General features: G+C 53.9%; 6 protein-coding genes across 9 annotated transcripts in view; 4 read left to right on the top strand and 2 right to left on the bottom strand.

The window, feature by feature from the left end:
• The first annotated feature begins 5,950 nt into the window (after window positions 1-5,950).
• On the top strand, window positions 5,951-19,425 carry Aars2 (alanyl-tRNA synthetase 2, mitochondrial). Its single transcript, XM_059282172.1, has 22 exons — window positions 5,951-6,189; window positions 6,752-6,943; window positions 7,739-7,884; window positions 8,102-8,269; window positions 8,690-8,834; window positions 13,342-13,487; window positions 13,654-13,762; window positions 14,063-14,101; window positions 14,196-14,307; window positions 14,714-14,847; window positions 15,319-15,463; window positions 15,703-15,875; window positions 15,994-16,107; window positions 16,209-16,349; window positions 16,578-16,715; window positions 16,795-16,904; window positions 17,041-17,149; window positions 17,437-17,559; window positions 17,717-17,827; window positions 18,303-18,386; window positions 18,511-18,621; window positions 19,023-19,425. The coding sequence occupies exons 1-22, from the start codon at window positions 5,962-5,964 to the stop codon at window positions 19,185-19,187; spliced, it is 2,943 nt and encodes a 980-aa protein (XP_059138155.1). The 5' UTR covers window positions 5,951-5,961; the 3' UTR covers window positions 19,188-19,425.
• Window positions 19,426-21,894: 2,469 nt separating this feature from the next.
• On the top strand, window positions 21,895-39,269 carry Tcte1 (t-complex-associated-testis-expressed 1). 2 transcript variants are annotated; one of them, XM_059281583.1, is made up of 6 exons: window positions 21,895-22,047; window positions 24,836-24,920; window positions 30,966-31,346; window positions 32,575-33,143; window positions 37,908-38,357; window positions 38,966-39,269. In XM_059281583.1, the coding sequence occupies exons 3-6, from the start codon at window positions 31,076-31,078 to the stop codon at window positions 39,173-39,175; spliced, it is 1,500 nt and encodes a 499-aa protein (XP_059137566.1). In that variant the 5' UTR covers window positions 21,895-22,047; window positions 24,836-24,920; window positions 30,966-31,075; the 3' UTR covers window positions 39,176-39,269. The 2 variants fall into 2 exon arrangements, with proteins under 2 accessions (XP_059137566.1, XP_059137565.1); XM_059281582.1 differs by having other exon boundaries at window positions 21,895-22,016.
• A 3,161-nt stretch (window positions 39,270-42,430) lies between these two features.
• Window positions 42,431-47,100, bottom strand: Tmem151b (transmembrane protein 151B). Its single transcript, XM_059281584.1, has 3 exons — window positions 46,984-47,100; window positions 44,478-44,918; window positions 42,431-43,744 (listed from the first exon to the last, which is right to left on the bottom strand). The coding sequence occupies exons 1-3, from the start codon at window positions 47,098-47,100 to the stop codon at window positions 42,614-42,616; spliced, it is 1,689 nt and encodes a 562-aa protein (XP_059137567.1). The 3' UTR covers window positions 42,431-42,613.
• Window positions 47,101-52,741: 5,641 nt separating this feature from the next.
• On the top strand, window positions 52,742-60,025 carry Nfkbie (NFKB inhibitor epsilon). Its single transcript, XM_059281786.1, has 6 exons — window positions 52,742-53,351; window positions 55,552-55,654; window positions 56,305-56,527; window positions 57,470-57,558; window positions 57,721-57,960; window positions 59,294-60,025. The coding sequence occupies exons 1-6, from the start codon at window positions 52,984-52,986 to the stop codon at window positions 59,357-59,359; spliced, it is 1,089 nt and encodes a 362-aa protein (XP_059137769.1). The 5' UTR covers window positions 52,742-52,983; the 3' UTR covers window positions 59,360-60,025.
• Window positions 60,026-61,444: 1,419 nt separating this feature from the next.
• On the top strand, window positions 61,445-65,082 carry Slc35b2 (solute carrier family 35 member B2). Of its 2 annotated transcripts, XM_059281773.1 has the most exons (4): window positions 61,445-61,564; window positions 62,086-62,279; window positions 62,450-62,604; window positions 63,875-65,082. In XM_059281773.1, exons 1-4 carry the CDS (start codon window positions 61,554-61,556, stop codon window positions 64,808-64,810), a joined length of 1,296 nt encoding a protein of 431 aa, XP_059137756.1. In that variant the 5' UTR covers window positions 61,445-61,553; the 3' UTR covers window positions 64,811-65,082. The 2 variants fall into 2 exon arrangements, with proteins under 2 accessions (XP_059137756.1, XP_059137757.1); XM_059281774.1 differs by lacking the exon at window positions 61,445-61,564 and having other exon boundaries at window positions 62,454-62,604.
• A 316-nt stretch (window positions 65,083-65,398) lies between these two features.
• Hsp90ab1 (heat shock protein 90 alpha family class B member 1) overlaps window positions 65,399-66,960 on the bottom strand; it is a 6,065-nt gene continuing 4,503 nt past the window's right edge. For both annotated transcript variants that reach the window (XM_059282166.1, XM_059282167.1), the window contains exons 10-12: window positions 66,689-66,957; window positions 65,862-66,195; window positions 65,399-65,758 (exon numbers count right to left, since the gene is read on the bottom strand). In XM_059282166.1, the coding sequence (XP_059138149.1) occupies window positions 65,649-65,758; window positions 65,862-66,195; window positions 66,689-66,957 (713 nt within the window). In that variant the 3' untranslated portion in view covers window positions 65,399-65,648. The remainder of the gene's footprint in view (window positions 65,759-65,861; window positions 66,196-66,688; window positions 66,958-66,960) is intronic.

Below are 66,960 nucleotides of genomic sequence, written 5' to 3' on the forward strand. Positions count from 1 at the left end.
GCAACAGGAGAAAAGGAGCCACCACGCAGGCACAACCACAGGGCTAGCTTGGGCTCCACCCAACTGCTCAGAAAAGCATGGAGCACGACGCCCAATAGAAATGATAACCTAGGTTCACCCAAACGTTAGGCCCCCAACTAGACCTGTGTCTAGACTCAAGCCCTCTACTTTACCCTTGCCATTTAAGGCACAATCTAGAAGACTAGCAACAGCACCACCTGAAAACCTGCTAGAAATGCAAGATCCTGGGCCAGTGAAATGGTTAGGTGGGTAAGGGTGCTTGCTGCCAACCCTGACAATCTGATCCCTAGATCCCACATAGTGGGAGGACAGAACTGACTCCTGCTCAAGTTGTCCCTTTGACCTCTATAGACACTCTGTGGCATGTGTATGCCCCCATTAATAAGACAGATGACGCCAGGGCATGGTGGTTTACACCCTTAATCCCAGCACTTGGGAGGCAGAGGCAGGTGGATCTCTGTGAGTCTGAGGCCAGTCTGGTCTACAGAGTAAATTCCAGGACAGCCAGGGCTCTGTTACACAGAGAAACCCTGTCTGGAAAAACAAAACAAAACAAACAAACAACCAAACCCAGACAGATAGATAGATGATAGATAAGATAGGTAGAAGATAGATAAGATAGATAGATGATATACATCTATCAAAGAAAAAAGAAAGACAAGATCCCACTAAAACCAGACAACAATGACTTCTCTTCGCTCTGGAACCCCATCCTAGACCTAATCAATCAGTGTCTGCACTTTTGTAGGATGGGTGTTTCGAAGGTGATGCCTGTGTATGTGCATCTGACTGGAAGCCAGAGGTCAACCTTGGGTATTATTTCTCAGGAAATATTCATTTTTTGAGACTCTAGGACCTACAGATCACCCAAAATAGGCTAGTCTAGCTGGCCAGCCAACCCAGAGAGTTTCCTGCCCACCTTCCAGCACAGGAATTACAGTCACTTGCCACCACGCCCTGATCTTTATGAGGGGAGTGGGGACCAAACCCAGGTCCTCATGCTCACATGCCAAGCACTTTAGTGACTGAGATAAATCCTCAGCCTCCAGTATCTGCACCTTTAGCCATAGCCTAGGAGACCTATTTTTCATACCCCAGATGAGACAACTCCATGACAAATACATCCCGTGGAGAAGCCTCTTAGAGAGTGAACTTTCAACAGCCTTCCTAGGAGGAAGTTCCCAGAGCTGGTTGGCTGTGCTCTAAGGGTGAAAAGTCCCTCTTCCGGTTCTGTCCATCAGTCCAGGACAGAGAGTTCATTGACCTTGAGCTCCCGTTCTCAAAGCAAAGGGGAAACCAGAAAAGACATGTTCCATCGCCAGCACAAGGGTGTCACCTCTTTTCAACAAGTGAAACAGAAGAAAGGTGTCAGAGGCGGACGCTTTGTATCTTCCACGATAAGTAGGTCAGGTGTCAGCGAAAGAGAAAGCCCTTGAGAAGAAAAAGCCCCGCTTTCTTAACAACCATGTAGGCACCTCTCAGCGCAGTGCTCACGGAGCTCCGGCTGGGGAATGACCAGAAGACAGTCTACATTTGCATTTTAAACCACAAAGTGAAATTCCTCCAAATACTAAGGCGGTGGAGCGGTTCTCCCGAGAGACTTCCCCAGGTTGGTAACTTCCTGTCTGACGAACTCCATCTCCAGCTATCTGGAGGAAGGTACAGACTTTCAGTTTAACTTCCTCATCAGGTGACAGTGGCAACTGAAAACAACTGTGTCCCCAGACCAACCTCTGCTTCACCAGGAAATACCACCTAGAATTCCACATTCAAAGAAAAGAAAATGATCACCGCATAACAGCAAGCGCAAAATAGGAAGGGGGAGAACCTACTTCAAATAGAAACCCCCCAAAAATGCATTTCTAAGATCTATGATACATGCTCCCCATGAAGGATCCTCAAAACATTAAATGAAAGAGGCCAGTGGTGAGGGCCGAGAGAAGGGCTCGGCGATTAGGAACGTGTGTTAAACCTGAGAACTGCAAGGAGAAAGACCAGTTCCACAATTATCCAATGAAAGCAAGCTTTATTAAATACTGGCCAGAAAGGTGGACACTGGCAGGGTCCATACCTGGGATTCCCAGAGAAATGGTGCTGAATTAGGTTGGTCAAGGTCCAAACTCACAAGGCTACAGGACTTCCCACCTTCATGGTATTGGGGGGGCAAGCAAACGTCCTGCCATACCTCGGGCCTACATACCTCCTGCCTATGTGTGATCAAGCACATCCTGTGCGCCTGGCGTAAGCAACCTTGTTTATTGAAGGGAAATCACATGACTTGTTATGTTACAAGAACAACAGCCCTCAGCATTCCAGGAAGTCATCTGTCCTTGGGCGAGTGGGACCTACAAGTTAACTTTAGCCCCCACATGTGCTTATCCCAGAAGACCAGAATTCGGTTCCCAGCACCCATCCAGGAGGCTCACTACTGCCTGTAACGCCTCCAGCGCCAAGGGAATTGAAAACCTCTGACTTCTACAGGCTCCGGCACTCACATGCACATACACACACACACACACACACACACACACACACACACACACTTGCATGAATGCACATGTAATTTTTAAAACAATAAATCTTTTTAAAAAGAAGCCATCCACAAAAGGCCACATATAAATGAAGCCATTGATAGAAATGTCCACAGTAGGCAAATCTATATAAAGACAAAAAACTGATTAATGGCTGCCTGGAGCTAGGAGGGAAGGAAGGACCGGAGGGTTCTGGTTAAAGAATGCAAGACTGGTTTCTAGGGGTACTGGTCAAGAAGTTTCTAAGGGTACTTACTGGTCAAGAATGCAAGACTGGTTTCTAAAGCAATGGCTGCAGACATGCTAAAAGCTTTGTTCTCTCTACATGGGTGAACTATATGTGTGGTGTGGATTTTCTTGGGTATGTGATGAGTGTGAACATGTGTCTGTGCACACACAAGTGTAGAGGTGTGAGGACAACCTAGGGTGTTGGTCCTTGCCTTCCACCTCTGAGGCAGGGTGTCTTTGCTGACCCAACTGCAGTTGTTACTCTGGCTGGCCCATGAGCTTCTGGGAAGCCTGAGTCTGCATTCCATCTCAATGTAGGAACACTGGGAAGATGTGCACATCTGCCTGGCCTTACATGGGTTCTGAGGATTTGAACTCACATCTTCACATTTGCGTGGCAAGCACTTTGCCCTCCAAGCCGTCACTCTGGTCTTAAGTTTTGTTTTGTTTTTTGTTTTTTAAAGGTTTATTTATTTATTATGTATACAGTGTTCTGCCTGCATGTCTGCCTGCAGGCCAGAAGAGGGCACCAGATCTCACTACAGATGGTTGTGAGCTGCCATGTGGGTGCTGGGAATTGAACTCAGGACCTCTGGAAGAGCAGCCAGTGCTCTTAACCGCTGAGACATCTCTCCAGCCCTAGTCTTAAGTTTTAGTTCAACAGAATTTTTTTTTTTTTTTTTGGCCAGGCAGTGGTGGCACACGCCTTTAATCCTAGCACTCAGGAGGCAGAGGCAGTCAGATCTCTTTGAGTTCAAGGCCAGCCTGATCTACAGAGAGAGCTCTAGGATAGCCTGGGCAACACAAAGAAACCTTGTCTTGGAGGAAAAAAAATATTTTTCTTTGCTTGTTGAGATAGGATATTTCTCCCAGACTGGACTCAAACTGTCTGTGTAGCTGAGGATGACCTTGAATCTCCCATCCTTCTGCGTCTGCCTCTGGAATGCTGGGATTACACATGTGCTTCAGAGTGCCCAGTTTATGTAGTTCATTAGATGCTAGGCAAACCCCAATTATTAGGTCTCAAGCTTGGGACAAATGGTTAACTGAGGTGTCTATTTAACATATCTCCTAGCATCCTTGGTCCCTACCTGTTACAGGGTGTGGCTGGCATACCCCACCCCCATCCTAAACTGCTCCAGCCCAGGGGCTGAGCTGCCCTTCCCCCAGCTGCCCTTCCCTATATAATCCAGGCATTTTGGTTATCTGATCCTTTTTGTTTACACTTTACTCTCCTGGCCTCTTTTTTTTTTTTTTTTTTTTTTTTTTTTTTTAAGATTTATTTATTATATAAACAGTGTTCTGCCTGCATGTGTGTCTGCAGGCCAGAAGAGGGCACCAGATCTCATTACAGTTGGTTGTGAACCACCGTGTGGTTGCTGGGAATTGAACTCAGGACCTCTGGAAGAGCAGCCAGTGCTCTTAACTTCTGAGCCATCTCTCCAGCCCTCTCCTGGTGCCCTGGCTCTCCTCTCTCCCCTCCCCCTCTCCTCTCATAGTCTGGCACAGGGTCATGTTCTCTCTGGACTCTCCCAGATGTCTCTGCCTCTGGCTGTGCTCTCCCTCATACTCACAATAAACTTTCTTTTTCTTTTTTTCATTCATTAATGAAGCTATTTTTTTAATTTGAGACAGGGTCTCTCTATGTAGCTCTGGATGTCCTGGAACTCTGTATGTAGACTAGGCTGGCCTTGAACTCACAAAGATCCACATACCTCTGCCTTTCCAGTGCTGGGATTAAAGGTGCGAGCCACTATGCCGGCTCAATAAATCTAATTTTTAAAATTCTAGTGCCGAACTAGATCCAGGTTAGTCTAAAGTACAGTTTCCCTTCTATAACACAATGACTGTGGGTAAAATCAGTGCTAGCCTGAGAAGCTACTCTATCTGGAAAGCAGTGTCAGGAAAGGAGTTCAATCTTTTTCAAGGTCACCGATCTTAGAAATCCCCATCTGTCCCAAAAACACTGGGGGAAACCAAAACAATACCTTTAACCTACATGGAAAAGGGAGAAAACCAGAGGAGCATGGGGTAGATATGACAGGCTCATCAGAATTCACTATTGCTGTAGAAACTCAAGTCCAAAATAGACTGTGCTTTCCCTGCAAGGAAACTGTATTTCAAAAGATTCAAATAACACGGAAAGACTGAGGGGCAAAAGAGCCCCTGGGTGGCCAAGGCTGTCTTTCTGACCACAACAGCCTCAGTTCTGTTACCTCTATCGACTCTGAAACTTGGCAAGTCCCTTTCTCTCTCCAGATCTGCTTCATTTCCCAGACTAAAGGCCAAGGTCATCATGAGAAGCCCCTGAGCTGTCCAGCTGCACCAACAGGGTGTGTGGGCATCTCAGTTACTGCTGTCACCATGGAAAGGAAGTCAAGGGCACTGGGTCTGGGGGACAGGTACTCCTTACCCTCAGCAGAACACACAGAACCTTAGGACCTCGGGAGGTTATGGGAGGCCTTCGCCACAGCTCTCAGCCAACAGCTTTGTCCTGACCTGGCGACCTGAATTCTCTCATCCCCAGGCAAATTAAAAGACCAAATGTCATTATGCAATTAATAACGGGGCAGATGCAGTTTGGCTTCTGTGTCTCCACCAGGCTCCTGCTCCGAAGAGCCTGCTTCAGTCCCTAAGGACAAAGTGGCTCTCTCCAAAACCGAGGGCAGAGGAGGAAATGGCCAGGTCCAGAGCGGTGCTTGGCACTCAACGCAGGATTCTGCTCTTATTGACCGCCTCTTGAATACTCATGATCCCTTGGCACTCTTCGGCCTGGAACAGCACAAACCACACGACCCACGCACGGAATGGCATCCACACCTGTTCTTAGCAACCCAACAAAATCAATAACACAACAACCATTACTACCAGAATATAGATTTTAGGAGCTGAGGCATTGTGTTTATCTTGTTACCAACGTTCAAAATAAAGCCACATAATGATCTTTTTATGAATATCGGTTTAATGCTGGATGAATTAAGGGACTACTGTGTGCAAAGTGATATGTTGGACCGCTCGCTCGCCCGCGGGGGAGGGGAATGTCCTTCTTGCAGAATCATTTCCACCAGAAGCTGAGGCTCGCCCCCTAAGTCTTCCATCCGCCAGGGGCCGCTGTAGGAAACACTAGGCTTCCTTTCACGCGTCACTCTTGGACCCTGCGAAGCCATTGCCCGGAGCTAAGATGGCGTCGTCGGTGGCTGCTGCCGCCGGGAGGCTGCGGCGAGCCATCGGGAGGTCGTGCCCATGGCAGCAGTTCTCAACCGAGTCCCGTCCACCCCACGGAGCGGCCGTGCGGGACGCCTTCCTGAGCTTCTTCCGGGATCGCCATGGCCACCGGCTGGTGCCCTCCGCCTCCGTGAGGCCGCGCGGCGACCACAGCCTGCTTTTCGTCAACGCCGGCATGAACCAGGTGGGGGCGGGGCCTCGCCGGTCGGGGGCGGGGCTCGGGCGTTTGCCTGAGAAAGGAGCGTCAGGATTGGGCCAGAACAGCGAGGGGCGGAACCCAGGGCTCTTGTGGGAGAGGCGCTGGGTAAAAAGATTGGGGGCCTGGTTAGGTCTTGGGGAATTAGTTTGGAGACTTGAGGGGAGAAATTAAGTTTATTATCCCTGGACAGCAAGTGTGGAGCCCCGAGGGTCAGGCTCCGAGTGGAAGACTAAATAAATATAACTCATCCATTAAGTAGATGTTTATTGCGCGCCTGCTCCGTTCTTTGACTCTCTCCAACCACTTCTTATCTGTAAATTTTGCCACTTTTACTAGGCAGAGGTCTTTGGTTTCGATTTATTCGCCTCTTCTCTGCTTCACATACACCAGAGAAGCCTCCCTGAGATCCTGGGGTGCCCCGGGCCAAGACGACATTGCACTCTTGGGGTCCCAAATAGCCTCGAGTTTGAACAGCCATCTTCATCACGCCCCACTTTAACCTTCTACTAAGGAACTAAAGAACGCCCCCATTTGTATGTGCTTCCAGTTCAAGCCCATCTTCCTGGGCACAGTGGATCCACGGAGTGAGATGGCAGGCTTCCGACGTGTTGCTAATAGCCAGAAATGTGTGAGGGCCGGAGGGCGCCACAATGACCTGGAGGACGTGGGCCGAGATCTCTCGCATCATACCTTCTTTGAGATGCTTGGCAATTGGGCTTTTGGGGGTGAATATTTTAAGGTGAGATTCCAGGGAGCTGTAGAGTTAATTCTTTGAACCCGCCTGCTGGATACTGTGGCCAAGTGCTGGACAAGGTGTGTGGTGGGGGAGAGGGAAAAAGTGCTTGTGGATCCCCCAGAACTCACATAACAAGTGAAGGCCAATTATAGTGTGTGCTATCATTCTGGAGCTTCCCGATGGGAGATGGAGACAAGAGGATCCTTGGGAGTTCGCAGGCGAGCTAGTCTGGCCTACGTTCAAAGTTCCAAGCGAATGAGAGACCCTGTTTTGTATAGTCACTCATAGTTGTCCTTTGACTTTCCACACGTGCATACCCACACCTAATGTGTGTGCAAATGTACACTAGCCCATCTGACTCCCCAACACCACACACATGCATGCATGCATGCACGCACGCACACACGCACGTGCGCGCACACACACACACACACATAGAATGGGAAGGAATGTGGCTTACTTCCCTGAGTGAAGGAAGGGACTGTGTCTCCTGCCTGAGGGCTGCTGAAAAGTTAGATGAACAGATGGCCAGACAGCAATGCTGGGAGGGTCACTGGACATAAAGTCCCCAGGTCAGGGTGGTGGGTGGAGGAGTCTGTGGAGAAGATAGAACTCACCTGGGACTGAAAGGAGGCGGGCTTTATAAGAATGGAGACACTTTCTGGGCAGGAAGAACTCAAGGCAGAAATGGACATGACTTGGTCTGAACAGAGGGTGGGTAGTGAACATGGTTTGTCTTGGGTTCATGAATTCCCATGGCCTGACTGGAGAATCTCTCCACCCTGGTTTGCCCTGCAGGAAGAGGCTTGTAGCATGGCCTGGGAACTGCTGACTCAGGTCTATGGCATCCCTGAGGACAGGTTATGGGTCTCCTACTTTGGTGGTGACTCCAAGACAGGGCTGGACCCAGACCTGGAGACCAGAGACATCTGGCTTAGCTTGGGGTAAGTTGGCCCCTTCCTTCTGTCCACCCCAGGCAATAGGAGGACTGGAAAGCAGACTGTCAGTACAAATCCTCAGAGTTCAGCAGGTGTGAGCATGCTGTGGGTCAGCGCTAGGACCCCTCTTCCCGAGCTGGGCTTGGGTAGGAGGCTGATAGCAGAGGATGTGCCAGCTTCTAAACCTGCCCGCCTTCCACCGCTTTCCTGGCCTTCTCCCCAGAGTGCCTGCCAGCCGCATGCTTTCCTTCGGACTGCAGGAGAACTTCTGGGAGATGGGAGACACCGGGCCTTGTGGGCCTTGTACTGAGATCCACTATGATCTGGCTGGGGGAGTGGGAGCCCCCCAGCTGGTAGAGCTTTGGAATCTGGTCTTCATGCAGCACAACAGGTAATGGCGGCTGAAGCTAACGTTAGTCCCTAGCTGAGCTCACATGCCTTTTAAAAATAGAAACTGATCAAATTCAAGTCCTTGTCCATGACAATTTCAACTAGTTGCTGCTCTCTGGCCTCTTAGCATACAATGGAGTTGAGTTTAGTGGTCACTAAGATTTTCTTGTAACATGTCTTGACATGCCTGTCTGAAAACAATGAGTCTGGCTTAGTAGGCATGTCTGGGTCCAGACAAAGGCCCAAGCAAGAGGAAGAAGAGATCACCTTTTTGAGAAGGGATAGGGAGGGGAAGGGGACACTGTCCTGCAGGTTCCTGCGACTCTCAGCCCCTGGGTCCTCGTGTTTCTGCTGACCTTGAGCACCTGCCTCACACCTGTCAGACTCACCTGGCCTCACCTTGCACACTTTCCCTGGCCAGAGAGGCAAATGGAAGCCTGCAGCCGCTGCCCCAGAGACACGTGGACACAGGAATGGGCCTGGAAAGGCTGGTGGCTGTGCTGCAGGGCAAATGTTCCACCTATGACACTGACCTCTTCTCTCCACTGCTCAACGCCATACACCAGGTGAGCCCGCCTCTGCCTCAGCCCCATTGCTGTGCATGCGTGCGTGCGTGCGTGCGTGCGTGCGTGCGCGTGCATGTGTGTGTTTGTGTGTGTGTGTGTCCAGATGACACCCTTGGATGTCATCTTCAGGAATGATGTCTGCCTTCTTTGAGATAGGGTGTGTTATTGGCTTGTAGCTCACCAATTAGGCAACGCCTGCTGGCCATCACACCTCAGGGATCCCCCTGTCTCTGCCTCCCCAGCTTTGGGATGACAAGCCTATGCCACTGTGGCAGCAATTGTACATGGGTTGTAGAAATCAAACGCAGGTCCTCATGCTTGTGGAGCAAACACTTCCCCGACTGTGCCATCTCCCCAGCACCCCCACCCCAACTGTACCATCTCCCCAGCACCCCCCAACTGCCTCTCTCCCCAGCACCCCCCAACTGCACTCTCTCCCCAGCGCCCCCCAAGTGCGCTCTCTCCCCAGCACCCCCCAAGTGCGCTCTCTCCCCAGCACCCCCCACCCCATAGTGCTTATGTATCTGTTGAGATCTCAGAGTATTGCCAGCATGTGGGACAGTACAGACCAAGGATCCCAGGGTGTCAAGTTTGCAGCTAAGATTCGCTGCTACTCGATGTTCCTCCTAACTCCTCCCCTCAGCCATTCAAGATGTGTATTGAGTCCTTTATGAAAGACTCTGGGCTTGGGGCTCAAGGGGACACTGAGGCAGATTGTCCTCTTGAGTAAGAGATTTATTGAAAGAGTTATTAACTTCATGGACAGACAGATAGCAGTGTGGTAGGGCTCTGAAGAGAGTTCAGCCCCCAGCACCAGAGCCAGACAGCATGGTGGGGGCCCTGAAGAGGGTTCAGGTCTCTGAAGCTGAGTGGTGTCCTTTCTTAGAGATCTTAGAGGAAGGGAAGGTTTTGGACCACACAATTGATACACAGTCCACAGCACGGGCCTGTATTCCAGAGAAGGGCTATGCTTCTCTAGACTGTGGGGGAGGTGACAGAGAGAGTTCATCTACTCCAGTTAACCCACTATACCATTAGCCCTCTGGTGCCTGGAGTCTGGTGTCCTGTGCCTAAAGACTGCCTTGGGGAAGTAAGAATGGCACCACCACCATTCTCCTGGAATCTAAGCACGTGATGAGTTAGAGATGGGCTCTTGGGAGGGCGCTTGCCATTTTCTTTACGGTGGTTTTAAGAGAGAAGCTGCCACAGGTGGGTGTGGCTTGACTAGCCCTGTCAGCCAACACCTTTATGTTTGGTACAGGGCCTCAGAATAGAAGAGATACGGAGATTACTTCAAGCATGAGTGACAGACAGAAAAGCAGTGTGTAGGAGAACAAGATCGTAGCTCACGGGTTCTGGGCCGGTAACCGGCCTGGCGGATCGTCGCTGGCGGGGGTGTTACAGAGGAATCTTAGACCACTTGTGTGGAGAAGACTGGCCAGGGAGATGACCTGTGATCTAAAACCTGAAAGGAGAGTCAGCAGAGAAAGCTTACCCCAGGCAGACGACAATGGGTACCACGGCAAGAAAGACTTGACATATGTCGTTGTCAGCAATGGCAAGGAGATGCAGTCCAGCACCCCTCAGGACCGCCGTCCAGATAAAGCAGGGCCCTTGGCTGCACCACAGAAGGTCAGCGTGAAGCAAAGAGTGAGTTTATTAAGTATTTAGCCCGAGACCTAGAGGAGAAAGACACCCGAAACATGGGTGCAGCCTCCCGAAGAGAGCTGTGTTTGGATGTCTTCACAGTGGCTGCATGCATGGTCCTGTGGCTTTCTAAGGTATATTTCTCAAAGGATGTCATTTGGAACAAGGTTTAAAGATTAATTGGATTTAAAAATACAAACTTATTTATTTTTCTCCAAGAATTCCTTTTGCAAATTAAATTGTAAGGTGGTTTTCTGAAGTGCCTTGTTTACATTTAGGGATGAGATAAGTGTTCTAATAAAGTAAAATTTACAGCCACAAATATTCCGGGCCCCAAATGAGCATAGTTTGTTGTGGTTCTTTGGGTTTTGGTTTTTTGTTTTTGTTTTGTTTTGTTTTGTTTTTGTTTGGTGTATGTGAGTGTGTGTGTCTGTGTGTAGTTACCTACAGAGACCAGAAGGCGGAGCATCAGATCACAGGGAACTGGAGTCACAGGCGGTTGTGAGCCACCTAGTGTGAGTGCTGGGAACCAAACTCAGATTCTCAGGAAAAGCAGCAGGTATTTCTAACTGTTGGGTCACCTCTCCAGCCCCTAGTGTGTAGCTTTTAACAGCCTTGTTTGAGAAGTTTTAGGAAGGCAAGCCCTATCTCCAGGTGGATAGTGCTTCAGTTTTATCAGTTGTACTGAAGTGTCTTGACTCTCAGCCAACAGGAAACACAAACTAGATCCCTGGCTAGGGACCTTCTTCTCCCTTCCAGGCCCTTTGAATAGTTTCTGCCTTCCGGGAAAGGCACGAAGGACAGCCAGGTAGCTGAGGTAGAACCCTGTGTGCTGTGGATGGAGCCCATGCCAGAGCGTTAGCTGCGTGACATGCCAGTACTGTAAGGCAGCAGCTGCCACCCAGTCCAGGAGTCTGGGCACTGGCACAGGCTGGGCCACCTTTTCTGGGTCATTCTTTTGGTCTCGCATGAGCTCATCCAAACATCTGTGGTTGGGTAGGGGGCAGCTCTGCTTCTAGGCGTTGGTTGACTGTCAGTCTGTCTGTCTGGGGCAGCAGGGGTGGCTAAGCCATGTGTCTGCTGCCGTCCAGCTGGCTGGCTCTAGTGCAGGCTTGTCTCCTCCCAGCAAGGTTCTAAGAAGGAGGCCAGAGGTAGAAGTGGCCCTTCCTTGTGTTCTTTTTCTTTTTTGAGGCAGGGCCTCTTGCATTCCAGACTGGCCTCAGACTTGCCGTGTAGCCAGAGATGACCTTGAACTCCTGATTCTCGTGCTTCTCCCTCCTAAGTGCTGGAATTACAGGTGTGCACCTCTACACCAGATTCCCTCCTATGTTCTGTCGACCAGAGAAAGTCACTGGGCAGCTTCAGGCTCAAGAGATGGGGAGGGAAGTCGATGCGATCTGTTGATGGGAAGCAGCTTTAGAGTCCTCTGGCGGAGTGGCCTGTGCTCGGGGAAAGGACGTTTTTACGATAGTTTACTGCAAAGAAGGTAGCAAGGGTCCCATCTTGTGGGGGCTTGAAGTCCAAAGAGAGGCTTTTATTCTGTGCCTGAGGAGAAAGGCTCGGGTGGAGGGGATGTGGGATCTGCTGTGCATTCCCACAGGGCAGTTCTGGTGCTGTGGAGGACGAGCTGGAGCCAGATGACACTGAGAGCCAAAAACACTGCCCTGTTACCAATCCAGGCAAAAGCCGGGGTAGGGGTGCAGCTTAGGTGGTGGCCGGAGACTAGACAAGATAGATGAGATACCTCACAGAGGTCAAAGGAAAAGACCCACAAAGGTCAGTGGGTGGTTTGGGGGCGTGGCTTAAGCAGCATAGTGAGTGGCTGGACATCTAATACAAGCCTGTACCAGAGTACGTTCGGAGCTGGGCAGATTAAGTGGCCCACCGCGGCACATTTAAGTAAGTGTATACCAGCTTCCCCCACTCCACACCCTGGCCCCTGACCCTACCTCCAGGATGATTGGAGGGCCAAGCATGGAGTCACACCAGCCTTGTGTGACTGGAGTCACACCTTACTTCAAATCTGTACCTAAGGAGCTAGTGGTCTCATATAGCTTTATTCTTATTTATTTATTTACTTATTTACTTACTTACTTTTTATTTATTTATTTATTTATTTATTTGGATTTTTCAAGACAGGGTTTCTCTGTGTAGCTTTGGAGCCTGTCCTGGATCTCGCTCTGTAGACCAGGCTGGCCTTGAACTCACAGAGATTCACCTGCCTTTGCCTCCCGAGTGCTGGAATTAAAGGCATTCACCATCACCGCCCCGCTTGGTTTGGTTTTTTTTAGACAGGATTTTTCTCTGTGTAGACCTGGCTGTCCTGGAACTTGCTCTGTGGACAAGGCTAGCCTCGAACTCACACAGATCACCTGCTTCTGCCTCCCAAGTGCTGGGAAGGTCATTCTGGATGTTGTTACCACTCTAGTTGGTGGCATGAACCTGCCCGACTGAAGTCTCACGCAATAGCCAACTTTATTCAGAGCATCGGACAGTTTATATTTGGAGGGTTAAGAAGAGTCACGCTATATAAGGTGTACAGTCACAAGGACAAGCCACACATGGCAAAAACATGTTTTTCCACAGAGACATATAAATAACAACAGCTGAAGTTAACTCTCTCCTATCCGCCACACCTGGAGAAGCATGAAAACACATTCCAAGAACAGTTCTGTGTTCTGAAGAAACTGAGGTCACACGACTCTTGTTTTCCTGGAGTTTTCTCGAAAGCACTCAGAGTTCTCACACGACTCCATCCTTGGACTGTGTTCTGACAGGATGTGGTCTGTTTTAGGGCAGAGACAGGCACCTGCTTGAGCCTGGCAGAGCTGGCACCTATGTCTGTCTTCCTGCTTTTCAGGGCTGCAGTGTGCCCCCTTACTCTGGCCGGGTAGGGGCAGCAGATGAGGGACGCGTAGACACGGCGTACCGAGTCATAGCCGATCACATCCGCACGCTCAGTGTCTGCATTGCTGATGGTGTCTACCCAGGGATGTCAGGTGCCCCGTGAGTCTGGACGGGCAGGTGCTGTGGGAGTGGCCGGGCTATCGGGGAGGGGATGGGGAGGTGAAGTGAGGTCAAGGGCTCAGAGGGAATAGAGGAAGCACCCCACTCCCCATATTGCTGGTCAGATGACGCTAGGGGTTCATACCGGGGCTGTGAACCCCTCTAGGCTAGTTCTTCGCCGGATTCTCCGTCGAGCTGTGCGCTTCTCCACAGAGGTCTTGCGGGCACCGCCTGGCTTTCTGGGCAGCCTGGTGCCAGTGGTGGTGGAGACATTGGTAAGCACAGAGCCTCCTTTCTGCGTGCCCCCTGGGCCCTGGGAGCCTACCACTGAGCCCCGACAGTGTTCCCCCCTCACTGTCCAGTCCCGCACCCCATCAAGGAGCCTGAGAAAGCTGGTCTCGCTCACAAAAAGCAGGGAGACCTCAGGCTACTAGACCTTTGACCTTGGGGTTCCCTTCCACTCATATGCCTGCCCCACTGGGAAACCACTAACCCGCCTGAGTTCCTCCCAGTTCTCAGGGCATCCTGGCCTCCCGGGTGGGCCATTTACCTTCTCCACACTCCTTCACCCCTAGGGAGCTGCTTATCCAGAACTTGAGAAGAACTCAGTCCAGGTACTGATTCGCACGGGGAGGCGGGGCAGCGGAGCTGGAGGGAGAAGCCTGTTTCCAAGGAAACACAGCTCCACTCTGCCCTGCCTTGGTTCAGATAGCCGGCCTGGTGTCGGAGGATGAGGCAGCCTTCCTGGCCTCCCTGCAGCGAGGCCGTCGGATCATCGACCGCACCGTTAAGCGCTTGGGGCCTTCTGATGTGTTCCCTGGTGAGCTGGGGGCCTAGCCAAAGCAAAGGGGCTCTCAGGCCCACCAGAGTGAGCAGAGCCAGCAGCTTTCAGCCCGCCCCCAACTTCTGCCAGAAGTTTCTCGCAGGAAACTTGACCTGACCACACAGAAGCCACCCCTCTCTCCCATCCCTTGTTTCCAAGGCAGCTTCATACTTAAACTGAGACCCACCAGAATGCCATGTGTCTTGGGAGTGTGTTAGGCCACCCTTGCTTGACCTTGGAGCCTGAAGCTAGATGGCTCCTCACCTGGGAGGACCTAGTCTGGGGGTGGGGGCACTGGTAGGTTTGTGTGGCTGAGAAGGCCTGAGCCCGCCCACTCCCTTCCCCTCCTTTGATCTGCCCCCCACCCCCCGCCCATTCTCAACACTCTGTTCTCCTTCCTCAGCTGAGGTGGCCTGGTCATTGTCACTGTCTGGAAACCTGGGGATCCCGCTGGACCTGGTGGAGTTAATGCTGGAGGAAAAGGGGGTGCAGCTGGATGCTGCGGGACTAGAAGAGCTAGCCCAGAAGGAGGCTCAGGTACGGGCTGCTGGACTCTGGTGACCCAGCAGTCCCTCTCTCAGCCCTGAACTGGGGCAAGAATTAGTTAGTCATAGGATTGGAAGCTGAGGTGGGGTCTATCCCACCACGTGGGAGAGGGGACGGAACCTCAGCCCTACTCGGTCTGTAGAGAGGAACCTCAGCCCCAGGGACCAAACAGGAGCGGAAGAGAGGAGGCCAACTCACTGTCCTAGAGAGAGGGTCCCCAGGGGTGGTTGTGGGCAAGGAGGCCTGCCCCCAGGGCGCCTGTGATGTCTGGTTACCAGCTACCTAAGATGGCCCTCTAGAAGCCAGCAAAGCCCCTTAGGTCTTATTCCACGAAGGCTTCAGGGTCCACAGAGACAGGGCTCTCATAGGCTCAGTTCCCATCCCGTGGTGTTTTCTCTGCACCTGCTCCCCATTCCACCCCCCAACCCCCACCCCACCCCCACACACACACTTGTCCTACAGCACCGGGCCCAGCAGGCAGAGCCAGTTCCGGAGGAAGGACTGTGTCTTGATGTCCACGCACTGGAGGAGCTGCACCGTCATGGGGTACCCCCAACAGATGACAGCCCCAAGTATAACTACTCTCTGCGACCCAACGGGGAATATGGTGAGAGCCTAGACCCAGGCTGGTAGTCAGTCCCACGCTTACCTGACCTTGACTGGGAAAGAGAGAAACGGGAGCCACCAGCTTCTTGCATTCCCCAGACTACCCAGCAGGGGTCGCTGCCTCTTTCATCTAGAAATGCCTTCCCTACCCCACCCTCTGAAGTGGGATGCCTTTGCCTCAGATCCCAAACCCATCACATCCCTAGGCCCCAACACTGATAATCCTTATGCCTCTGGCAGAATTTGGCCTCTGTGAGGCCCAAGTACTACAGCTGTATTCAGAGGATGGGACGGCTGTGACCTCTGTGGGGGCAGGCCAGCGCTGTGGCCTCCTGTTGGACAGAACCAACTTCTACGCTGAACAAGGGGGCCAGGCTTCAGACCGTGGCTACTTTGTTCGTACAGGTCAGCAGGTGAGCATCCAGCACCTCACGCCGACTTCTGTGGGAGGGAAAAGTGAGGCTGGGGGCAGCCAAGGGGAGGAATGGCTGGAGGCCGTCATGGTGGCGTCTTGGCCATGTTCTCCCCCAGGATGTATTGTTCCCTGTGGCCCGGGCCCAGGTCTGTGGGGGCTTCATCCTGCATGAGGCAGTGGCCCCCGAGTGCTTAGAGGTGGGGGATCGAGTGCAGCTGTATGTGGACAAGGTAAGGCCCTTCCCTAGCCCAGCTGCTCTACATAGCCTGCGTCCCCTCTCCCTGGCCACTCCTACCCTCACCCAGGACCCTGGGTGACAAAAGTGTTCCAGGCCTGGCGAATGGGATGCATGGTGAAGCACACGGCCACCCACCTGCTGAGCTGGGCACTTCGGCAGACCCTCGGACCCACCGCCGAGCAGCGGGGCTCCCATCTCAACCCTGAGCGGCTGCGCTTCGATGTGGTCACCCAGGTGAGCTGGGCACAGGAAGACGGTCATTCTGGGAAATGGCATGCTGCAAAGACAAACAGGAAGTGGGTTGTGGAACCTCACCTCAGCAAGCCCCCTCTACTCGGGACACAACTTGTCACCTCTCACCACTCCTCACCTTCCTGTTCCCCGTGGGAGCGTCACTTCCCCTTTCATGGACAGCAGTTTCCAAACCGGTTCCTATGGCTTTGTTTCCCTGCCCCACCCCAGGCCCCACTGACCGCAGAGCAGCTCCGGACGGTAGAGAGCCACGTGCAGGAGGCTGTGGGGCAGGATGAGGCCGTGTACATGGAGGAGGTACCCCTGGCACACACAGCTCGCGTCCCTGGACTCCGCTCACTGGATGAGGTGAGCGGTAGGAGGGTGACCCCGAAGGGCTTCCCGTCCTTCACAGGCAGCTGAGAGCCCCCGTCCCACCCTCCCCCAGGTGTACCCAGACCCCGTGCGGGTAGTGTCGGTGGGCGTTCCTGTGGCCCAGGCGCTGGCACCAGCCTCCCAGGCCGCACTGCAGACTTCGGTGGAGCTTTGCTGTGGCACGTGAGTTGCTGCTGCCACCCTGTCCCTGGGCCCCGAACCCTCACCCTTCCTCAATGGCCACAGCCACCAGCCCTCGCTTTGGGCTCAGACTTGTCCCTTCTCTCCGTCACCTCCCATTTCTTCGCCTTCCGTATAGGCACCTGCTACGTACCGGGGCCGTGGGGGACCTGGTGATCATTGGGGATCGGCAGCTGGTCAAGGGCATCACTCGCCTACTGGCCGTCACTGGGGAGCAGGCCCAACAGGTCAGAATGCTAGAAGCCCTGGAGACTTGACTGTGGGGGGGTGAGGGGACACCCAGCTGACACTCAGGCTCGGGGATGCCCAATGGTATAGCCGGCATCCCTGTCCACACACTGCTGCGGCTGCAGCAGCTGCTGGCAGCTAGCAGCTGTTGATTTAGGACTGGAGCCTTGACCGGCCCCAACTGGTAACCATTTCTGACATGACCCTGATTGCAGTGAGAGACGAGGCCTGTCCTGGGAGAGGGCGAGTGTAGTCTGGGACCCTTCACTTTCTTGCCCTCCTGTAGGCCCGAGAGGTGGGCCAGAGCCTGTCCCAGGAAGTGGAGGCAGCCAGGGAGCGACTAAGTCGGGGCATCCAGGACCTGCCAGAGGCTCATCGGCTTTCTAAGGACATAGGACGTCTCACTGAGGTCAGGGCCACCCTCGCCTTCCACTGGCCCCGTTCCTTCCCCGTACTTTTTTGGACCCTTCCTGTCCCTCCCCAGCCTTCCAGCTGGCCCACGCTTGTCCTCAGGGTGGGTCCGGTGTCTGAGGCTGTGGCAAGGGTGACACTCGGCTCTCCCATAGGTCATAGACTCCGCTGTGGTGCCTCAGTGGCAGCGGCAGGAGCTCCAGACCACGCTGAAGATGCTGCAGCGCCGTGCCAACACCGCCATCCGGAAACTGGAGAAGGGCCAGGTGAGAGGAGGCGCAGCCATGCCTGGTACTCACGGATATCACCGCACTAACCCTAGGGAGCCTCCAGAACTGGGAGAGGAGGAGGCAGCTTCCTCCTTGATCTGCCACCAGGCACCGTATCACCAAGCCATTTACCTCCGCCCTTCCCCCTGGGCAGCCTCCCGACGCGAATGCCGCTCCTTGACTGGGGGCTCCTGGTCCCCTCCCAGTCCGTCTGTGCCATCTGGGCTTCTTCCTCTCACCTTCAGCAGCTTTCTTGGGCCCTATGACGGAATAGAAGGGGTGAGGCAGTCTCAGGAGGTCACATGGAACCCGAGAAAGCAGCCCACGCCAGCCCGAGCCCCTGCCAGCTCTCCTCAGAACTAATGGCCTCTGTCGAGGGAGAGCATGGGGAGGAGGGGGCTGTTAGACCGGAGCTCAGTTCAGAAGCCGAATAGCCGTGCCTGACCCCTCTGCTGCTCTTCCTGCCCCACAGGCTGCAGAAAAATCCCAGGAGCTGTTGAAGCGGCACTCAGAGGGGCCTCTGATTGTGGACACTGTCTCGGTTGAGTCCCTCTCAGTGAGTGCTGTGAAGCGGGTGGGGTGTGGGGGGGCGGCTGCCTAAGGCCTGCAGGAGGCCGAGTCCTGACCGGGAGGTCCTGGGCAGCTGGGCAGTGGTAAATCACAGTGTCGTCCTCATGCAGGTGCTGGTAAAGGTGGTCCGGCAGCTGTGCGAAAAGGCCCCCAGCATGTCCGTGCTGCTGCTCAGCCCCCAGCCCAGGGGCGGCGTTCTCTGTGCCTGCCAGGTGGCCCAGGTGAGGGGGCCCAAGAGCCCGTCCTAAATGCCCCTGCCTAGCTCCGGTTCCACCTCTTACTCCTTCTAAGTAGGAGATATAGGGTAGGGGGGATAACCTATGACAGGAATAATCTCTCCTTGTCCCTGAAGATACCCTGTCCCCTTCCCAGGAGGCATGGTGAGATTTCTTAGTCACCTGCCCCTTAGGCCTCAGTTCCCTGCAAAGAAGTCTCAGGTATTCACCACTTCCATCCATATTCCCAGTCCAGCCCTTTCCTGTTGCCTCACCAGATGCCCTACCCTGTGCTCAGCCCGGGAGAGGGTGCTCATTGCTGGTGACTGCATCCCCAGGGGTCTGCTGAATGGCTGGTGGCGGTGAGGACCGCTCCACATGGCTTCCCCTCCTGACTCTCTCCCCAGGGTGCCACGCCCACCTTCACAGCAGAAGCCTGGGCACTGGCGGTGTGCAGCCACATGGGAGGCAAGGCTTGGGGCTCTCGAGTGATAGCCCAGGGTACTGGACACACTGCTGACCTGGAGGCTGCCCTCGGGACAGCCCGAGCTTACGCACTCAACCAGCTCTGACCAGGCCCACCAGGACCCAAAGGAATCAGAGGCGAGCACCTGGAGCCCTCATGGACCCACCTGGCCTTCCTGGAGGCTGGGGCAGAGGACCAGGTGTCTGAGCCGAAGAGGGACACCTGGGCCACTTGACACCAGGAGACTAGAGGAAACAGAAGAGGACTGAGAAGCAGCCACCCCAACAAATGGGACGACCTGGGCTGTTGTAGCTGAGGGTGCCTATTAAAGGTATTTCACAGGGCTGGAGAGTTGGCTCAGTGGTTAAGAGCACTTATTCCAGCCGTGTGGTGGTGCACACCTGTAGTCCCAGCACTCGGGAGGCAGAAGCAGGCAGATCTGCGTGAGTTCCAGGCCAGCCTGGTCTGCCAGGGCTACACAGAGAAACCCTGTCTCAAAAAACAAAAACAGCAAAAAGCACTTGTTCCTGGAAAGGACCTGGGCTCAATTCCCAGCATCCACATGGAGGCTCCCACCTCCTCAGGCACGGGCATGCATATAATACACAGACATACATGCAGGCAAAGCCCTCATACACACAAAATAATTTAAAAAAAAAAAGTTTTAAAAAGTATTTTACAGAAGATTGTAAGTTCTGGAGGATTTTGTTGTTTTAAAAAGAGTGACCTGGTCTCACAGTAGTGGCACGTGCCTCAAGAGACAGAGGCAGGTGGATCTCTGAGTTTGAGACCATCCTGGTCTACAGAGTGAGTTTCAGGACAGCCGGGGCGACACAGAGAAACCTGTCTTGAAAAACCAAAAAAAAAAAAAAAAAAAAAAAAAAAAAAAACTCAGCTATTAAGAGTGCTCACTGCTCTTCCGGAGGCCCAAGTTTAGTTCCCAGCACCCACGTGGTGGCTCACAGTCACCTGTAACTTCAGCATCAGCACACCTAAATCCCTTTCCTGCATTCTGTGGGCCCCTGCAAATATATGATGCACACACGCCCAGATGCAATGCGAGAGTGGCCTTCCTCAGCATGCCGTGTACCCCATCACTAATCTGACCACCTTAGTGGAAAGTACACCCAAATCCAGACCATCCAGCCACCAGAGTGTTGAGATGGGGTCTGTGAGCCAGGATTGGTGGAATACCAGGAAGGGTCTCCAGAATGTCCTGTGAAAATCAGAAGGGCGGGGTACACACCCCTGTGTCATTGTTTGAAGTGAGGCCAAGATGGCTTGCGGCTACTTTGAGCAGCAGGGCCTGGTCAGCTGGCAGCGACAGGCACCAGGCAGAACAGCTTCTCCCCTTGTGGGACCTGCTTCCAGGGGGAGGGCAGAAAGGGGGGGTGGCCAGGGCGTGTCAGTGAAAAAGGAAAGAAAGGGGCACAGGAGGACAGGAGTGTGGCCTCACTGCGTCACTGTGACCAGGTGACTTAGCTGGGAGGTAAGGGTGCGAGCCTTGAGGAAATCTGAGAGGTGTTTGAGCTGAAGGAACAGCCAGGGAATGCCCAGGCTGTGAGGAAGGATTTGGAGAAGCCACAGGTGGTCAGACCAGTGGTGGACTTTTTACCTGAGATAGGGTCTCCATGTATACCTGTGGGTTAGCCTGGGACTCCCTGCATGCCCAGGCTGGCCTCTAACAGAGACCTCAACCTCCCAAGCACCGAGATTGGAAGCGTGCACCACCACGCCCAGCCAGTGATAGGCTTTTAATGGTTAACACAGCGCCTGCCCCAAGGCGGAGCTGAAGCAGAAGACAAGCTTGGGGACCCAAGTTCAGGCTAGCTGTGGTGGGGTGCCCTCATAACCCAGCTGTGCAGTGCGGGGTACACAGATAGGCAGAGCCCTGGGTTCCATGAGCCATCCAGCCTAGCCTCTTCATTGAAGACTTTCTCAAGGTGGACAGTAACCCCTGGGGTTGGCCTTCTACCCCCCATATGCATGGGCACACGTGCACCTGTCTACACATGGACTGGGGATGTGGCTCAAGTGGCAGGATACCTAGCATGTACTAAGTCCGGGGTCGGATCCCCTGGACCACATAAACCCAGCAAACCAAATGACACCTCTGTAATCCCAGCACTGGGGAGGTGAGACAGGAACGGCAGAAGTTCAAGGTCGCCCAGGACTACACAAGTGATCCTTTGTAAGTCACTTGTCAGGGCTCGAAGGGACTTGGGAACAGAAGCCTGGCTCCTCACTCACGGCTTGACCTCGGGAGCTTGGTGGTAGGCCAGTCTATAGTGCTTACCACAGGCCCAGCTCCTCCAGGGCCACCAAACCGGGGAGCCAGCAGAGACATCGGACCAGAGAAGCTGAACTTTGCCTCCCTGGAACCCTCCACCAGTCCGCCGTCCCTCTGCTCTGGAGAGCGATTTCTCTTCCTATACACAGCCAGATCCCTGGCGTCGAGACAGCAACCCTATCCCGGCAGCCGGGGCTGGGAGCTTTGCAGGCGCCAGGCTTCGGGCTGAGTGAAGGGGCGCTGTGGAGGCCCTGGCCCTCTCTGCCTTATTGGAGAAAGGTGAAGGGGCTCCCCGGGGCAGAGTTGGCGTCCACAGCTCGACCGCAAGGGAATTCCAGTGACTTAAGTACCTGTGCCTGCCCCGCCTCCTTTGTTTGGTTTGGACCTTCTCCCCTCCCCCACTCCTAACCAGAAGTACTTCCTCTCCCTGTGAAAAGCTTATGCATCTCGAAAGCAGAGCCCAAGGCCACAGGGTCGTGCATTGAGCACGCGGGGACCGGGGGCCGAGGGGGGGGAGGGGGGAGGCTGCGACCTTGGAGGGGGGAGGTTGTGGAGGAGGAGCCAGCCAACGCCCAGGGCGGAGGGCTTACGGCCCCGCCCCCTGGCGACTCAGGCGTCCCTAACGACCAACTGCGCCAACCGCAGGTGAGAGCAATCTCCTGGGTCCCCGGAGCAGGTGAGGCGACCTCTGGGCGAGGGGATGCCCAACTCTGCTGTTCCCATTCAGACCCCACTCACACTGGTCTAGCTCCAAAGCCCCACCAGCTCCTGCCACCCACGCGGGTCTGTGGCCATGCAGCCATCATCTCAGACTCCCTGTTTTCTGTAATGAATGGGAGAAGCTGTTCTGCGGTTACTCGAGGCCCACAGATCATTCCAGTCTTGTAAAGGTGGGACCCCGGCTCTGCATCCCACCATCTGTAAACTGGTCCAGAAGCCTAGAGTTCAAGTAGAGAAAGTGGGGGACCTAGGAAGAGGAGGGCCTCCAGTCCTCAGCTGAGGTCAATGCTGCAGGCCCAGTGGCTTCGGCGCCTCCCTCAAGCCCCCCATGGACTTGGTCTCTCAGGGTTACCAAGGGGAGGAGGAGGGACTTGCTGACTTTTGAAGCTGCTTTTCCTGCTGGGGTGGCTGAGGGAAGGTGGCTGGAGTCCTGGGGAGCTACTGCTGGTGTCCCTTTCCATACAGCAGATAAAGGAGCCTGAGCTGGAGGGGGACAGCCCAGGGATTATGGACAAGCGATCTCTCTAGGCCAGAGACCAAGACCAGGCTCTCAGAAAAACTTACACACACACACACACACACACACACACACACACACACACACACATCTCTCTCTTCCTTTAGTCCCAGAAACTGGGAATTCACAACAGGAATTTGGGCAAGAAAAGACAGATTAAAGAAAATGTAAACGATAGTCCAGGGCCATGAAAACAGGAGCCTGGGGCCTGGGGAGGGCTCTCTTTGGGGGGACCCTGGAGTAAGTAAGGGTGGGAAGCTGACTGAGAAGGCATAGGAAGCAGAGGCAGAGAGGTGAGTGGAGACCCCAAAATCCCCAACAGACCACCATGGCTACACTTTGGGAGGAACATGGGGCATGACAGGATCCTTCGCTATCCCATTTGGGTAGGTGGCAGGAACCTCCCTGACATGGCCAGATTTTACCAGGGACTTGAGAAGGATGAAAATGGAGGGGATATGCTGGAGATCAAGACTTGCTCCAGGTCTGTGAGCAACATGAAGGGCCCAGCATGGGTAGTGTGGAAGAACAAAACCACACTCTTCTCTTGGGCCCCTGTGGAGTCCTCAAGCCACAGGATGTCAGCAACGATCCAGCCTTATGGAAGCTTCTGGTGCCAGCAGTGAATTGGGATAAGAGTGCTGGGCTCCACCATGGTGACGCTCATGAGTGGGAGAAAGTCACAGAAAGCTCACTAGAAAAGTGAGCTAGGCCACTGCGGCGGTGGCGCACGCCTTTAATCCCAGCTCTGGGGAAGCAGAGGCAGGCGGATCTCTGTGAGTTCAAGGCCAGCCTGGTCTACAGAGCGAGTTCTGGGACAGCCAGAGCTATACAGTAAAACTCCATCTCAAAAAAGAAAGAAAGAGAAGTGAGCTGCCCCTCAGGGAAGGGCCCATTGGACAGACATGTACCGGAAGAGCGGGTCTCCCTTGCTGGCTTGGTGGCAGGAAGTCCCTTCAGTTTGCTAAGCCTCGGTTTCCTCCCGTGTAAAGTGGGGACAATGGTGTCGTAAAGACAAGCCTCACCCGGGACTCTGAGAGCTTGGCGAGTTTCACATAGTGAGCATGCTTCTTCTAATGCCCATGTCTTGAGTGCTGGCCCTAGGCCAAGCTTGTGTGAAATGCCATGAATTTTAGCCATTAACCGTCTACATGAGTGACGGGTGATGAAGGCAATATTAATTACTATCCCCATTTGACACACGATGCCGCTGAATCCTGGTGAGGGTAAGTCCTTGCCCAAGGTCTTGGAGGTGTGAGCGAGCAGCAGAGTGAGGATGTGGCAGTCCAAGGCCTGAGCACTCAGCCGGCCACTGTAGGGCCTCCTTGGGGCACCTGCTAATGCACACCTGTAGTGCAATAAATCATAAGTGTACAGAGCCAAGGCTGTGTGTGAGCCCAGACCACCTGCCCACCACACACAAGCCATCCAAAATGAGGACAACCCCGGCCAAAGTGGGACACCATTTTTATTGCCTGTACCGAGGCCTGGAAATCCCCAACCCTTAGAGTTGTGACCTTGTGAGGATGTCATCTTCCGTGATTTCACACCCCTGTCCTGGCCCTGAGGACATGGAGATGGACTTGGAGAAAGAACCGCCTTTCCCTGCCTGTAGTTATCCTGGTTGGCTGTGCTTGGTGCTGAAGACACAGCCATGTAAAGTCAGTCCACAGGCCCGTGAGATAGGCCCCAAGATGGAGGTCAGCTAGGCCTGTCCCCACCCACCCACTTCCGCACTCCAAGGGCAGAGACATCACGTCACAGACACACAAGACACACAACTTCTCTGGAATGCCAAAGAGATTCCTGCCATAGAACAGGGAGTGGGATCTTGAGCAGGCTTGTAGTACTAAACTTCAGTTCTCTCCCCCACCCCACAGGCTCCCAAGGGAGACAGGTTCTAGAACAGCAGTTCTCAACCTGAAAGGGTCGAATGATCCTTTCACAGGGGTCGCCTAAGCCCGTCTGCATACCACATATTTACGTTACGATCCATAACAGCAGCAAAATTGGTTATGAAGTAACAACAAAATACTTGTAGAGTTGGGGGTCACCACAACCCGAGGGACTGTTTAGAGGGTCACAGCATCAGGAAGGTTGAGAGCCGCTGCTCTAGGGGAAGCTGGCTTCTCTGTCTCTTCAGGAGCTGTCTCCCTTCTGTGAGCCTTTGGGAGTGTCTGGTTGCTCCATGGATCCCCAGCTAATGGGTTTCTGTCCATCCCTGCAGAGTCCCAGGGAAGAAGGTGTCACTCAATACCACCTCAGGGCAGCCTGGAGACAGCCGGCCGGACTAAAGCCAACCAGTGAATGATGTAAGTGCTATGCCTGTCTCCCCCTTTCCTCTCTTCCTTCGTTCCTTTTTCTTTTTTTCTTTCAACAAGGTTTCGTGTAAAGCCAGATCGACTTCAAACTTCCTATGTAGAAGATGACCTTGAACTTCTGATTTAGGGGTTCTCCGTTTCATTCACCAAGCAGTGAGCCTAGCAATGCTCAGGACCCTGCGGTCCCAATGGAGACAGAGAGGGCCATGCAAGGAGGCTGCGTGTTGAGACCTGAGTGCCAGCACTTCTGGGGCTTCTGGCCACTCTCTCGCTGATTTTCATGGCCGCCAGTCGCCACTAGGCTTCATCCTCTGCTGCGGCAGATAAGCTCTGTCTAAGTCAGGGACAGTGACTCCCAGCAGTGGGGCTCCTGCTCCTTCAAGGACACACGGCGTCCTTCCTTCCGTCAGCCTCTACTTGGACAAATCCTAAGGAAGTCTCTGATTGGCTGACGTTAGGAAGCCATGCCCATCAACGGCTCTAGCCAATAGGATACTCTTCAGAATCTATTCTTAGAAGCAAATAGGGCAGACCCAAACCAGCTACCTGCCTAAGGCAGGCCTGGCACTGGCCTTGGGGATGCAGATCCAAGATGCAGAGCTCTGTCTGCTCTCGATTTGGGCTCAGGGTGAGGGGCACAGGTCCTGGGGAGCTGGGGCTCCAGCAGAGGGGTGGTGTGGGGGGTGAAGAAGTAGTGATTGAACTAGTCCGGGGGTGGAAGTCTGTCTCTTTCCCAGGAGGAGATGGTAAGAAAGGCATCCCAAGTTTAAGGAGTGGCCTGAACAAAAGCCCCAACTAGCTTTTGGTGTCCTGGGTGACAGCAGACTTTATTTCAGAAAGCCACCAGTCATGGCAGAAGGCCCTCGTCCTCTGAGGGGCTGAGGGCGCCGGCTTTTGCCCTCCGGCAGTGACGAGCCACTGAAGAGGCCTGCCCCCGTGGCTGTGCAGGGCTGACCGTGAGAGGACCAGCCTGGATGCCAGGGCCAGGTGCCGCGCAGCTGAAGCTGTGCGTGACAGACACAGAGTCCCCACGCTGAGGCGCAGCCGTGAGAGAGCAGAGGGCAGAGGGGACAGGCCGGTGCCTGTGTGGCCTGTAGGAAAGGCTGGCCCCTTGCTCTCAGCTCTACCTTCCGTGTGGGCTGAGTCTGAGGGACTTAGACGGAAGCCTCAGGACCTGGGTGTGAAACGCAAAGGAGATGGGGGAGCTGGGTCCCGCGGCAGGAGCAAGGTGGGCAGAGCTTGAGCTGGACAGAGTGCCTGAGGCCTGCCATGCAGACATCTGAAAACCAGTGCCCGGAGGGACTTGCAGAGACGGCTCAGCGGTTAAGAGCACTGGCTGCTCCTCCAGAGGACTTGGGTTTGGTTCCCAGGCCCCAGGTGGTAGCTCATGAACACCTGTAACTCCAGTTCCAGGAGATCCAAGGTCCTCTTCTGGCCTTCTCAGGCACCAGGCATGCACGTGGTGCACAGACAAACATTCAGGCAAACACTCACACACATAAAATTAAAAATTTAAAAAAAAAATGGCGAGAGAGGCTGAGGAAGAGCCAGGAGTGACAGAACCAAGCAATTTCTTTTACGCACTGTCCTGTTAAGTGTACTTTGTTATATTACCAGTAGATTTTTAAGTTTAATTTTATTAATTTTTTTAATTATTTATTTTTATTTTGTGTACCTTGGTGTTTTGCCTACATATATGTTTCTGTGAGGGTGTCAGATCCCCTGGAACTGGAGTTACTGACAGGTGTGAGCTGCCATCTGGGTGCTGGGAATTGAACCCCGGTCCTCTGGAAGAACAGCCAATGTTCTTAACCGCTGAGCCATCTCTCCAGCCCCCTTGTCTTATTTTTAATTGTGCATCTCTGTGTGGGTACGTACCCTTGCGTGCAGGTACCCTCTGAAGCTAGATGGGTTGTATCCCCCTGGAGCTGGAGTGGGTTGCAAGCTGCCTCTGTGGGTGCTGGGAGCTGAACTCAAGCCCTCTGCAAGAGCAACATATGCCCTCAGCTGCTGAGCCATCTCTCCATCCCCCATTATTAGTTTTTCAAAATGGATTTTTTTTTATTGTTGGTTTATTTGAGACATGTAACCCAGGCTGCCTCAAACTCATTATGTAGCCAAGGACGACCTTGAATTTCTGATCCCCAAGTCACCACTAACCCCTTGCCCTTCACCTCTTCTGTAGAGTCAGGGACAAGCTCAGAGACCTGTCATCCACTTGATGACACAGCTCAGCACACTAGACAGCAATCTCCATAAAGGTCTACATAGGAAGACATTATTATCCCGTTTACAGACAAGGGAAGGGAAGTTGAAGTCCAGATAGGTTATGCGACTTGGCTAAGGTCACACAGCAAGTCAGAAATGAAAAACCGGGCTGGAGAGATGGCTCAGAGGTTAAGAGCACTGCTTGCTCTTCCAAAGGTCCTGAGTTCAATTCCCAGCAACCACATGGTGGCTCACAACCATCTGTAATGAAATCTGGTGCCCTCTTCTGGCCTGCAGGGATATGTGCAGACAGAACACTGTATACATAATAAATAAATAAATCTTTAAAAAAAAAAAAAAAAAAAAAGAAATGAAAAACCAACTGATGCCTCTATGTAAATAGTACTACTCACCTTCCCCACCTTTAGCTCTGTTCTTTTTTTTACTTGAGCCCGTTACTATGTTGCTCTGGAAGTCCTGGAACTCACCATGTAGATCAGGATAGCCTCATACTCACAGAGATCCACCTGCCTCTGCCCTCCAAGTGCTGGGATTAAAGGCTTTAGTTACAGATGGACAGAGAATGTGAATTTACATTCGATTTGCGTACAGGGTGACACAATACATAAATATCTTCCTACAGTGCCACTCTCCCCAGGCTTTTCCTCCTTGAGCTGCCTGGCAGGCTAGGGAGTACCATCTGGTCCCTCCCTCTGCCAAGGATGCCTTTGCTAGAGCAGGGTGCTCCCTCTCAGTGGCCACGGCACAGAGGGAGGCTCCCCAGGAAGGGCAGAGGGCCCAGACACCCCTGTTCTGCCTCCAGCTCACTGGCAGGGTCCCTGCAGCAGGAGGGTAAAGGGGTGGCCGCATTCAGAAGGTCCCCCAGACCCAGACATCATTCTCCTCCGTTCCTCTAGCTTCAGCCCCATATTTAGCTGCCTTCTCGCCTCCCACGCCTGCCTGCCACCGTCTGGTATGAGGGGAGACTGAAGTGGGAGCCAGGTAGGAGTGAAGGGTGTGAGGAGAGGCATCGGCACTCTGGCCAGGCTTGTGTCTTCTGGTCCCCTGCTGTCCCTCCCAACTGCCCCGCCCTAAATGGAGGCCACAGGCTGAGATATGATGTGAACGCAAACGTACCTGTTCTTCCCATTCAAAACCTTCCCACAGAGGTTGAAGAGATGGCTCAGCAGTTAAGAGTGCTTACTGATTGGTCTTCCAGAGGACCCATGTCCGGTTCACTGCACCCACCTCTGGTGGCTCACACTCACTTAACCTCCAGTTCCAGGGGACCTGACACCCTCCCTGGCTCCATGGACATCCAAATGCACTTGTGTGCAGACACATATGTGCACTTAAATAATAAATTAAAATATAAAAAACTGTATAGAGGGGCTGGAGAGATGACTCAGGGGTTAACAGCGGTTAACTTCTCTTCCAGAGGCCCAGGGTTCAATTCCCAGCACCCACATGGCAGCTAACAACTGTAACTCCAAGATCTGACACCCTCACACAGACATACATGTAGGCAAAACACCAACATACATAAAATAAGAATAAATAAATTTAAAAAAAGAAATGGATTAAAAAAACTGTATACAGATTACACATTTCAATGATGTTTTGAGCACACTACATTAATTGTAAATTTCACTTATTTAGGTTTTATCTTTTTTTTATTTTAACTTAAAAAACTGTATATAAATTACTCACTTAAATGATAATATTTGGGGCACACTGGGTTAATTATAAAATTAATTTCAGCTGTTTTAGGTTTTTGTTTTGTTTGTTTTGCTTTTCCTATAGGCTTTTTATTTGTTTGGGGTTTTGTTTTGTTTTGTTTTTAGCTAGGGGTGCTAGGTAAGCTTGCTACTGAGCTACCCCCACCCCAGCTTTACTTAAGCCTTTTTCTCCATATTTAAAATTTTTTTGTCTGGTGGAGGTGACACAAGCCTTTAATCCCAGCACTCAAGAGGCAGGATCTCTGTGAGTTCAAGGCCAGGGCTACACAGAGAAAGCCTGTCTCAAAAAAAAAACCCTGTCTTATATGTATGTTACCTGTATGTTGTCCATGCACCACCTTCATGAAGTACCCTTGGAGGCCAGAAGAAGGGTTAGATCCCTAGTTCTGGAGTTACAGAAGGTTGTGAGCCACCATGTAGGTGCTGGGATTCAAACTCAGGTCTCCTGGAAGAGCAGCCAGTGCTCTGAACTGCTGAGCCATCTCTCCAGCCCCTCTGCTTTTCTTTAAATGTGGATGCTAGAAAGGTTAAAAACAGGGACTGGAGCCAGGCGGTGGTGGCACATGCCTTTAATCCCAGCAGAGGCAGGCGGATCTCTGTGAGTTCGAGGCCAGCCTGGTCTACAGAGCAAGATCCAGGAAAGGCGCAAAGCTACAGAGAAACCCTGTCTCAAAAAACAAAAAACAAAACAAAACAAAACAAAAAAGCAGAGACTGAAGATTGACGTGAGCATGGAGCCCCGGCTTCGATCCACAGCACAAGGCTCACTGCGTACGATAAGACATAACCATAGCATTTGGGAGGTACAGACTGAAGAGTCAGCTGTTCAAGGCCATCCCTACTACATAGCAGCTTGGAGGCCAGCCTGGGAAGCCTGAGACCTTGCCTCAAAATAAATAAATACAAAGACAAAGCGGTCTGTGAGGCCCGCATCAGCTTCTGTCAGCCAGTGTCCTCAGTCACGCCACCAGGACCGTCTGGGAGCAGGGAGCTTTTGAGTTAAACAGTTGTTCACTACAGCTCTCCCTTCAGCATTCTCTATCCTCCCACTCACCCTCAGAGGGGCAGTTCAGGAGCAATCCATCATATGACTGGAGAAACTGAGTTAATCCACTCTTATTTAGTGCTCTGCTCCTGCAGAGGGACTGAATTCAGTTCCCTGCAGGGTGCTCACAACTGCCTGTAACTTCGGTGCCAGGGGAAAACAATGCCCTCTTCTGGCCTCTGTGCACACATGTGCACACACTCACACAGACACACACCACACAAAGTCTTTAAAAAATAAAAATAAGTTCCTTCTCGTTTAGTGTAAGCTGTGCAACATTGGGCAAGTCAATGACCTCTCTGTGCTTCATTACCCATTAGGGGGAAAATGATGAAGATGAGTTATTGTCTCCAAAAGGTTTTTGTTGTTTTGTTTTGTTTTTTTTTTTTTTGTTTTGTTTTTTTGCTTTTTTTTTTGGCCTCGAACTCACAGAGATCCACCTGCCTCTGCCTCCCGAGTGCTGGGATTAAAGGCATGTGCCACCAGCCTTCAGAAGGTTTTTTTTAAATTTATTTTAATTTTATGTGCATTGGTGTTTTTTGTGCATCCATGTCTGTGTGAGAATGTCAGATCCCCTGGAACTGGAGTCACAGACAGTTGTGAACTGCCATGTAGGTGCTGGGAATTGAACCCGGGTCCTCTGGAAGAGCAGTCAGTGCTCTTAACCACACTTAACTGCTTGGAGCCGCCTCCCCCCCCAACCCCCCACACTTTTATGACAAATGAAAGAATACCCAGGGTGCAGTAATGACTACAGTTGCTGAATAACTATTATCTAAGCTTTGGAGCTGTTCCCTGCACACACTGGGGCCTTTGACACTATTTTGTCAACTCCTCTAAGAATCCTGTTGGTGGCTGTTGCCCTCACTTCACAGAGCGACATCATCTGAAATTCAAAAACGTCTGGTCGCTTTCCCAAAGCCACACAGCCAGTCCCTGAGACTCTCATTTGGGTCGACTGCCCTCCAGAAACTGACCCTCAAGCACCACTCTGTGCCACTTAAATTCCCCCAAGTAACACTGTCCCCCTTCCTTTTGCTCAAGCCACGACCCCCCATCCCGCATCCTGCCTGCATCGAGGATCTTCCAGTTTAAGAAGTTTCCTGTTGCAAGTTGCTAAAGGGCTTCCTGCCCTTGCCTCGCCCGCAGCCAACATGCAGGACATCCCAGCGACATCACCCGGCCCTGGGTCTCGCAGCCAATCGGCGTTTAACATCCAGCGCCAGGCATCCGCCGTAAGCGGTACCAGCTCAGGGCCTCCACCCATGAAGACCGGCCCAAGCCCTGCCCCAGCCCACCTGAAGCCCAAGGCCCCAAATGTCCGGCGCATGCGCCGGATCATCTCTGAGGACGCAGAGTGGACACTGGCCATTGTACCACTCCTTACAGAACTCTGCATTCAACACATCGTCAAGAACTTCCAGAGTGAGTGCATCTGCCCTGGGCTGGAGGAGGGGGGACCACCATACCCAGGCCTGGGAGCACTCTCAAATCCACTCCCATCCAGCACCAGTGGTGTCTCCTGCTGTGCCCACCCCAGACACACACACACACACACACACACACACACACACACACACACACACGCACGCACACACCACGCGCACGCGCACGCACACGCGCACACACATACACGCACGCACGCACGCACGCGCACGCGCGCACACACACTGTGCCCTCCATGCTTTCACCCTTCTCTCCTCACATCTGCTCTCTCCAGTAAGTTAGGTCTTGGCCACATTCTCCTTTTCCTCCTCCAAGAAACTCTCTGGTTCTTGTCTCCCATCTGACAGAGTCTTCCAGAATGCAAATGGGTAAATGGGTTCCTGGTGTCCTCTGAACTCTAGTCCTTTCTAGAGAAAAGTTGTGGGCCTCTCCTACTTTCTGAGACAAGGGCTTCCTGAGGACTGGCCACCTAACATAGCAGGTTCCTCTGTTGTCTATTGGCCACGTGCTCCAGCAAGCTAAGTGTGAACTCCGAGAGGCCAGGGCCCTGGCTCTTCCCTTTTTTTTTTTTTTTTTTTTTTTTTTTTTTGGTTTCTCGAGACAGGGTTTCTCTTGTGTAATAGCTCTGGTTGTCCTGGAACTTGCTTTGTAGACCGGGCTGGCCTTGAACTCACAGAGATCTACCTGCCTCTGCCTCCCGAGTGCTGGGATTAAAGGTGTACGCCACCACCCCCTGGCTATTTTTTAAATGTATTGGGTGTGTGTGTGTGTGTGTGTGTGTGTGTGTGTGTGAGAGAGAGAGAGAGAGAGAGAGAGAGAGAGAGAGAGAGAGAGAGAGAGAGAGAGAGAGGCAGGGGTAGAGGGTACACACCACAGACACATGTGGAGAGCAGAAGAGAACCTCATGAAGTCAGCTGTCTCTCCAGCAGACTAGATAACACACTGGGCTCGGGCTCTGTGTGTCTGTCCATTCTTCCCCAGGTGGGTCAGCTTGGGGCCAGACACTGCCTGGTGCAATGGCCAGCAGGCGAGAGAACCCTGAAGAGCGTCTGTTTAAGAGACTATTTCTCCTCTCAGAGCAAAGCTCCCAATACCACAAAGGGCCTTCCCTTCCCTCAGTGTCCCCAGGCAGGACATCCCAGGGAGCCACGTTGTGATATCCCCAGCCCCGTGGCTGAACCCTCTTTTTCTTCCTCCGTTCCCAAAGACAACCCTATCCTGAAGCAGCTGCTCCCAGAGCACCAGCAGAAGGTCCTGAGCCACCTGCCCCCTGACCTGCCGCTGACGGTGACTGCCAACTTGATCGAAGATGAGAGCTATTGGCACCGCTGCTGTGTCAAGCGCTGGCCTGTGTGCCACGTGGCCAAGCACGGTGGCAGCTGGAAGCGAATGTTCTTTGAGAGACACCTGGAGAGCCTGCTGAAGCTCTTCATCCCGGGTACCACGGACCCCAATGTGATCCTGGACCTGCTGCCCCTCTGCAAGAACTACGTGCGCCGAATCCAAGTGGATCAGTTCCTGCCGCCCGTGCGGCTGCCAACCCCGCCCCATCCTGACGACCAGTCCGACTCCGGCAGTGAGGGGGAGGGGAACGAGCCTGAGAAGGACCACTACCAGCTGGAGGAGCTGGTGGCTGGCCTCAAGCACCTGGAGGAGCTGGACCTGGTGTACGGTGTCAAAGACTGTGGCATGAACTTTGAGTGGAACCTCTTCCTCTTCACCTTTAGAGACTGCCAGTCTCTGGCGACCACCATCAAAGCTTGCCACACCCTCAAGGTACCCCCCCCCACTCACCTTCCTCCCTTCTCAGTGCCTCTAGGACTGCTTCTCCCCACCTCTTCCTCTCCTTCCATCATCTCCTCCCATTTCCTTTTCATTCATCAATGGAGAAGGGGATTGTTTAGATGTTTGAGTTTTCAGAAGCTTTTTTTTTTTTTTTTTTTTGAGACAGGGTCTCATATGGCTCAGGCTGGCCTGGAACTCACTGGTAGCTGAAAATGACCTTGAATTTCTTATCCTCTGCCTCCACAGTGCACACACATAGGCATGCACACTAGCACACACAAACACACCTGAGTGCTGGGCTTGCAGGCGTACACCACACCCAGTCTACGCGGTGCTGAGGACCGATCCAAACGAAAACTGCCCAGGGTGAGGGTGCAGCGCAGAGGCAGGAAGTGTTATGAGCATGTGTGAGGCCCTGGGTCTAGCCTCTGCCACAGGATAGCTAGTTGTATCACTCACTCCTCTTGTTGCTATGGTTAAAACTCCTGACAGATACAGCTTAAAGAGAAAAGTGGTTATTTGGCTACATGGTTCCTCATGGCGGGGAAGCCGTGGTGGCAGGGACTTGAGGAGCTAGCTGGTCAGGCAGGGAGTATGGAGTGGTGGTACTCAGCTTTCTCCTTTTCATTCAGTCTAGGACCCCACCCACAGTTAAAGTTCAACGAGATAAACTGAGCCCTGGGGGCGCATGCTTTTGATCCCAGCACTCGAGAGGCAGAGGCAGGTGGAGCTCTGAGTTCGAGGCCAGCCTGGTCTACAGAGTGAGTTCCAGGACAGCCAGGGCTACACAGAGAAACCCTGTCTCAAGGGGGAAAGGGGGGAAAAAATGTCTAATTAGGAAATGTAGCTAGCTTTTTTAACTAGATAATCCCCCAAAGACATGCCCAAAGGCCCATCTCTAGGTTAGTCTAGATCTTGTCAAGTTGACAATACTAACCAACCCGCTGATTATACTGAAAATTTCAGACAAACAGGTATGTCCCATGTAACAGTTGGGCTGTATATCCAAACATTGTGGTTTTTATATGAGATTCAAATTGAACTGGACGTCCCATGTTTCTATTTGTGAAATCTGGCAGCCACAGCCTAGCTGCAATTTTACATTTATATCGCTGCTCATTAGTGCCTTTCATCCCACCAGACTGCTCGCTCCACAGGGCACAAATGGTGCAATTCTGCTTTTTTCTGCATCTTCAGCACCTGGGACAGGGCCTGATACTGTCTGTCTGTTGCCGGCTGCCGAGCTGGTGAGGCGAGGACGCAGCACTTCTTCCTCTTTTCACAGAGTCTAGCTAGTATCTTGATGTCATTCCCTGCCGTGACGAGCCAAACGACCACGTCCTTCCTTAACTCGCTTTTGTGAGGTGTTCTGTCACAGCGACAAGACAAGATGCTGAGCACATGTAACATGCCCAGTCTGGGGATGGAAGTCAGAGCCTATGCTTAGCAGGCATGAGTCTGGGGACTCAATTCCCTGGCACCAAAATGTAAAAATAAAAAAATGGGATGGGGGACACTCGGTTGCTAGGGTGTTCGCCTCACGTGCATGAGGTCCTGGGTGGGATCACGGCACTGCATGAACCGAGTGTGGAGTTACCTGTCTGTAATACCAGCACTCTGGAATTAGAGACAGGACAGTTGAAAGGTCAGAGCCATCCCCGGCTACATGGTGAGTGGAGGTTATCCTGGACTACAGGAAACCCTGTCCCCAAAAAATCAAGTGGTGCCGTAGTGGTCAAGAGCACACACTACTCCAGCAGAAGACACTAGTTCAGGTCCCAGCACACACATCAGCTCACACCTGCCCGTGACTCCACTCCAAGGGATCTGACTCTCTTCTAGCCTCCCACACACCCACGCACAAACACACATGCATAGCGTACTTAAAAATCTCTTTTAATAAAACAGAAAATGGAGGGGGAAGAGAGGGGGAAGCATAGTTGGCTTAAATTCTGGTGGCTGAAGGGACTCTCAGGCCACACGGTGCCAGCACTCGTATTTCCCCTCCACGAATGGTAGAAAAGCAGGAAGAAAGGGACGTGTGCAGAAGAGAACAAGCAAACCACTCTTGTAAGAACTTGGATCCCAAGAGATCCTCACCGGTCTCTTCCAAGAGCAGTGTCCCTAGTGACCCAGCTGCATTCCAGCAGGCCCCACCTCTTAATGGTCCCACACCATCTCTCAGCATCGCATAGGGGACCGAGCTTTAGCACAAGAATCTTTGTAGGGGGGGGGGGCTGTCGACCTCATCCAAAGTAAAGTGCCATCCAGGGGTATTGGACTGTACATACGGCAAAAGCCACCAGGCTTATGAAAGAGAACGGCCTGGGCAGAGCCTCAGTAGACATGGTTGGTCATCTAGGAGACCATTGCAAGTGCAGATAAAGTTGAGGGTGGGGCTGAGAATGTAGCTCTGCTGGCAGGATACTTGTCTATCGTGCACGTCATGAGCCAGGTGTGGTAGCACACACCTGGATCCCAGCATCTGGGAGGCAGAAGCAGGAGGATCAGAAGGTAAAGGGTTATCCTTGGCTACATATCAAGTTCAAGGCCAGCCTGGGCTACGTAAGACTATTCTAGTGTCCTTTCTATTGCTGTGATAAAACATTCTGAGCTGAACAACTTGGGGCGGAGGGGGGGAGGATTTGGCTTACACTTCCGGGTCCCAGTCCATCATCGAAGGAAGTCAAGGCAGGAACTTGAAGGAGGGCCATTTGCCATTCTACACAACATTTCCTCCAGCCGAGGAACTCACTTCACAGCCAGAGAAGTCCATCATGAAGTGATGGAGGAATTCTGCTTGTGAGCTGGCTCATAGACCAGCTTTCACTCAGCTAGATTTCTTTCTTTTTTAGGCTTATTTTTATTATTATTATTATTATTTTTTTTTTTTTTGGTTTTTCGAGACAGGGTTTCTCTGTAGCTTTTTGGAGCCTGTCCTGAACTCGCTCTGTAGACCAGGCTGGCCTTGAACTCACAGAGATCCACCTACCTCTGCCTCCCAAGTGCTGGGATTACAGGCGTGCGCCACCACCATCTGGCTTATTTTTATTATTATAAATTATATGTATGAGAGAGTACATTCACAGGAGTTCAGATGTCCGCCGAGACCAATAGAAGGCATCAGATTCCCCAGAGCTGGAGTTATCAGCCACCCGGTGTGGGTACTAGAAACTGAACTCTGGTTCTCTCCAAGAGCAGTACCAGCTATGGCCCGCTGGAGTTAGCTCTCCAGCCCCTCAGCTAGCTTTCTCATACCGTTCAAGACCACCTGCCTAGGGATGGTGTCGCCCACAGTGGGCTGGGCCCTCCTACATCAATTAACTATCAAGTCAGTCCCACACAGACATTCTCCCCATCAATCTGATCTAGGTCTTCAAGTGAGCCTCTCTTCTCAGATGACCCTGAGCTGTGTCCCTGCCCCCCCCCCCAAAAATGAGGGTAGTTAGAACCACAGCCATATCTGAAAAAAATGTGTGGAGCAAAGAATCTGGAGAGATGCACAGTCAGATCACCTCCACCGTGACGTAAGGAGGATGGAGACAGGAAGGAAGAGGCAGAGGTGGCAGCCCCCTCTCATGAGACCAGATGCTGTGGGAACCGTTGGCAGCCAGGGAACAGACTAGGAGGACCATTCTGAGGGGAAAGCATGAGTTCCAGCTCAAGTGGGCCAGAGCAGAGAGCGTCCTGATAGCTGGGTAGAGAACCCGGTGCTGGGAGGGGAAGCCTAAGTTGAGCTTTGAAAACTGTGTCTTATGTGTGACCTTGCGTTTGGATGGAGTCTTACAAGGAAGAGCCAAAAGGGAGGCAGAAGCCCGACGTGTGAGGAAAGAGGGGGAGGTGGGGACGAGGGCACGGCATTGTGTCACAGACCCCAGAGAGAGGCATGCTTCAAACAGAAGGAGAGAGCCAGAGGGGAGGGTGGAGCCCAGGGCTGGCCTAGAGGCCCGGGAGGTCCCTGGGAGCGGGGCACTTCAGTGGGTACCAGGAGCAGAAGCTGGGCAGCTGTGGAGACGGAGAGAGTGGGAAGTGAGGAGGAGGAAGGTGGCTGTGATCAGTTTTGTCAAGAGCTTGACTGTGAAGTGGGGAGCGGAGCTGGGATAGACGAGGGAGCTGGGTCTCTGGATAAGAAACTGCATGTATTTCATGCTGGATCTGTCGGCAAGAACATCATCAGTTATATATAGGAGAGCGGCTCGTGGATCAGGGACAGCTCTTGCTGGGGCTGAGACCGGAAGTGAGGCAGTTGGCATGTGCTGAATTGCCGTGGAGGTCTGCGTTGACATCAAGAAAACAGTACAGGGTCCTGTTTAGTGGCCAGGAAAACAGAAGAGAGGCCATCAGTGGAAAGGGGGCTCGTAGGAACGCTGGCGTGTGAGGAGACTGGAAAGGTTGAAATTGTCACAGATTATGAGAGAATTTGTTGTCCAGAGAAATACGGTTGGATTGGCACACCGCGCTGGAAGTTTTCTGTGATACCAGCCCGTGACACAGGTGAGCTTTTTTCTCCTGTCAGTTGCTTGGTCAAAAGAGTGCAGAAAACATGGACCGGGCTGGGCATGGTGATACCCTTCCCACTGCCACCAATTCTGTATCACTGGGTAGATCGTCCTCCCATTTAAAAGCCAGGCAGGTGGCCAAGACCGAGTGTTGAGCCTCCAGCCACTTTGTATCTTCCTTCTCCCCAGCAGGGCAGTTAGGTAGTGCAGGCTATCCCAGACTGGCAGATGCTATAAAACTCCTACCTGCCTGCAGATCTTCAGGCTGACCCGAAGTAAGGTGGACGACGACAAGGCGCGCATCCTGATCCGAAGCCTGCTGGACCACCCGGCCCTCGAGGAGCTGGACCTGTCCCACAACCTCATTGGAGACCGTGGAGCCCGAGCGGCAGCCAAGCTGCTGAGCCACAGTCGCCTGAGAATACTCAACCTGGCCAACAACCAAGTGCGGGCGCCCGGGGCACAGTCGCTGGCCCACGCCCTGGCCCACAACACCAACCTCGTCTCCCTCAACCTCCGCCTCAACTGCATCGAGGATGAGGGCGGCCAGGCAATCGCCCATGCCCTGGAGACGAACAAGTGCCTCACCACCCTGCACCTCGGTGGCAACGAGCTGTCCGAGCCCACAGCCACACTCCTATCCCAGGTGCTCCCGGTCAACACCACACTCATCAGCCTCAACCTCTCCTGCAACCATATTGGGCTGGTGAGCCACGGCTTCTGGGGCAGGCGGGCATGGGGCGGAATCCAGCTACCACACTTGCAGGAAAGCGCTGGACTGTGCGGTGTCCTGCAGAGAGACTAGGTCCTCCTCTGTTGTGTGCACTCCAGTGTCCATTCTTTTTCCTTTCGTCTTCATGTGTCTGTCGTATCCAGGCATGCACACATGTTTTTGCATTGTATGAGCCTGTGCTCCTGCGTGCGTGCGTGCCTGTGGAGACTGATGTCAGGAATCATCCCCAAATGCTCTTCCACCCTGTTCATTGAGGCAGGGTCTCTCAGGCAAACCCAGAGCTCTCTGAAATGACCGGTCTTGCTTGATAGCTTGCTCTGAATGAAGATCCTCTATCTCTTCCTGGAATTACAAGTGGGCTGCCATGCCCACTCGGCATCTCCATGGATTCTGGAGATCCTCATTCCGGTCCTCATGCTTGCTCATGAGTGCTTTCCCCACTGAGCCAGCTTCCCAGACCCACGTCCCGAACAGACAGGTTACACGTGGCTTCGCAAAAGGTATCCAATCTGTGTGGAAGTGTGTGTACATGTGATCTTGGGACATAATAGAAAATGATCCTCTGCCTCACCCCTCCCCAGGATGGTGGGAAGCAGCTCCTGGATGGCATGTCGGACAACAAGACCATTCTGGAGTTTGACTTGCGTCTGTCAGATGTATCCCAGGAGAGCGAGTACCTCATTGGCCAGGCTCTGCATGCCAACCGAGAGGCCACCCGCCAGCGGACCCTGAATCCTGGCCACTTCATGTCACCCATCACTAAAAACTGCCCTGAGAATTCAGTAGGCTAAGATGGGGGCAGGGTGAAACGGTGATCTGATGGGTCACTGTGGCAGCCAGACCTTCATTTCACACCCTTCCTGTGCCTGTCCCTGGTTCTGAGGAAGAAGGGAGAAGAGGAGATCTCGAACCACCTCAGAGTGAGTTTGTATGCATGAAGATGCTGAAGGGGGCCTAAGGATGAAGAGCTGGTAAGCTAACTCCTGGACCTGAAAATGGCCATTTCTAGACCTGTATAAATGGTCAGCTTCCAGAAACAGGGAAGGCGAAGGACTCTAAAAGAGTGTCCCTGCCCAAACTCTTCATGAGCACCATCTACCTCTTGATTCACCCCACCCCTTTCCCTTTCTACCAAGCAGACCCTGGAGCTCTGATCTACACACACACACACACACACACACACACACACACACACACACACACCAAAGCTATGATGGTCTCTCTGCTCTCCCACCCTGCCTGTCATGACCTTGGTGTGCTCCACATCCCCACATTGTACCATCACTAATTCTCAAGCTGGGAAGGAGTACCAAGGGGCAGAGGGGCTCAGACACACAGACCACCTGCCAAGGGCAGGGAATGAATGTCACTCTGAGGAGGGGCGTCGGTGAGTCGTCCACACTTTTATTGTCCACCAGTGTGATTTGTACAATCTTTGCGCTTGGAATTCCATGACAAAAAGGCCACAGTGTGATGCACCCAATTTGACAGAGATCTGTCTTCTCCCGAGCCAGGCCCAGCCCACCCCACAAGCCCTTATCCTCAGGACAGACAGTCTTCCTGGTACCCTCCATGAGTCCCTGTCACTCTGCGACTGCCCACCCTGGGGCTACACCCACAGGAATCACATCAGCCCACGGATCCACGAGAGGACCTGACTGACCAATTCAGGCCAAGCCCCTTATCTCCCAACTCTTCTTGAGCTGAGTGGTCCCGAGCCCGCCTATCCAAAAGATGGCAGACTGAGCTGCAGCTGCAGTCCAGGAGGGCCTGCACTCCAGGGACTCTGCAACAAGCAGGCGCTGAGCAGAGCACCAGAGGGGGCTTGGGAGTGACTATGTGTGTGCCTGTCCGGGCAACCTAGAGACATCTGTGCCTGACACCCTCTGACAGTTCCAGAGTGCAAACATGTAAGTGTGAGGGTGTGTGTGTGTGTGTCTGTGTGTAGCCACAGCTGCTAGCAGAAGTTCTAATTAGAGAAACAAGAACATTCAGTGTAAAGTTTAATTTTAGAGATTAATTAATTTTCTGGTTTTCATTTTCCCTGGCAATCAATAAAGCTACCAAGAAAAGAGACCAAAGAATTGCTTTCTCTCTAAGTCTGTGCGTGTGTGGGAGGTGAGGCTGTCTGTATGGAAAGACCTAGGCAGAAATGGTCAGACAGAAATAATAACAGGGCTTCTCCTCCTCCTCCTCTCCCAAGGCCAAGCTCCGTCTCTGGACCCAGCATGATGGAGAAGGAGCCAAGCCCTTCCCTCTTTGGAGCTGTGAGGTGGCCAGGCTGCCCCTAATGAGAACAAGACATCCAGGTACCAGCTGGCCAAGGACTGGGGCCCGAGGCCACAGCTCCTCCGCCACCTGTGCGTCAACAGATGTCTGCTCAAGGGAAAGCCAAACTACACCCCCCCCTCCCACAGACAAACTCAAACTCAGGGTCCTTGAGGGCTCAGTGCTGACAGGCCAGTGGACACTGCTGCTCAGGAACCCTGGTGGGCAGCTATGCTGATCCCGTCTGTGCAAACCTCTCCCTCGCTGACACCCCTCTCCCACCCAACCATCTCTGTATGGCTAGAAAGCACAACCCCCATCTGAGCCATATCCCGGCATCCCCACGATCTGGGCTTCCCACATCCCCCCTGGGAAGAAGGGACAGGAAGCCAGAAGAGATGTTGCATAGGTAGGGGCCACTCCCATTGGTTGGCGTAGGACTGGCACAGCCAGGAGGAAGAGGGGGAGGCCGAGAAGATGGAGTTCTGATGGGGGAGGCAAAGCAAGAAGCCGAGGGAGCAAGACTGGATGGATGTGAGCCCGATCCCTGGGTGCTCAGGGTGCTGGGAAAACTTCAGCCAGGGCAGCTGGGAGAGCAAGGGGCCAAACACAGACATGCACAATGACGCACGGGGGGGACGGGGGGGGGGAGTACAGGGAGCGGGAGAGCAAAATTGGTGTCAAAGCTTTGAAGGGACAGGACAGCGGCTGGTGCCCTGGGGCTGTGGTGTGAAGCCCCTCTGAAGAAATAGAACTTGAGCTCACAGGATAAGAGGACGTGGAGGGCCTGGCAAGAATTGCGCTCCTGCCCCTGGATTTGAGTACCTCTCCAGTGAGGGCTTGTGATGGACTCAGCTCCACCCAGGCATGTGTAAGGGCCATACTACTCCTTAAGCGTCTCCCAGAGGAAAAGCTCCACCACCGCCACCGCCCCTTCAGAGCTGCTTCCACTCCGCCCACCATTACCAACTCTGCTCTCTCTCCTACCTGCCTCCTGAGTTCCCTTGACACCAAGGTGTGTCTCAAGCTCTGGTCCACTTGGTCCCTCGCCCTGGCCAACTCTAATGAGGGCCTCCAGGATGGCACCTTAGCCTCCCTAACGGAAACACCTACCCAGAACCCAGGGGCGGAAGCTTCTGATTGATGGGAGGCTGGGTCTTTTCCAGAAAGGGCCGGGGCATGCCCTCCCCAGCTTCCCTTCTTGCCCCCTGCACCCTGACAACAGCTCTTCAGAGCCGGTAAGCCCGGAGGTGAGTGACGTCATTGGCGTGATGAAAAGTCCCTCCAGGACCGGACCTCTGGGGTCCAGTGAAATAAACAACCGTGGTGGGCGTGGCAGGCAGGAACCGCCAAGGTTCCCCGCCAGCGCCAAGAGGCCAGAACTGTTCCCAGGTGTGGAGAGGAATACCGGGCTGCCAGCCGGCCCCACCCTCAGACCCGGTGAACTCAGCGGGCTGGAAACCAGCCCTGCTCTTCACCAGACCACCGCCCCCTCCTCAGGGGCCCGGCAAAAAAAAAAAAAAAAAAAAAAAAAAAGCCCCAAATGCCCTTCCTGCGGCTTGCCATGGTGGCTCCCTTGGTGGGGAGGCCAAAAACCGGTCCCACATCATAGTTGCCTAGTAACAGTCAAGACTTGATGAAAGCCTGGGCGGGAAACCTCGAGTGTGCGCGGAAAAGGAAGTGTCCCCGTAGGAACTCGGTGGGGACTAGCAGAGAGCCACCTCTGGCCCGGTGGGTGGGATTCTCGGAGAGCTGCCGACCTCCCCCACCCTCTGTCTGTGTACAGGGCAGCAGTCTCAGGCCCACTGGGGTCTCATCTGGGCGTGCCCCTCACCTCCCGCCTTCACGCATACCCTGCCTGGCCTCGGTCACCATCCTGCCTTCCCCTGCTGCACACAGGGAGCACAATGCGTCAAGGGGCAGGAGGGAGAATGGCGCAGGCTCCCTCCAAGGGCAGGAGGTCACAGTGAGGTCTCCACGCAGGAGCCATGGCGGTGCAGTGGCCGGTGACTGTGGCCCAGACACCCCTCCTGACGATGGACGATGAGGACAGGGAAGTAGAGGGCGTCGTGGTAGGGCGGCGGTGGCCCGGCCTCCTCCTCGTCGTCCTCGTCCTCGTCGTCCCGCATGCTGGCCTGGCTCGACAGACGCGTCTGCTCCGTGGGGCAGCTCGCCTCGTTGACACTCCCGCTCCGGCTGCGCCACAGGCAGCTGCGCCGGGAGCCGTAGAGGCGACCGAGCGAGAAGCGGCTGCCCCCGCATCCCGCACTGGCTCCGGGCCCCTGGCCGGCCCGCGGGCTGGCGCAGATGCTCAGCGCACTGCGCGAGAAGATGGACGAGCTGCTGACCGCTCGCTGACAGTGCTCGCAGCTTCGCCGGTACGGGGCCACGCCCGCCGCGCCCGGGCCACCCACCCCGCCGTAGCGACACGTGGGCGCGTAGCCACCGCCCCCTGCCCCGCCGCAGCGCCCGCCCAGCCCAGCCAGGTCCATGAGCACCGCTTCCGAGTAGCTGGGTACCAGCTGCTGATTGGAACGGATGTGCCACTCGAGCTCGGTGCTGTCCACCGTGTTGACCCGCGGCAGGCGATGAGTGAGCGGGGGCAGCAGCTCGTCGCTGGGACTCAGGCCGCCGCCCGCGCTGCTGGCCGAGCCCGGCCCCTCCAGGCCGAAGAGCTTCTCCACGTGGTAGTGCGCGTACGCCGTGCGGTACTCGGCCAGCACGCGCAGCGGCCACGACAGCGTGAGCAGCGCCGCGGCCCAGAAGGCCGACGAGCAGGCGTACCAGGGTGGCCGGGCCGGGTCGGGGAAGGCCACCATGAACTCGCGGAAGTCCACGTTCTTGAGATGCATGCCCTCTCGAGCCTCCATGTAGTCATCCAAGCCCTCGTTCTCGGCGAAGAAGCGTGCGCGCTGGCACAGGTACGCGTTCTCCGCCTCCACGCTGGCGAAGCTGAAACACTTGGTGAAGCGCAGCCGCGTGGCCGGCGCACCCTCCAGCCCCACCAGCGCCTTGGACACGTCCCGGACGCCACAGCGTGCGTAGTCGAACTCGGCCTCCGCCACGTGTGTGTTGACACGCTCGTGGTAGACCTGCAGCGCGCAGGAGGAGGCTGGAGTCGCAAGGGGAGCATACCGCGGCTTGTCTACCCATCCCGGATACTGAGACGGAAGTCCCTATACCTGGGATCATCTCCACCATCCTCTCCTCCCCCTCCCTCTCCCAACCCCAAGGGGTTTAATACGGTAAGTGGTGGTTGCCCTGAAAACTCTGTACCACACACACACACCTCCTCTAAGAGTCTTGGGCTGAGATCCAGAGACCTGGCTTTAAGTCTAGCACTGCCAAGTAGAAGCAACCTCAGGCGAGCCTGAGCTGAGGTCTCCCTAGCTGTGAATTAAGTATTCAGTAATAATTACGTCACTGAACAGGTAAGCATATACATATAAAGCCGCCTGCAGTCACGAAGCCTGAACAGACTCCACTCTGGAGCCAGCCAGCTTGAGTTTAAGGCCCACCTCCTCACTTCCTGTTTGACCTTGGACAGGCTGGCTGGTTTGTTGGCTTGTTTTAACCAGTACACACCCTTTTGCTCCTTTTTAAAACGGATATACCCACTTCATAGGTTTGCTGTATGGATTAAATAAAGTTTACAGTCGGTAAGTGCCTAGAGCTCGGCTCGGCTGGTGTCCGCTGGTGTTCCTGGACGCCCATGGGGGCTCACTGCTGCCTCCCGCTCCCTCCCTCGCAAGCACAGAGAAAGGCAGGCAATCCAAGCAACCTCCTCTCCACTTGAACAGCCTGCACTCACCTCCAGCCTCTCACCTGGGTGGTAGTGTAAGCATCTCCGTTGCGGTACCGGGTCACCTGACGAGTGCGCCGCACGTAGTGGTAGCTGATGGCCTTCCACCAGATGCAGGGGGTGGCCTGCTGCATGCGGCCCACGCGCTCCCGAACACTGCTCACGTCCACCCGGTGCTGCAGCTCGTGGCGGGCCTGGCAGTGCCAACACTCCACCAGGTAGACCGCGTACAACATGAGCAGGAAGGCCAGGGGGATGTAGACGTAGCCGTTGGAGCAGGGACTGTCGTGGTACATGAGGCTGTTGCCCTGGTAGGCGCTGCTGAAGGTGAGGCGGGTCACCGTGGTGACGTGGCACCAGGCCACTGCCCCCAGGCAGCCGTACATGAGCAGCGAGAGCAGGAGGCACTTCCAGTGGGACTCACGGCAGAGAGATTTGGTGAAAGAGGGCTGGATGGGTCGTTGCTGCTTAGACGGGCGGGGAGGGGTGCCGAGATGAGGAAGAGGTGAGACGGGATGGCGGGGCCCAGCACAGAGATGGTGAACACAGAAATGGAGAGGCACAGGAATGTAACAGAAGAGGAGGAGATGGGAGCCAGTGACCCACAGATAAACACAGACGGGACCCAGACGGAACCATGAGGACAGAAAAGGGGGCCAGGATGCCCGTACAGGAAAGTGCAAAGAGAGGTGCCCCAAGAGGCGGAAGTGGAGGCCCAGGAGGCACAAAAGACAGAGGAGAGGATGGAATCCAGAAGGAGGCCAGAGACAGACACAAATGGCAGTGAAACAGAGAAGGATGGGGAGAAGGAACAGACAAACAGGCATTAGCGAAGGTAGGTCCCCAGCCCAGACCTCCTCCTGGTGACCCAGGAAAGTAGGGAAGGACCCTCCGACATCATCTCCTCTCCTAACAGGTGGGGCCCTGACTTCTTGCAGATACTGTCAGTCCTGGGTTCTAGAGAAGCCATTCTCCTTTGGCTCACCCACCTCTCCCCAGCCCCCACGGACAGTCTGATACTTCCTGTGGAGAAGGGGTTAACCCAGGCCAACCTCATTGCTCCCACCCTCCCTGTGTTCTTCTGTGAGTCTCCCCACGGTTCACACCCGCCTCCCAACAAACACACATTCTTCCCCTCTGTCCTGGGATGGGAAAGAAGGGCTAGGGCCCCTTCACACAAGACAGTCCAAAAGGGCAGAGGCCTGTGGCTGAGGAGAGGAGGGGATGGGAGTGAGGAAGGCGTTGGAAGCCCAGCCATTTGTCACTAATTTCTGATACTCTCCTAGGGACTGTCTGTTAAAAGCACTTGGCACATTCGGAGTTGTTTACATGTCTAGTTCTCCACCAGATGGACTGCTCCTGAGGGCAGGGCCCGTGTCTCATTCTCTTTGCTTCCTAAGTGATACCCAACAGGCACATAATCAGTGAGGGCTGAGTCTGATTGCTCAAACAGCCTGTTTGCACCCCTCCTACATTGTGGCACACCCATGCACATGTGCGTGCACACACACACACACACTCTTCTGCTGCAGTGCTGACTGGCCCCTTTAATGCCTCATGCCTGGCCTTGGGGCCGGCCAGAGAGAGAGAAGCCAGTGGAAACGAAGTGTACAGTTAACAAGCAGCAGGCCCTAGGTTTCTGTGGCTAGGTAGGAGGAGCAGGAAACAGCACCCAGCATGTGCCTGCAAGGGAGGGAGCTGTGTCCTTGGAAGCCGGGTGCATGTGTGCACCCGTGTGCCCACCTGGTTATGTACCTGTCCCAGCGTGAGTACAGCTGAAAGGGCCTGCCCACAAGTCTGTGCCAACTCTCCTCCCGCCCCTGTGCAGTGTGCACGGTGTGCACAAGTGTGCACGTGAGGCTGGGGCGGAGGGCTTACAGCACTTCCCTTGTTTTCTTTGTCTCCAGTTTTCAAAAGACTGAAGTAGGACCCTAACTAGGTGCGTGCTTAGTACTGACTCAAAAATTCTTAAGCTTAGTGCCCCCTAGGGGGAGCATCCGGCAGTGAGAGAGAGGGGTGAACAGCCCCCTTAGACACACACTCACGCTCCCAGTGACCCCAGGGGGGATGGCCTCTGTACGCGTCTGACCTTCCTGCCGTCCCAGCTCGGGTGACACCATCGCTTCCCCGAGGCACCCTTCTGGCTTCCTAACCCCATCCAGTCCTCCTTCCCGGCCTTCAAGGTGGGATGCCGCCCACCGTTCTCACCGGGGGCCGACGTAGCCCCTCTCCGCTCAGCCCGGGGTCTGCGAGGCTCCGCCCCGGGCCCCTCCCCCTGCCCAGGACCCCCCTGCGCCCCGCCCCCGGCGCGGCCCCTTCCTCGCCACCGCGGACCGAGCGGGCCGCCAGGTCGGGGCACTGGCGCCGGACTGCGGCTGCAGCGGCCGGCTGCTCATCGGGGTGCGGGGCGCCGGCCGCTCTGCGGCGGAACCGGCGGGGACCGTGCGAGGCGCGGGGGATGGGGGCCGGGTCGCGGCCGTGCGGGGACGGGGAGTCGGGGTGGGGACACCGAGGGCCGCCGGCTCTCACCTCCTCTCGGGCGGGGCCCTCGTCCGCCGCTGCCATGGGCTCCTCCGGGACCCCGGAGCCGCCACCGCCGCCGCCGCCGCCGGCGCTCTCTCCCGCGGCCGAGCCAGGGGGGGACATGGCGTAGAGGGGGCGCGTCGAGCTCAGGACCTCCCGGGGGGCTGCCAGGGGCCGGGGGCATCCTGCGCTGGCCCTGGGGAGGGGGCGCGAGGGGCGGGGCCCTCTCTGCTCCCCACCCCCCGCCGGGGGGAGGGGGCCTAGAAAGGGCACGGAGGGGGGGGCCGGAGGTAGGGGGATGGGTGGGAGGGCGGGCTGGAGGGGCCGGGCTGGGGGGGCCGGGGCCGGGGGCGGGTGTCACCTTGAGGCCCTCGCGGCGCCGCTCCGCCTCCCGCCCGCTCCCGCCGCCGCCTTTTGTCTGAGCCGAGCTGGAGCCAGCGCGCCCCCCCTCTTCCTCCCAGTGCAGCAGAGCCCCGCCCCCGGCCCCCCAAACTCCGCCTTCACCAAGCCTTCCTAATAACCACCACCACCACCACACCGCCAAAGGGGTGAAGCAACAGGGGCTCCCCGCGCCCTCTCCCTCAGCCCTGCTCACCGCATCTTCCTCCTGCCTGCCCATCCTGGGAAGATCGCAGCCTCGGCTCCTCTCCAGCTGCCCTCGCTAGCAGGGCCCTGGGGAGTCGACCAGCATCCCTCTCCCATCCTCAAGTCCTTGAGGCTGAAGGCTGGGGAGAGGAAAAGGAGTCTGGGCATCCTAGGGAAGACCCTTAGTCCTAACTGCGTGGTGAAGGGTTACGTCAGGAACCGGACTCCGGAGGGATGGAATAGGGTGGAAGGGAAAACGCCGAAGCTAGATTCCAGAAAGGACTACTAGAGGGCAGAGACTGGAGACGCTGGAAGCCCCTGACGAGGGTAGCCCCAGAAAAGCAATGAAGTGTGTCCAGTGCCCTAAGCTAGGGGTCAAGGACACCTGAGTTCTAACTCTTCGTTCTGGCTCTGCGACCTTAGACAAGCACCGTCTCGCTCTGCGCCCCTATTGCCTCCCCACTAGGCTGCCAGGGTGGGGAGGCAAAGTCACAGACCGCAGGCAAGCTGAGTGACTGCAGGCAGCCAAGCCCTTTGTGCCACCCACCCACCCCCCTGCTGTTCTTCCCCGCATTGCCTGGGACACACGAGATTGATACTTTCTCAGGCATGCGTTCCTGGGTCCATCCATAAATGAACAAGTACCCGGCACCTACTGTGTGTCATGTTTAGAAATAAAATATAATTTCCTACCCTCAAGAAACACAGTCTAGGCCGGGCAGTGGTGGCGCACGACTTTTTAATCCCAGCACTTGGGAGGCAGAGGCAGGCAGATCTCTGTAATTTCGAGGCCAGCCTGGTCCACAGAGCGAGTTCCAGGACAGCCAGGGCTGTTACACAGAGAAACTCAGTCTTAATAAACCAAGGGGGGAAAAAAAGGAAGCACTTCTAACTGGGAAGACATGCAATACAATCTTTATAATAAGAGTGTGATGAAGGCCAGGCATGGTCACTCTGTGTGGTCACTGTACCATCATCCTACTGTGACTAGGGTCTTGGACATACAATAACTGTTCTTCCTTACCCATAGGGAACCAAGGCATATGGAGGGCAAGGGAGCACTTGTGGAGTCACCTGCCCACACCCACAGAATTACTCCTAGAATCCAGATCTTTCTCTGGAGGAGAAAAAAAAAGTTCGTGAAGGGAAGTGACATACATCGGAGGCAGGAGGATCAATACTTTGAGGATAGCCTGGACTACATACCAAGACACTGTCCAAAAAAGGGGGTAGGTTGACCAGGCGGTGGTGGCACACACCTTTAATCCTAGCAGAGGCAGAGGCAGGCAGGTCTCTGTGAGTTCAAAGGCCGCCTGGTCTACAAAGCGAGTTCCAGGGCAGTCAAGACTGTTACACAGAGAAAATCTGTCTCGAAAACACCAAAAAGAAAGCGGGGTGGAGGGGTGGAGGGGAGGTAGAGGCGGGGGGAGTAGTAGGTTGGGGCTGTATACTCAGACAAGAGTATAACACTTGTCTAATATGTGTGAAGCCCTAGTTTAATCCCCAGTACTGGAGTCCCTTTAGAGCAGGAAGTAGCCTTAAGCAGTTTTGATACCTGGTCTTTGGGGACAGGAAGTCTGCCTCTTCTGGACCAGGAGAACCACTCCCTGCATCTCTACCCTGCCTCTGTCTCGGTTTTCCTATCCCTCCCTTCCCAAGTGAGGACCGGGCGACTTTCTGGCCCCCTACTGCTTTGAAGTATCAGCCTGAATGACCCTCTTCAGGTCAAAAAGTCTATTCTTTCCCCCAAACAGGATGTAGTCTCCAAAAGGGAGAGCTTCCCATCCACACCCATGACACAAGAGGAATCTCTCTTCGTGGCTCCTTCCAGTGGCTCCCACCCACCTCACAGCCAACTCCAGCCCCTCACTCTGGCTTCAGCCTGTCTCGCCATATTCAGACCTCCTGCACAGACACTGGCCTTTCCTAACCTACATGGATTCACCATATTTTGAATTTAGTAATGATCTTCCTGATACCCATCCACTGTCTCTACCTCAGGGGACACTGGAAGAGAGACAGCGTCAACTTTGGTCAACTCCAGAACTCCCAAGAGACACACACACACCCCCTCCCCATCTTCTCTGGTCATAGCCAATATCCTTCCCTGGAAGCTCCAGGAAATGGGGGTTGAAAGGAGTGGGGAGTGGAAGGAGCTGACCGCCTGGTCACCATGGAAACTGGGCCTGTTTCTCTGAAGATAAGCCTAGCTCAGTGGATGGAGGTGGAGAGTAGAACCATCCAAAGGGAACCAAGGACACCAGCAGAGAGGGAGGGCCTGAGTGGCCACAACTGGGAGAGGACTGTTCTTAAGGAAAGTCAGGACCTGACCAAACTGTAGCCTGAGTCAAAGGCCAGGGCCGTCCTTTCAGATAACACTGCCACTGGGGTCCTTCTCCCCACCCCGGGAGTGACAGAAAGGCTCTGTCAGAGCATGGGCGCTGGGGCTGGGGCTGGGGCTGTGGGTGGCTCGACGCTGCCCTCATGTGGTCAATGAGGGGGTTGCCACATCTGTTAGGGCTCAGGACCAGACAGCGGATTGGGTTGAAATAGTCATCTTCAAATGGTGAATTAAAAAGGTGGTCCCTGCACTCTCCTGAGTCCCGTGCCCTTGCAGAGTGCGCAGGTTCCACCATCAGTGAGATTTAGATCCTGATAAGAATTTCATTGAAGAAATGTTTTTTAAAAAACTGTAGCTAATATAGTTGCTTAAATTTTGAGAATGGGAAAAGAGGTTAAAAACGTCTGACCGTAATGTGTTGCTGTTTTGATTGATTGGGGTGTTTGTTTTGGGGTATCATGCTAAAGATCAAACCCAAGGCATTGTGTTTACCAGGGAAGCATTCTACGTTTGAGCTACATTCCTAATAGATACCTCAGTTCCTGGGCTGTCCTGACAGGATTCCAACCTGCCTTTGCTTAGCGTGTGCTCTCGCTAGTCCTCCAGTTGAATGGAGAGCAGTGGGTGAGAAGGGGTGCCTCTCTTCTCAATTCTTCCCCCCACCCCATCTCCAGCTCAAATTGAACCATCTCTGTCCCTCTCCCCACTGAGTAAGTAGTTGGCCCTGCTGGATGACAAACATTCTAAGTTGTAACTGCCAGAAACTTTAAGAGATTTGTGTGTTTTTATTGTGTGTGTATGAGTGTTTTGCCTGCACGAGAGTGTGCGCGTGCTGTGTTCATGGAGGTCAGAAGAGGGCATCAGATCAGACATCAGATTGCAGGTGGTTGCTAGCCTCCCGTGGGTGCTGGGAACTGAACCTGGGCCCTTTTCAAGAGCAGCCAGTGTTCTTAACTGCTGGAGCATCTCTCCAGCCCCTGCCAGAAACTTTTAGAAGGCTGGATTTTTTTTTTCCCTTGTGGTGATGGGGGTGGTAATGGGAAAATGATAATGGCTGTTGGTTATTACTGTTACTGTGGTTATTGATCTGTCTCTCGTATTAGAGACTATCGGATGTATAAAAACACCTCCACATATGTTTGCAAATGAGTGAATGGCTGGATGAGTAAGTGAGTTCCCGGGAAAAGGGCAGAATGGCTCAGTAGCTATCTACCCCAGCTTCCCTTCTCCAGGGCTAGGACTGCAACGAAGCTGCTCCTTGGTTGGTGAGGACCTTCTAAGGGTATTGCTAGCCCAAGGAAAGAGCAGCAGAAAGCTCCAGCTAAGGGCTTATCTGGGTCGGGGGATGCTCTCTCCAACCCAGCTATGTCGAGGAAAAGCAGGACAGGGAGAGAAAGATGTTTCATGACTGGGGCTGGGGTGGAGACCTCAACAGTGTCTGGGGCCTCCCCATCCTGGCCCCACTGTGAGGAACTAAACTTCTCTGACTACTGGGGTAGTCAGATACTGTACCCACCAAAGGCGAGTGCACCACCCTGTGAGGAAGAAGAAACCACATGACCACCATGACTTGTTAGACAAGTCTGCCCCAGAAAACCCACTTCTCCAAATCACATCCTCCTGCCAAATCTGTGATCTGGGGAGCTGACACAGGAGACTGTCTATAAAGATTCCCCAGGAAAAAGCTGCTTTCCTAAAGATAATGAAGTGTACCCCTCCCTACCCAGACCCCTGGGTGCTGATAGTATAAGATGGAGAGGCAAGAGAAATTGAGAAAAAACAGGCAGAGGGTAGGAAGCAAAGCCTCCCCATCTGACTGGTCTTATGCCCACTTGACAGGAGATAGTTGTGTGAAAGGAGGGAACCTCGATTAAAATGCCTCTATAAGATTAATTGTAGGGGGGCTGGAGAGTTGGCTCAGAGGTTAAGAGCACTGACAGTTCTTCCAGAGGTCCTGAGTTCAATTCCCAGCAACCACATGGCGGCTCACAACCATCTGTAATGAAATCCGGTGCCCTCTTCCAGTCTGCAGGGATACATGCAGGCAGAACACTGTATGCACAATAAATAAATAAATAAACAAATGTTTTTTAAAAAGATCAACTGTAGGGCATTTTCTTAATTAGTGACTGATGGGGAGGGCCCAGCCCATTCTGGTGGTCCTGGATTCTATAAGAAAGCAGGTGGAGCAAGCCATGAGAAGCAAGCCGGTAAGCAGCACCCCTGCATGGCCTCTGCATCCACTCCTGTCTCCAGGATCCTGCCCTGTTTGAGTTCCTGTCCCGATTTTCTTCAATGATGAACAGTGATGTGGAAGTGTAAGCTGAGTAAACCCTTTCCTCCCCAACTTGGTTTTTGATCATGGTGTTTCCTCAGAGCAATAGAAACTCTAACACACCATCCCACCAACCTATGCAGTCTCCCCACAAAGCAGCGAGTTTGTGCAGAAAACCAAGAAACACACTTTTAAAACGATGAACACAATGAAATGTGCTCATGAACACATGAAATACACTTTTCAAACGATGAACTCAGTGAAAGGAAGACACAGAACTAAAAGAACAAACGAAAGAATGCGTGGAATTAATGAATGAAATAAAAAGGGAGGGGAAGAGTGAAATGAATGACGAACGAACGAACGAATGAATGAATGAATGAGTGAATGGGCGAAACAATCAACGCAGGAGTGAGTCAAGACTTGGTAACCAGAGACTCCCAGCCTACGCAAGCAGCAGGGGGATTCCGGAGGGGCGGGGCTCTACCCGGAAGCGCCTTTGAGGGGCGGGGCTGTGGGCGTGGTGGTGTCTGGCCGCCTCTTCTTGGGCCCGGGGGCGGGGCGAGGGAGAAGACTGGACTAGGGACCGTTCAGCTGCCCAAAGCATCCGCTGCGGTGGACCTGGCCGGAGCCCCGGGACCTCTCGCGCTTCGTGTCCGTTCCTGGCGCCTGCACAGCGGGTAATGAGACCGCTCGGAGAGGGACTCTGGTTCTGCTAGGCGGACCCGCAAACCCGGAAAAGCGCGCAGCACATCTCAGAGTTAGATCCCGCTGGACCCCGGACGCCCGGGCTGGCGCGGCCGGCATGTCGGATGCGCGGAAGGGGCCGGACGAGGCGGACGACGGCCAGTGCGACTCCGGCATAGAGTCGCTGCGCTCTCTGCGCTCCTTGCCCGATCCTGCTGCGTCCCCAGGCTCCGGACCATCGCACAGAGGCTGCCCACAGCCCTGGAGCCATCCTCCAGAGACCCACAAGGAACCAGGGGAGAAAGAAGATGCAGATGGAGAGCGGGCGGACTCCACCTATGCTTCCTCCTCTCTCACTGAGTCCTTGCCCTTGCTGGGGAGACCTGAAGTGGAGGACCCGGCCCCAGACTCACCGCTGCCCCACACGGAGGTATTGAGCCCTCAGCAACTCGAAGCGCTCACATACATCTCTGAGGATGGAGACACGTGAGTAAACTGGATAGGCTGAGACAAGATGCTCACAGTCAGAGCCTCCCCAGGAGCTGCAACTGGCTGGGCATCCCACCACCATCATCACCTGAGAGGATAGACCCTCAAAGCACCCTCCCTGGAAGGGCCAACCCTCTTCTCCAAACTCCAAACTTAACTCGTAGCCTACTTTTTAAGCTGTAGTCAGGTTCAGCCCAAAAGACCAGACACCATCTCCCTCTTTGGGGAGTGGGCAGAGCTAGCAGGGCCCTTGGAACCTAGAACGCCCAGCCAGAATCTTAAAAATCTACCAGTGACCCACCCCTGGGAAGAGAAATTCCCCACAACCAATTCAGTTTTTGTTTTTCTTCTTGGGAGAGGGGATGTCCCTGTTTGCTCAATATTTGAGATCCCAGTGCCTGACTTCACAACGCCCTATCCCAAGGGACAAAAGACAAACACCAGGTTACAGGTGCCATTTGAACCCAGGAAGTTGAGTTAAGGGTGCTCCCAGGTTGCCTGTTTGGAATTGGTCCCAAAAGACGGGTGAGTAGACTGAGAATTCTTGCCCCAACAAACAGGATAGGCAGCTGGCTGCCCCAGCTCACTTCCTCCTCCTCTGAGAAAAGGGAAGTGATGGCTTGGTGTCAGCCTCACCAACACCCTGCACCTCCTGAGCTCCCCAAATTCTCCTCACTGTCCTGTCTTAATCTCTTCACTTTCCTTTTCCTCCCCTAGGCCCAGCTGGAGTCAGGTGTAGCTGGACTGAGGCAATCGAGTGTAGCCAGTATGCGAATGGCCTTAGGTAGAAGAACGTGCTAGCAGAGGGAGTGACTGGGCTTTGGAGATGATAGACAGAGTAGGGGCAGTTGGAGTCCCAGATGAGAGATGCTGGAATGCAGGGGGTACCTGTCCCGACCTGCTTGTTGGAGATGTGGGGGTCTTGGGTGGGTATTGGCAAAGATAGTCTCCACCCTGTGTGTGGGACAGAGGAGGTTAGGTTTTCGTACTTTGTCCCTGGGTCACAAACCCTTAGCCCAGAACCTCAGAGTTTGGGGGGCTCCATGCACAACTCCTCCTGTCCTCCTTTGTGAGCCTCTGAGCTCCAGCCTTGACCATCTGGTTAGAGACAGGTGCCGTGTGTATGCGGAGAAGCATCGGGACCATCCCCCCCACACACACACCCAGCAGAGCTCTTTCCTCCTTTGGAGGTGGCTGGACTGTGCAAAGTGTGGAAGTGGGAAAGGAAGGGGGAGGAGGGGAGGCCGAGGGGGAGAGGGAGGTGGCTGCAGGGAATGTGACCCAGAGAGCAGGCCCTGGCCGAGGGGATTTCCAGAGTGGTTCCTCCCTCCCTCGTCACTCTCTCCTGGCCTTCTCTACCGCCTGCCTACAGCCAGAGCTTGCCCCTCTCCTGCCTGAGTATCCCCCTCCCTAGCCCAGACAGGCCTTTAGCCAAGTTGCCCCCAGGCAGCTGTCCAGGTCTAGACCGTTGGACCCTGGCTTTCGTTCTCCCCACCTGCTGTGGGGAAACCCCAAGACTGGAACTTCCCATCCCAGATGCCCCAGTTACTCCTGCCACCCCCTCTCCATCAAACACATTCTCCGCACTGCACCCAGCTCCCCTCAGAGCTGTACTTAGGAGAGAGTTTCTGACCAGGCCCCCGCTGCCAGCCTGTGCAGGATGAGGAATGGCCCTTTGACTCATGGGTAAGGCAGCAGATCAAGATGCTGTGCTTGCTCTCTTCCCTCCCTGGGAATGTGTGACATTGAGTTGCTGGGGGGAACCCCACATCTGTCTCCTCCTCCTCCTGTACTCCCTGTTGTGGGGAGGTGGGTAACTCAGCCCTGGAAACCCCCTCCGAGTTCCTCCAGCAGCTTTCAGTTTAGCTTTGAGCTGCAGCCGGCCTGGCAAGGCCCTGGGGGCAGAAGGGAGCTGGGTGTGGGCAAGCTGGCCAGGAAGGCTGTTACCCCGTCAGCACCCTGCCCACATGCCCACCCAGCCAAGGCCCTCCACAGGTTTAGCCATCAGATCTTGGTGCTCCCACATCCAGAATCCTGGCTTCCTGTGCCAACCCCTTACTTCCTGGCCCAAACTCTCACTTCCTGCACCGACTTGGTTGTGGGTGGCTAGTTAGAGGTTGATGCATTCATTCTAACCCCAAGCCCCCGGCATACCCTCTCTGCCCGGGGCCCTGACCCTAGCCCTCTCCTGCTCCAGGCTGCTCCACTTGGCAGTGATTCACGAAGCCCCGGCAGTGCTATTCTGTTGCCTGGCTTTCCTGCCCCAGGAAGTCCTGGACATTCAGAACAACCTTTACCAGGTGAGTAGAGAGAGAAAGCTGTGTCCAGATACCTGTCTGTAACCTGGTCACCAAATCCAGCAGCCAAACCAGAGGCCATAGGAAGCCATCTGCCAGACACAGCCAGCAGCTGCATCACGAAGACAGACGAGTGAGATGGGGCCTCTGCCCACACACGAGGTGCTCGTAGCCTCGTCACCAGCACCTAATTATACAGCATGATAACAGTTGTACTGAAGATCACAGCAGCTTCAGTGGGGGCTGGTGTCTTTGAGGGACAGGCAAAGAAGGCCACATAAAAGTTGACATCTTAATTGAGCCTTAAAGGAGGGAGCAAGTGGTGAGAGACTACCCTGACTGTTCTGTCTTTCCTCTCCTCACCCAACCCCTGCAGACCAGCCCTTGAGGCTAACACAGATGTCTCCAGAGGATGAAGGACTTAGAGCAGGGGCCTCTGTTTCCCTTATCCTGCTGCCAGAATTGGAGTCCCAAGCATTTGGGGGGGCAGATCTTGGGAGTCATTTCATGGAAAATCCAACTCTGGCTTTTACAGCTACTTTCAGAGACGATGCTAGGACTTAAAGATGGTTGTACCCCGTCCCCAAACATGTTCTCAGAGACAGGAGCCTGCTGCAGTGGCCCTGTGACCCTGTGACCCTCTGTGCCTGCAGACAGCACTCCATCTGGCTGTGCACCTGGACCAGCCTGATATTGTGCGGGCGCTGGTGTTGAAGGGAGCCAGCCGAATACTACAGGACCAGCACGGTGATACAGCCCTGCATGTAGCCTGCCGGCGCCAGAATCTGGCCTGTGCATGCTGCCTGCTGAAGGAGCAGCCAGAGCCAGGAAGGGAGCCCTCTCACCCCCTGGACCTCCAGCTGAAGAACTGGCAAGGTGCAAGTGGCCCCAGGGCCTGGGGGGCACCTAGGGGTAGACGGGCCCAAGTGACAGGAAAGGGAGGTGCCTACCCTGCCTGCTGCTCCTCCTCCTGTCTAAGGACACGAGCACTCAATTCAGCCTTACTAAAAGGACTGAGGGAATGATTTGTTTGAGAATTTTCCCAGTGCCTGCAGCGTGACGAGCAGACATCTAAATCTTGCCCTAAAGATATTTAATTTAGTAGCAGTTAGATGAACAAAGGAACTCCCTTTCTGTGTGCCACACATGGTCGTAGGAGCAGAGCCTACATCTGTGAGCAAAACCAAGAAAGAGGGAGACAGATGATAGATCTACAAAGTGGGCGTTGTAGAGGAGCAGAGGGAGAGCTGGGAGGTGGCGGGGTTAGGGTGATTTTTTTTTTTTTTTTTTTTTTTTGGTAGGGAGGTCAGGGAAGTCCTCAGAGTCAGGAATCTTAGAAGAGAACAGACTTGAAAGTGATAGAGGATGTAAGTTTCAATCTAGGTCTCTATTACAGGCAGGCGGAGAAAAAGGAAGGAGGTTCTAGACCAGAAGGGAAATAGCGAAATCAAGTAAAATAAAAGCCATGGGGCATATAGGAAGAAATGATCCCCGGGTAGAGACGGGGCCTGTGAGGATCCCCAGGCGGGTAAAAGTCTAGAGTTAGCGGGGGTGGGGTATCTGTTGGAAGGATGTGTGCATTTGGGGCTGTCACTCGGCAGCCCGATCCTTGAAGCATGAAAGTTTCAATAACATGACTGAAAAAATGGAAACTTTGAGTTCCTTTCCTCTCAGACTTGTGAGGGGGTTTTGGGGAGGTGGTATTTGAACAGTCCTGTGATTAGAGTAGGCAGAGTCCCATGAGGCTAAAGGGTTGGGTAGTCCCTGGAGAAAAGGACCGGTAGACACCAAACAGCATCTCTACCTACTCCACCTCAGGTCTGGCCTGTCTCCACATCGCCACACTGCAGAGGAACCAGTCACTCATAGAACTGCTGCTTCAGAATGGAGCTGACATTGACGCACAGGTGAGGCTACCAGTCGGGGCGCCACCTGGCCCACCACCTGCCCCCATCTGGTCTGACTGCAGGTCCCCTGTTAGTGTTAAACATGTTGACCCCCCATCTCCAGAGCTCAGGCTCAGCATATTACCTCTTAACATTCCAGCTGACACCCCTGTTCCTCTCCAGGAGGCCACCAGTGGAAAGACTGCCCTGCACCTGGCTGTGGAAACCCAGGAGCGCAGCCTGGTACAGTTCCTGCTCCGGGCTGGTGCCCGGGTAGATGCCCGCATGCTCAATGGGTGCACACCTTTGCACCTGGCAGCTGGCCGGGGCCTCAACAGTATCTCCTCCGCTCTTTGTGAGGCTGGTGCCGACTCCCTGCTGCTGAATGTAGAAGATGAGACACCCCAGGACCTGGCTGAGGATGTAAGACACATACGCTCTGCCTTGCAGGGCCTCCCACCCATAACAGAGTCAGGCTTTTTCCTTAGGCGAAGGACTCCAGCCAGGTAACAGTGCTGGGGTCAGGTAGGGGATGCAGCAGTTGACAGAATGCTGGCCTAGCATGTAACAGGCCCTGGGTTCAATGCCCAGCACCACATACAGTGGCATATACTTGCAATTCCAGCACTTGGGAAATGGGGGCGGGGGAATCAAATGCTGAAGGTCTTCATCTATATAGCAACTTCAAGGCCAGCCTAAGCTACATGAGTTCCTACCTCAACCCCTCTCCTCCCTGAAACTGCTAGGGCAGAACAGGACTGCTTCTTAACAACTGTGACGCCTTGGGCTGTATTTGCCCCTCAGCCAGTTCTCTAAACTGGTCAGGCCCAAAGAGCCCAAACATGGACTCTCACAGGAGTGAATGGGTGAGCAGCCAGATGGACTACAAAGAGCTATACCTCAGCACCTGTCTGCACTCAACTTCAGCAAATGTCCGCAGCACACAAATCTATACCTGCTCCAGGTCTTAGACTTTTTTTTTTTTTTTCTTTTCAAGACAGGGTTTCTCTGTGTAGCCCTGGCTGTCCTGGAACTGGCTTTGTAGACCAGGCTGGCCTGGAACTCAGAGATCCACCTGCCTCTCCTTCCCAAGTGCTGGGATCAAAGGCATGCACTACCACCACCCAGCAAAACTCACATTTTCTATACATAAAAAAATATTCAGAGCCTGGTGGTGATGGCACACACCTTTAGTCCCAGCACTGGGGAGACAGAGGCAGGCGGATCTTTGTGAGTTCAAGGCCAGCCTAGTCTACAGAGCGAGATCCAGGACAGGCACTAAAACTACACAGAGAAACCCTGTCTTGAAAAACCAAAAAAAAAAAAAAAAAATTCAACCAGGTATGCTGGCACATGCCTTTCATCCCAGCACTTGAGAGGCAAAGGCAGGTGGAGGTCTGTGAGTTAGAGGCCAGTCTGGTCTACAGAGTGAGTTCCAGGACAGGCACCAAAACTACACGGAGAAATTCTCTCAAAAACAAAGAAACAAACAAAAATATTCCAAATGTATAATGCTTGCCCTTCCCCACCCCCCAACAACTCCAACAAAGGATAGTCCAATGCACTGGGTCAGTTCTAAGCCACTCCTGGCTCTGATATTCTGCATGATTTATTTTAGAGTTTGTCTAAAGCTTTGGGCCTCTGCCATGCCCAGGTCACTCACCGTCTGGGAAGTTAGTATTGACAGAGTTCCTCCCGCTTCCCTACGGCCCTCTCTCCTGACATTAACTCTGTTTCCCTACATTATCTTTCTCAGCTCCTCTCTTATCTGCCCTTTGATGACCTGAAAATCTCCGGGAAGCCACTGCTGTGTACTGACTGAAGCCAGGAGGGGGGGTTCCACCTCTTCACGCCTGGAAGCTGGAGCCACAGCTGCTGCAGTTGGGGCCCAAGCAACGCGCCCCTCTGCTGAGGTCGGAGCCTGGGGCTAGTGTAGTCCCAAAATGAGAGGAAGGAAGAACCACTCTGGAAGGAAGAGCTTCCCAGGTGGTCAGGATGGAGAGTCTTGAGAGACCCTCCAAGCCCCAGGTATCCTGAGTGAAGCCTGCTTGCTCCTGTGGAAGATGGCCCGGGCTGAAATTGCCAACCATCAGGAAGACAGGGATGAGCAAACAGGACCCTGAGGGGACTTGCCTAAAACCCCTTTGTGAGTGTGCTTGGGACTCGGGGTTGAACCTAGCGCCTACAATTGGTAGGCAAGCTTACTATGATGTAGCTCTATCCCCAACCCTCTCTTTACTTTGAATTTTGTGACAGAGTCTCACGGAGTGGCCTGAGATAGCCTGGAACTCACTCTGTAGCAAGCAGTCCTTGAACTAAGATCCTTCTGTCTCAGCCTCCTGAGTAGCTGGGAATATAGGTTTGGTGGCAGTGAGCCTGGGAAAACACACTTATCTAGAGACTTCATACATAAGGCTCCAAACTGAGCCTTTGGGAAGGGATAATTCTGTAACATGACACTAAGAGAGAGACTTTAAAAAAAAAAAAATGTTTCCCTTCTACAGTTGTATGCGTAGGCAGACCTGACCTGTGATCCTGAGGTCAAGGTAGAGAGAAGGAAACTGAGCCCTGAGCAAGGGGAGCAGAGCCTTGCTGGGTAGGGTAGGATAACTGAGAGTTCTCAGGCCTGTTTGCTGCCAGCACAGACATATCTCCTTCATGTGGAACTGCCCAGGGATGGAGAGTGAGAAGGAGGAATATGGAGCCGTGTCCCTGAAGAAGCCTGGGGACATGGAGGACAAGAGAACTACAGCTCTACTTTTCTTCCCTTAGATTCCACACACTGAGGGCCCTGCTAGGTCAGGCCCATGACTGCCATGAAGAACAAGAGGAAATAAGCCAACATAGTTTCTGATGCTTAACGCTTATAAACTCTAAGCAAGTGCGTCCTGTGAGTGAGACAGCTATTAAAATTATAAACAACTAAATACATGGTCGTAAGTTGCAATGGGTGCTGGGAAGGAAAAACTAGCAAGAACGGGGACAGTGGAGTGGGTGGAGAATCATTCTCTGGGTGGCCGAGGGGAAGCTTCAGATGGGTGTTACAGAAATTGGGACATAGAGCCTGGTGGTGGTCACACACCTTTAATCCCAACACTCTCAGGGCGACAGAGACACACAGATTGCTGTGAGTTCGAGGCCAGCCTGGTCTACCAAGCAAGGTCCAGGACAGCCAAGGCTACACAGAGAAACCCTGTCTTGGGAAGAAAAAGAAAGGGAAAGAGAGAGAGAGAGGGAGGGAGGGAGGGCCTTTAATCCCAGCACTCGGGAGGCAGAGCCAGGCGGATCTCTGTGAGTTCGAGGCCAGCCTGGACTACCAAGTGAGTTCCAGGAAAGGCGCAAAGCTACACAGAGAAACCCTGTCTCGAAAAACCAAAAAAAAAAAAAAAAAAAAAAAAAAAAAAAAAAAAAAAGAAAAGAAAAACTGTGACGTAGGATGAGCAAAGAAAGGGACAGCATTAGGGGAAGGCCTCCCATGAGTTTAAGGAACTGCAAACAGGTCAGCAGGGTTCTACAGGGTTGGGCGAGTGAGTGGGCGAGGAGGACGCACGTGGTCATGCGGAGTCTCGAAGGTCACGGTCACAGGTACTAGGGGGATGATCACTGACCCAGCCGAAAAAGGAAGGAGACATTGTCAGGAAACTGACCTAAGGGGAAGTGCTTGGGTCTCAGATACTCAAAAGTCCCGTCCACTAGATGGCAATAGCCGTCCCTGTGTCTGGGATGGCAAGGGTTGATGGCTATGACCAAGCAAGCTGATGAATTGGGAGGGAGTCCCAACCGGGGTTCCCCGCGACAACCGGGCTGGTGTGCCTCCGGGCCGCGCGGGGGCGCTGTGGCCGGGCGGCCGCGGAGGGGCTCCGGCGGGGAGGAGGCGGGAAGAGCGCGGCACTTCCGCTGGCTGGCTGGCTGGCTGGCTGGCTGGCTGCTGGAGCGGGCGGCGAAGGGAGCGGAGGGAGCGTGCGGCCCGGGGACTCGCATTCCCCGGTCCCCCCTCCGCCCCACGCGGCTGGGCCATGGACGCCAGGTGGGAGGGGGGGGGGGAGCTCGGGCAGCCATGGCCCACGTGACTGAGACCCCGGGGCCACGTGACCGAGACCCCAGGGCTCGGGAGGCGGGGTGGGGTCCTCCAGCTGCAGACCCGCGGAGCGCTGTCAGGAGCCGGTGTGGACGGGGGCGCGGCGTGTGGCCTGTGTTCCCGGGGGGCTTCGGGGACGTCTCCCGGAGGGGATGTGGGACCGTGGCGCCCCGGAGCGGGAAGCGGGGGGAGGGGGGGCCGCCCGTGGCCTGAGCTGCCCGCGCGCTGGAGGGAACAGAGGCGACCTATGTGGCTGGGCAGGCGGGGCCGCCCCCGGGAAGGGAGGAGGTTCTGCCTGGCCTGCGTCGGACCCCCCGAGAGAGAGGGAGAGAGAAGCTCTTTGTCCGTCCCGCTGGACTGCAGCGGAGGGGGCGGGGACGCCACTGGGCACTTCCCTGGTACAGTCCCCTCCGGAGGGCAGAGGGGCTGAAGAGCCGCAACCCTAATCGCTGCTTTGGCTGTCCCAGCAGATGGTGGGCAGTGGTGGTGCTCGCCGCGCTCCCTTCTTTGGGAGCAGGTGGGGAGTCACCCGAAGCCCCTCCGCAGTCCTGGACACAGCTGTGGTTCTTCCGCTTTTTCTTGAACGCTGCTGGCTATGCCAGCTTTATGGTACCTGGCTACCTCCTGGTGCAATATTTAAGACGGAAGAACTACCTGGAGACAGGTAATGTGGTCTAAGGGTGGGGAAGTGAGCTAGGTACGGTTGTAGGTGTTGGCGGACATTCAAAGTGGAACGTGGCTTGGGAAGGGAGGGGAGCCAGGAGGTCAGAGACGGGGGCTGGCTGGCTGCTCTGGAGAAGGTGTGGAACTTGACTTTGTGTGTGTCTTCTTCAGGCAGGGGTCTCTGCTTTCCCCTGGTGAAAGCCTGTGTGTTTGGCAATGAGCCCAAGGCCTCTGATGAGATTCCACTGGCTCCCCGGACAGAAGCAGCGGATACTACGCCCTCTTGGCAGGTCCTGAAGCTGGTCTTCTGTGCCTCAGGGCTCCAGGTAAGTAGACAGACTCCCCTTCTCTTCCCAGGTTGGGTACAGGCAGCCAGGGACTTAATGAAACCAGAGTTGTCCTGCCCACACCAAAGGTTTGTTGATTTAGGTATGGTTTATGTCCCTGCAGGATGCAGCCCCACCCTGAAAGTGTTGAAGTATTTTCTTCCTCCAACACCTGTCCCGACAGTTCACCATACACATATGTAAAGATGTCTAGTGTGGAAGACAGCCTGTCTTGTCCGTATTTTTTTTTTCTCTTTCTGTGCTCTTTTTCTCCTCTGTGTACTGTGTCTAATATATAATCTCACTGACAAAATTTTGGGGAAAGCCATGCATGGTAGCACAAGCTGTCATCCCAGCTATTCGGAAGCTGAAGTAGAAGGATCGAAAGTTCAAGGCCTGAGCCTGGTGGTGGTGGTGGTGGTGGTGGTGTACACCTTTAATTCCAGCACTCTGGAGGCAGAGGCAGGAGGATCTCTCTGAGTTGGAGGCCAGCCTAGTCTACTGAGCAAGTCCCAGGACATCCAGAACCACACAGAGAAACCCTGTCTTGAAAGCAAAAAAAAGAAAAGAAAAGAGAGAGAGAGAGAGAGAGAGAAGCCTGAAGGCCTACCCGAGCAATTTAGTGTGAGATTCTGTCAAAACATAAATAAACCAAGCATTGTGGTGCATTTGTCCCAGCATGTGGGAGGCAGAGCAGGTGGATCTCTGAGCTGGAGACCAGCCTGGTCTACATGTCCAGTTCCAGGATAACTAGGGCTGCATAGTGAAACCCTGTCTCAAAATAATAAATAAATAAAATAATGTGAGAGGGGCTCTGGGCATATAACCCAATAGAGCACTTGTCTCCCATGCACAAACCTCAGTCAGTCCCCAGGACCACACACAAAAAAGTTTAGGCAGCCATTCCACCTTGTGAGTAGGATGCTCTCACAGGCCATAGTTTGGAGTGGATTCCAACCCACCTTACATATATTTGAACTGAAAGTGGCCAGCCCTCTCTGAGGCTTCCAAACATTACAATTTATTTTGAAAATCAATAGAACTTTATATGCTATGTGGAGCCAGCTCTAAGGGACTTATGCCATGAGATGGACAGGGTCTGGTCCTAAAGCAGGTGGTGAATTAAAGCTTAAGAAAGGAGCCGCTACTACAGAGGAACCAAAAAGGATGGTGACAGTTACATCATATGCAAGCATCCCGAGGAAGAGAGGAAATAGACTTCTACCGTCTCCTTTTCTTGTTCACTGTTTCCATTCCCCCCCCCCCCCAGGTGTCCTATCTGACTTGGGGTGTGCTGCAGGAGAGAGTGATGACCGGCAGCTATGGGGCCACAGCCACATCACCAGGAGAGCATTTCACCGACTCACAGTTCCTGGTGCTAATGAACCGTGTGCTGGCACTGATTGTGGCAGGTCTCTACTGTGTCCTGCGCAAGCAACCCCGCCATGGTGCACCCATGTACCGGTACTCTTTTGCCAGTCTGTCAAACGTGCTTAGCAGCTGGTGCCAATATGAAGCGCTTAAGTTCGTCAGCTTCCCTACCCAGGTGTTGGCCAAGGCCTCCAAGGTGATTCCTGTCATGATGATGGGAAAGCTGGTGTCCAGGCGAAGCTATGAACACTGGGAATACCTGACTGCAGGCCTCATCTCCATTGGGGTTAGCATGTTTCTGCTGTCCAGCGGACCAGAACCCCGAAGCTCTCCAGCCACCACGCTCTCAGGCTTGGTCCTCCTGGCAGGCTACATCGCTTTTGACAGCTTCACCTCAAACTGGCAGGATGCCCTGTTTGCCTATAAGATGTCCTCAGTGCAGATGATGTTTGGGGTCAATCTCTTCTCCTGTCTCTTCACAGTAGGCTCACTACTGGAGCAGGGCGCCCTACTGGAGGGAGCCCGCTTCATGGGGCGGCACAGTGAGTTTGCACTCCATGCCCTCCTCCTCTCCATCTGCTCTGCCTTCGGTCAGCTCTTCATCTTCTACACCATTGGACAGTTCGGAGCTGCCGTCTTTACCATCATCATGACACTCCGCCAGGCTATCGCCATCCTTCTCTCCTGCCTCCTCTATGGCCACACTGTCACTGTGGTGGGGGGGCTGGGAGTGGCTGTGGTCTTCACTGCCCTCCTACTTAGAGTCTATGCCCGGGGCCGGAAGCAGCGGGGAAAGAAGGCTGTGCCAACTGAGCCCCCGGTGCAGAAGGTATGAGGAGTGGAGTGAAGGACCCTCACTTTTTCTGTAGCTTCTCAGAGGCTCTGGCTCAAGGGCAGAATATTTTCTCAATATCCAGCAGAGGATTGGAACCCTGGAGGCAGCCTCTTGCCTTAAGAGCCCCACCTATTTTCCTTGAAGTGGCAGTTATGGGTCGGGAGTTACAGTGGTAATCCAGATGGAGCTCCTCTCCCAACCCGAGGTCTCGGTTTTAGCTGGCAGACCTGTGAACCAGCACCAGGCCTTTGCTTTTTTTCCCTTTCTAACACCAACACCGAGACTGCCAGGCACTGGGCAAGGGCAGCACCGGAAGTTTACAGGCCCTAATGTGGTTCCCTGGGGGGGCAGTGAAAATGGTGCTGTGCCAAAGGAAACAGAGCCCTGCCCATCCCCCTGGGGCCCTTGTGTTCCTTGCTCAAGTTCTGGTACTTGGGAAATGTCACCTTTTGCTCTTATTTGATTAAACTGCAGCAGTGACTTGGCCATGTGTTCTGGTTGGCTAAAAGGTAGTGTTCAGAGGGCCTACCAAACCAGCCAGGCAAGGCTCACAGCATCTTTGAGTGTTACTGTATAAGGAGAACAGGACTGTGTAAAACGGCATCTTCTTTATTTTGCATACTTTTAATTTCAGAACAAAATAAAACAAACAAAAACCACAATACACAATACCCAACCCTGCTATTCTGTGGGAGGGGATTTTCCTGCCTTAAGGCACAAGGACAGGACAAAAGAGATCCTCTAGCATGAGCAGAGAGCCAGGTAGGTCAGGGATAGTCAAGGCTGCTGGGGGAGCCAAAGGGAAACTATACAGAGGACATGGGCTTCCCAGGGGTCTCTAATCTACTTCTTCCATGCGGGAGGCATCCTCATCACCCTCGAGTGGGGGGATCTCATCAGGAACAGCAGCACTGGGCTCCTCCGCTGTTACCTCGTCTTCATCAATACCTAAGAAAGACAGACAAGATTTGAACAAGATGGTAGTAGTCTGTCGTCCAAAGGTCCAGCCAGTTCAACTGCTTGCCACCTGTAGCTTATGAGCCCAACTCACCCAGGCCTAGTTTGATCATGCGGTAGATACGGTTGGAGTGGGTTTGGGGATCCTCAAGTGAGAAACCAGAGGAGAGGAGAGCAGTTTCGAACAGCAGCACCACCAGGTCCTTGACAGCCTTGTCATTTTTGTCTGCCTCCGCCTTCTGCCTCAGGGTCTCCACGATGGGGTGGTCAGGGTTGATCTCGAGGTGCTTTTTGGCCATCATGTAGCCCATTGTAGAGTTATCTCGAAGAGCCTGGGCCTTCATGATCCGCTCCATGTTGGCTGTCCAGCCATAGGTGCTTGTCACAATGCAGCAGGGCGAAGACACAAGCCTGTTGGAGATTGTCACCTGTGGACAATCAAATACAGTCACAAGATGGAGCCTTGTCTGTCCTGAAACTGCTAGGTAAAATCTTTTGTTTTTTAAGAGTGGAAGATGGGGGATGGCTCAATGGTTAAGAACACTGAATGTTTGCTCTTCCAGAGGAACCCAGGTTAAATTCCCAGCACCCACATGGCAGCTCAGGACTGTCACTCCATTTTCAGAGGATCTGACAGACATACACAGTGCACATGAAATACAAAATAAAATTTAAGAAAGTGGAAGATGACTAAACTCCAGCTACTCTGGAGGCTCAAAGTGGCTTGAGTACAGAATTCAAGGATAATCTGCAACACAGCAAGGCCTTTTCTTGCATAGATTAGACAGTAATCAGTTATGAATATGAAAAAAAATTCCTACTTCACTGAGAGACTGACAATATTGACGGGGACGGGGCCCTGGTTGATGCCACACACCACTAGCATAACATTTCTAGGGGAAAACCTTCCAACACACTCACCTTCTCAACCTTCTTATCCAGGATCTCCTTCATGAGCTTGCAGAGATTTTCAAACTTTGCCTTGCTCTCCTCCATTTTCTTCTTCTCTTCCTCATCCTCTGGTAGCTCCAGGCCTTCCTTAGTCACAGAGACCAGGCTCTTTCCATCGAACTCCTTGAGCTGCTGCACGCAGTACTCGTCGATAGGCTCCGTCATGTACACCACCTCAAAGCCCCGCTTCCGCACACGCTCCACAAAGGCAGAGTTGGCCACCTGCTCTTTGCTCTCACCTA

This window comes from Peromyscus eremicus, chromosome 16_21, assembly GCF_949786415.1.
Source record: "Peromyscus eremicus chromosome 16_21, PerEre_H2_v1, whole genome shotgun sequence".
Lineage (NCBI taxonomy): Eukaryota > Metazoa > Chordata > Mammalia > Rodentia > Cricetidae > Peromyscus > Peromyscus eremicus.

What these genes read in the sequence shown, in the direction of transcription:
- Aars2 (XM_059282172.1), top strand. Translation starts at nt 5,962, where the DNA reads ATGGCGTCGTCGGTGGCTGCTGCCGCCGGGAGGCTGCGGCGAGCCATC. An exon ending in CCAGGGATGTCAGGTGCCCC is followed by an intron (nt 13,488 to 13,653) that starts GTGAGTCTGGAC and finishes GAACCCCTCTAG; the next exon opens with GCTAGTTCTTCGCCGGATTC. An exon ending in TCTCGGTTGAGTCCCTCTCA is followed by an intron (nt 18,387 to 18,510) that starts GTGAGTGCTGTG and finishes GTCCTCATGCAG; the next exon opens with GTGCTGGTAAAGGTGGTCCG.
- Nfkbie (XM_059281786.1), top strand. Translation starts at nt 52,984, where the DNA reads ATGTCGGATGCGCGGAAGGGGCCGGACGAGGCGGACGACGGCCAGTGC. An exon ending in TTCAGAACAACCTTTACCAG is followed by an intron (nt 55,655 to 56,304) that starts GTGAGTAGAGAG and finishes CTGTGCCTGCAG; the next exon opens with ACAGCACTCCATCTGGCTGT. An exon ending in CCCAGGACCTGGCTGAGGAT is followed by an intron (nt 57,961 to 59,293) that starts GTAAGACACATA and finishes TATCTTTCTCAG; the next exon opens with CTCCTCTCTTATCTGCCCTT.
- Tcte1 (XM_059281583.1), top strand. Translation starts at nt 31,076, where the DNA reads ATGCAGGACATCCCAGCGACATCACCCGGCCCTGGGTCTCGCAGCCAA. An exon ending in AAGCTTGCCACACCCTCAAG is followed by an intron (nt 33,144 to 37,907) that starts GTACCCCCCCCC and finishes ACCTGCCTGCAG; the next exon opens with ATCTTCAGGCTGACCCGAAG. An exon ending in CCTGCAACCATATTGGGCTG is followed by an intron (nt 38,358 to 38,965) that starts GTGAGCCACGGC and finishes ACCCCTCCCCAG; the next exon opens with GATGGTGGGAAGCAGCTCCT.
- Tmem151b (XM_059281584.1), bottom strand. Translation starts at nt 47,100, where the DNA reads ATGTCCCCCCCTGGCTCGGCCGCGGGAGAGAGCGCCGGCGGCGGCGGC. An exon ending in AGGGCCCCGCCCGAGAGGAG is followed by an intron (nt 44,919 to 46,983) that starts GTGAGAGCCGGC and finishes CCGTCTAAGCAG; the next exon opens with CAACGACCCATCCAGCCCTC. An exon ending in ATGCTTACACTACCACCCAG is followed by an intron (nt 43,745 to 44,477) that starts GTGAGAGGCTGG and finishes TGCGCGCTGCAG; the next exon opens with GTCTACCACGAGCGTGTCAA.
- Slc35b2 (XM_059281773.1), top strand. An exon ending in GAAGAACTACCTGGAGACAG is followed by an intron (nt 62,280 to 62,449) that starts GTAATGTGGTCT and finishes TGTCTTCTTCAG; the next exon opens with GCAGGGGTCTCTGCTTTCCC. An exon ending in TCTGTGCCTCAGGGCTCCAG is followed by an intron (nt 62,605 to 63,874) that starts GTAAGTAGACAG and finishes CCCCCCCCCCAG; the next exon opens with GTGTCCTATCTGACTTGGGG.